Source organism: Heteronotia binoei, chromosome 6, assembly GCF_032191835.1.
Source record: "Heteronotia binoei isolate CCM8104 ecotype False Entrance Well chromosome 6, APGP_CSIRO_Hbin_v1, whole genome shotgun sequence".
In the NCBI taxonomy this organism is placed as follows: domain Eukaryota; kingdom Metazoa; phylum Chordata; class Lepidosauria; order Squamata; family Gekkonidae; genus Heteronotia; species Heteronotia binoei.
In genome coordinates, this window is record NC_083228.1 from 141,384,931 (window position 1) to 141,445,877 (window position 60,947).

A 60,947-nucleotide genomic window follows, 5' to 3' on the forward strand; every position below is an offset into this window, starting at 1 on the left:
AGAAATATCTGCGGGCTTTGGGGGTGGAGCCAGGAGACTGGGGGTGGGGGCAGGAGACATTGGGGATGGAGTCATGAGCAAGCTCGGAACAAGTACAATTGAACTCCAAAAGGGAGTTCTGGCCATCACATTGAAAGGGACGGCACACCTTTTCAATGCCTTCCCTCCATTAGAAATAATGAAGGACAGGGGCACCTTCTTTGGGGGCTCATAGAATTGGTCCCTCTGGTCCAATCCTTTTGAAACTTGGAGGGTGTTTTGAGGAGAGGCATCATATGATATGCTGCAAATTTGGTACCTCTACCTCAAAAAACATCCCCCCCAGAGCCCCAGATACCCGCGGGTCAATTCCCCACTATTCCCTATTGGAATCATTCTCCATAGGGAATAATAGAGTGTCCAGTAGACATTTCCCTCCCCCCCCCCTGCATTCTAAAGTGGGGGGAGGGCCTCCAAACCAGGGAATCCCCTGCCCCCTCCCTCTCTCTCTCACACACACACAAATACTTACTGGGTCTGGTTCCTCCACAACTTTACTTGCTCTGAAAACGAAAGCGAAACAAACGGAGAGTCTGGGCTGCTGACCCTTCCCCATGAAGCTCTTCCTGTTTCCTGCTTCCTGCTCAACTTTAAAGGCACACATTTTAAAATGGGACCTGTTTGCAGGTTTCTAAACCTGCCGGAGCTTTAGAGATACATGGTGATGTGGGGGCAGGGGAAAGCCTGTAAAACCGGGGAATCCCTGGGGATTGGGAAACCTAGTATAAGAACATAAGAGAAGCCATGTTGGATCAGGCCAACGGCCCATCCAGTCCAACACTGTGTCACACAGTGGTAAAAAAATTTATATATACACACACACTGTGGCTAATAGCCACTAGGTGTTACCACGTTATTGAATCCATACACACGAATAATCGACAGAGAAACAGTCTCGATTCATTCTTCCAAGCCTATGCTTAATTCAAGGACAGTTGTCTTTGTTGGTTGAGTATACTGCAAACTTTGCATGTTGCACACAGAAGTAATTGCTGTTTAAATCTGGCAAACGTTGCATGTTTTCTTCAGAAGTATTGTTAAAAACTCGACTGTGGTACTTTCCCTTTAAATGCTGTTTAATATAAATACTAAATATAGGGTGTGATTAAGCACCGATATAATATGGTGTAGAGAGTGTCTAATTCTTATATTAAGCTGTGTTACTCTAGTTGTAAAAGACAGAAGGCAAAAGAAGAAGGGGGATGGCAAAAGAGGAGATGGCTGGACAGCATTACTGATGTAACGAACACGGATTTGAGCAGACTTCGGAGGATGGTGGAAGACAGGAGGGCCTAGCGTGACTTGATCCATTGGGTCGCAAAGAAGAAGAAGAATAATTGCAGATTTATACGCCACCCTTCTCTCTGAATCAGAGACTCAGAGCGGCTCACAATCTCCTCTATCTTCTCCCCCCACAACAGACACCCTGTGAGGTGGGGGCAGATTTATACCCCCCCTTCTCCCTGAATCAGAGTCTCAGAGCGGCTCACAATCTCCTCTGTCTTCTCCCCCCACAACAGACACCCTGTGAGGTGGGGGCAGATTTATACCCCGCCCTTCTCCCTGAATCAGAGACTCAGAGCGGCTCACAATCTCGTCTATCTTCTCCCCCCACAACAGACACCCCGTGAGGTGGGGGTAGATTTATACCCCGCCCTCCTCCCTGAATCAGAGACTCAGAGCGGCTCACAATCTCCTCTATGTTCTCCCCGCACAACAGACACCCTGTGAGGTGGGGGCAGATTTATACTCCGCCCTCCTCCCTGAATCAGAGACTCAGAGCGGTTTACAATCTCCTGTATCTTCTCCCCCCTCAACAGACACCCTGTGAGATGGGAGAAGAAGAAGAAGAAGAAGATATTGGATTTATATCCCGCCCTCCACTCCGAAGAGTCTCAGAGCGGCTCACAATCTCCTTTACCTTCCTCCCCCACAACAAACACCCTGTGAGGTGGGTGGGGCTGGAGAGGGCTCTCACAGCAGCTGCCCTTTCAAGGACAACCTCTGCCAGAGCTATGGCTGACCCAAGGCCATTCCAGCAGGTGCAAGTGGAGGAGTGGGGAATCAAACCCGGTTCTCCCAGATAAGAGTCCACACACTTAACCACTACACCAAACTGGCTCTCAGGAGGCAGACACCCTGTGAGGTGGTTGGGCTGAGAGGGCTCTCACAGCAGCTGCCCTTTCAAGGACAACCTCTGCCAGAGCTATGGCTAAACATGCCCAGCTCCTTCAACTTTTCTCTTGCCAAATCCAGGTTTGGAAATACCTGGAGTTTTGAAGGTGGATTCTGGCGAGGGTGGGGTTTAGGGAGGGGCAGGACCTTGGTAGTCCACCATCCAAAGCAGCCATTTTTAAACTAAACCATTTATACAGCCTGAAGAACAGTTGGAATTCTGGGGAATCTCCCGTCCGCACCTGGAAGTTGAAGAAGCCACATACTGAGCCGTAGCCGATGTGGAATTGCTGCTGGAGACGCTCTGCGTCCTTCTTTTTTGAAAATTGTGTAAAGAATCTGTATAATTGAATCGATATTGGTTTCAGGTCTAATGAAGCCTGGAAAGAAACAAGTACTTAATCGATTGGCTTGTCACCACACTACTTTGGGACTTGAATGTCCATGTTTTGGACACTTGGGCTAATTTCTATATACTTCTTAGTCAATTGGTCACCCGCTTGCATTTTTTGTTGTGTGACCCGCCTGGAAGTTGGCAACGCTTGGGGTTGGTGCAGACTTCTGGCGAAGTGGGGACCTTGCCGAAATTCCAGTTCGTATGTGCAAAAGGGCACCTTTGGAGACAGTTCCGGATTCCTGGTGTCACGAGCGCTGCGGATGTCGGCGTGAATCAGTGTTCTTGGCACGTACGTCATTAACCTTTCTGTTAATATTGTTTTATGACCTTATGAGGCATAAGGCATCCAGGACAAATCGTGACAGCGTAATATGTTTTCTCTGGGCTGTATGTGGTTTTCTTCCTCCACAATCTTCAAGACTGGATGGCCCAGGCTAGCCCGATCTTGTTGGATCTCGGAAGCTAAGCAAAGTTGGCCCCGTTTGGTGTCAAGAGTGACCATCATTTTAGTCTCACGAGTATTTTATGACTCCTAGAAACCTCTCTGGGTCCAGCCTGATGTATGGTCATTGTATTCTTGCATGCTTGGCCTGTAGGGTTACCAAGTCCCTCAGCTGCTGCGGCGGGGGACTTGTTCCTTGCATGCACTTTGCACGCGGGATGCAATGACATCACCCAGAAGTTACATCATTGTGCCAGGGACATCATAAGAACATAAGAGAAGCCATGTTGGATCAGGCCAACGGCCCATCAAGTCCAACACTCTGTGTCACACAGTGGCAAAAAATTTTATATACACACATACACTGTGGCTAATAGCCACTGATGGACCTGTGCTCCATATTTTTATCTAAACCCTTCTTGAAGGTGGCTATACTTGTGGCCGCCACCACCTCCTGTGGCAGTGAATTCCACATGTTAATCACCCTTTGGGTGAAGAAGTACTTCCTTTTATCCGTTTTAACCTGTCTGCTCAGCAATTTCATTGAATGCCCACGAGTTCTTGTATTGTGAGAAAGGGAGAAAAGTACTTCTTTCTCTACTTTCTCCATCCCATGCATTATCTTGTAAACCTCTATCATGTCACCCCGCAGTCGACGTTTCTCCAAGCTAAAGAGTCCCAAGCGTTTCAACCTTTCTTCATAGGGAAAGTGCTCCAGCCCTTTAATCATTCTAGTTGCCCTTCTCTGGACTTTCTCACTAAGGATGCCCTGGGACTTGCGATAATACCCTATGGTACCATAGAATTTTACTGCGAGTCCTAGAGCGTCACACCAGAAACACTCTAGGATTCACTGTAAAACTCTATGGTACCATAGAATTTTACTGCGAGTCCTAGAGCGTCACACCAGAAACACTCTAGGATTCACTGTAAAACTCTATGGTACCATAGAATTTTTAGTGCATCCCCGGCATGATGACATAACTTCCAGGTTACGTCATTGCGCTGGGGATGGCGTACGCCTCCAGGACTCTTTGGAGGCTCGGGGGTCTCAGCTAACTATTAACCATTCCTGAAACTGACTGGGATGACCTAAACTACCCTGATCTCAGCAAATCTAGGAAGCTAAACAGAATCAGCCCTGGTTAAGACTTGGATAGGAGACCACAAGGAAGGAAGAATCAAGTGTGCGGCTGTGTTGGTCTGAAGCAATGTAACAAAGTTCAGAGTCCAATCGCACCTTTAAGACCAACAAAGTTTTATTCAGGGTGTGAGCTTTCATGGGCACGCACACTTCGTCAAACACTATATGGACCACTGGTCTGATCCAACAGGCTCTTCTGATGTTCTTACGAAGGCCTCAACCTCTCTGCCCTGTTGTCTGCCCTCCAGAGGAACTAGTTGGCCCCTGTGTGAGGCAGGATTCTGGAATAGATGGACCTTCACTGGTCTGATCCAGCAGGGCTCTTCTGATGTTCTTATGAAGGCCTCAGCCTCTCTGCCCTGTTGTTGGACCTCCAGAGGAACTGGTTGGCCACTGTGTAAGACAGCATGCTGGACTAGATGGACCCTCACTGGTCGGATCCTGCAGGGCTCTTCTGATGTTCTTATGAAGGCCTCAGCCTCCCTGCCCTGTGGTTGGCCCTCCAGAGGAACTGGCTGGCCACTGTGTGAGACAGGATGCTGGACTAGATGGATCCTCACTGGTCTGATCCAGCAGGGCTCTTCTGATGATCTTATGAAGGCCTCAGCCTCTCTGCCCTGTGGTTGGACCTCCAGAGGAACTGGCTGGCCACTGTGTGAGACAGGATGCTAGACTAGATGGACCCTCACTGGTCTGACCCAGCAGGGCTCTTCTGATGTTCTTATGAAGGCCTCAGCCTCTCTGCCCTGTGGTTGGCCCTCCAGAGGAACTGGTTGGCCACTGAGTGAGACAGGATGTTGGGCCAGGTGAACCTTCACTGGTCTGATCCAGCAGGGCTCCTCTTATGTTTTAAATCTGGCCCCTTGAAATCCCAAATCAAAGGGATGTGCCTACCTGGTCATCTGCAAAGTGGTGGCCAAGTAGCCACTTGCTCCCATTCCTGGTTCCACCAGGGACATTTTACCCCTACTTATTCACTCCAGTCATCTTTGGTTGCCCCTGACACCTGAGATGGGTAACGCCCTGATAAAGGGCCTTTTCGGTTGCGGCACCAAAACTCTGGAACTCTCTCCCCAGGGATATTTGTCTGTCTCCCTCTATTAACATTTTCTGCCAGTGAGTGAGAGCCTTTTTCTGTTGTGTCTGGCCTACTCCCCATGACGACAGTTTTGGGTTCTAACACTGTGTATTTCTCTTCTTTGTATTAAATTATTTTATCATTTTAAATGTTTTGAGGGGTGACATGATAGAGGTTTACAAGACAGGGATAGAGAAGGTAGAGAAGGAACTACTTTTCTCCCTTTCTCACAATACAAGAACTCGTGGGCATTCAATGAAATTGCTGAGCAGTCAGGTTAGAACGGATAAAAGGAAGTCCTTCTTCACCCAAAGGGCGATTAACATTGGAATTCACTGCCACAGGAGGTGGTGGCGGCTGCATGCATAGCCAGCTCCAAGAGGGGATTGGATAAGCATATGGAGCGGAGGTCCATCATTCGCTATTATCCACAGCATATTCATGGAACTCTATCTGTAGTGACGCTCTATATTCTTGGTGCTTGGGAGGGGCAACAGTGGGAGGGCTTCTAGGGTCCTGGCCCCACTGGTGGACCTCCTGATGGCACCTTTTTTTGGGGAGGGGCACTGTGTGACGCAGAGCGTTGGACTGGAGGGGCCATTGGCCTGATTCAACATGGCTTATTTTATGTCTGGGGCAGTGATGCTCTGTACTCTTGGTGCTTCATGGGGGGCAGAGTAGGAGGGTTTCTAGTGTCCTGGTCCCACTGGTGGAACTCATAATGGCACTTGGGGGGGGGGGTTGGCCAGTGTGTAACACAGAGTGTTGGACTGGATGGGCCATTGGCCTGATCCAACATGGCTTCTCTTATGTTCTTATTTCTGGGGCAGTGATGCTCTGTATTCTTGGTGCTTCACGGAGGGCAGAGTGGGAGGGCGTCTAGTGTCCTGGTCCCACTGGTGGACCTCATGATGGCACCTGGGTTTTTCTTGTCCAATGTGTGACAGAGAGTGTTGGACTGGATGGGCCATTGGCCTGATCCAACATGGCTTCTCTTATGTTCTTCTGTGACACAGAGTGTTGGACTGGATGGGCCACTGGCCTGATCCAGTATGGCTTCTCTTATGTTCTTATGTGACACAGAGTGTTGGACTGGAGGGGCCACTGGCCTGATCCAACATGGCTTCTCTTCTGTTCTTATGTGACACAGAGTGTTGGACTGGAGGGGCCACTGGCCTGATCCAACATGGCTTCTCTTCTGTTCTTATGTTCAAATGTTTTTATGGGCACCATCTTGGGGACCCCAAGTGGGTGGAAAGGTGGCATCAAATGCTTTTAAATAAAATATTCCTTTTAGATTTGGCTTTGTCATGTGAGAGCACTGGGCTTCTGAGTTGCCAGTGTAACCTGGGGTCGTTCTGGGGATTGTGGAGTGGCTGAAAGCCAAATTCAACACAGGTGTGTGCTTCAATTATCTATCAGGCCCTTTTCCAAGTGGCAGGCTGCAGTTTTCCCCGAAACTGGCATGGCTGCATTCCCGTGCCACCCTTCTGGCCATAATCTGCTCATCTGTGTAGACTTTGGATCTTATCTGATTTGTTTCAACTCAAAGCGCTATGCAAAGGTTGCTTGTTAGGACTGGCCGGGCAAAGTGTACTTTTTGCCCATTGTTTCTTTAGTGTTGCACCCACCCAGAGTGGCCATCTGGCAAGCCAGAGATCCTGCCTCTCCCACTAGGATAGCTATTTAGCTAACCCATCGGTTAAGAGCGGCTTCCTCTTATGGCCAACTGTCATGATCCTGGGCCCAGCGAGGCCTGCAGGTCCCAGGGAAGCCTGCTTAGGAGTTACTGGGAAAAGCCTACTTCTCCCAGAATCCCCTCTGTCCCTCTGATTGGGTAGCGAGGGTTTTGGAGGGAAACAGGCCCAGAGAGGGGCGGGGCCTGGGAAGAGAATATAAAGGCCAAGCCCAGGAAGTGGGTGTTCTTTCCCTGGAAGGTTGAGCTGGTGGTATGCTGTACCTGAAGAGCTTGAGCAGGGAAAGCTCCCTCACCCAAGGGAAGGGGTGAGTGCTGGTTAGTAGTTTAGGGAATTAGGGTTGCCAATCCCCAGGTGGGGGCAGGGGATCCCCCAGTTTGGCAGCCCTTCCCCCGCTTCAGGGTCGTCAGAAAGCGGGGGGAGTGGAGGGAAATGTCTGCTGGGAACTCTGTTATTCCCTATAGAGATTTATTCCCATAGAAAATCATGGAGAATTGAACTGGGGGGGCTGTTTTTTGGGGTAGAGGCAGTATAGCATCTAGTGCCTCTCCCCAAAATACCCCCCAAGTTTCAAAAAGATTGGACCAGGGGGTCCAATTCTATGAGCCCCAAAAGAAGGGGCCCCTATCCATTATTTCCTATGGAAGGAAGGAATTGAAAAGGTGTGCCGTCCCTTTAAATGTGATGGCCAGAACTCCCTTTGGAGTTCAATTATGCTTGTCACAGCCTTGATCTTGGCTCCACCCCCAAAGTCTCCTGGCTCCACCCCCAAAGTCCCCAAATATCTCTTGAATTGGACTTGGCAACCCTATAGGGAATGTAAGTTCAAACACGTTAGGACTTTTATTTTCCCTTCACCCTTTTACTGTTTCATGCACCTTGTTATTTTATATTGCACTGCAATAAACCTTTTTGTTGTTCCCTCTGCCTGGTCCTCACGCCTATTTTTTGGCCTAAGCTACAAGAGGCCTGAAGGGCTTGGGAGGGAACTCTGGGCCTTCTCAAGGGGAACCCTTAACCCAGAGTGGTGGCAGCAATTGGTTAATACTCCCCTGAGTCGTGACACCAACCATGACAGATAAGAGAGGAGAAGATGTCATGGCTGTATGCCTAGCTATGGGTGAAACAGAGAGCAGATGTTAAGACGTTTGTTTTTGCCACTTTGAACATAAGAGAAGCCATGTTGGATCAAGCCAGTGGCCCATCCAGTGCAACACTTTGTGTCACACAGTAGCCAAAAGCCAGGTGCCACCAGGAGATCCACCAGCAGGGTCAGAATACCAGGAGCCCTTCCACTGAGGACCACCCCCCCAAACACCAAGAAGAGAGAGCATCACTGCCCCAGACAGTGTGTTCCATCTATACCTTGTGGCTAATAGCCACTGATGGACCTCTGCTCCAGACGGTTACTCAACTCCCTCTTGAACCTGTCTGCGCTTGTGGCCGGCACCAGTTCTTGTGGTAGTGAATGCCACGTGTTAACTCTTCGGGTGAAGAAGGACTTCCTTTTCTCTGTTCTAAGCTGACTGCTCATTAATTTTATTGAACGCTCACAAGTTTTTTTAATTGCGGGAAAGAGAGGAAAGGACTTCTTTATCTTTTCTTTCCCAGGCATGATTTTATAAGCCTGAGAACATAAGAAGGGCCCTTCAAGATCAGACCAATATTCCATCTAGCTCAGCATCCTGCCCGAGGGGCCACCCACTCCATCTGGAGGTCCAACCACAGGGCATCAAGGCCAAACCTTCCTCTGGTGTTGTCCCCTGGCTCTGGGATTCAGAGGATTAGGGCCCCTGAATGTGGACGTTCCCTCAGTCACCATGGACACTAGCCATTGACAGACTTGTCCTACATTAATCTATCTAATCCCCTTTTAAAGTCTGCTTTTTCCTGAGGCCTCTCTCATGTCACCCCTCAGTCATTTCTCCGAGCGAAAGAGCCCCGACCCCTTTAACCTTTTGTTCATAGCAAAGGTGTTCCACCCTCTTAGTCACCGTAGTCTTCCTTTTCTGCACCTTTTCCAGGTCTATGATATCTTTTCTTGAGGTGTGGTGACCAGAACCGTACACAGTATTCCAAATAAGGCCACGCCATAGATTCACACAGAAGTATTCTAATGAAAATTACTGTGAATCTATAACGGGGCTGCCAGATCTTCACCTTGTCGAGCCGGGCCATGTGTGTCTTAAAATGTAATTCCAGGTAGGGGAGATATAAAGAACACAGACAAACACACTCAGCCCAATGTACCTCACGGAGCCTCAGCCAACAGAAGGAAGAGAGGCTTGGCTCAGCAGCTCTGCTGTGCAATTGAGAGAGCCTGGCAAAGCAAGCTCTCCTTCCCCCCCCACTTCCTCCCCAAGAGAGGAGCTTTGCTCTGTAGCTCTTGTGCGATTGAGGAAGCCTGGCTAATCAAGTTGTGATGCAGAAGGAAGCAAGAGAGGGAGAAGGAAGCAGATGACAGCCAGTTGCTCGGGTCTGATAGGAGCTCTCCGGAGGCCTGATTCAGCCCCTGGGCTGCCAGTTTGACACCCCTGATCTATAGGGTTGACAGATTGTAAGTTTTGGGTTTGCGGCTGATTTGAGAGATTTCTACAGGAACTTAAAGTGCTGCAAAAGGGGACAAAGTTTCTATGAATGCTGTTGTATTTTTAAGTGAGCCCTGTGCTTTTATGTTCCGATTCCCGTCGATGCCTGACTTGGTTTATGCGGTTGGTGTCCCACCAAGAGGCAGTTTTACAGATCATTTGTGACGGCAGTTTCTCATCTGGTTTGTGAGCTCAGCAACCCCTTTATAAAGCCGCCCTGAGCCATTCGTGGGAAGGGCGGGATATAAATCCCAAATAAATAAATAAAACTCCTCTCGGGATGAAAGTCACTTTACAGGCCTAAAATGAACGTCCCCACCCCCCCTCACCCCGCTTCTGGTAGAGAAACTCTGAATGTGATATACCGTATTTTTCGCTCCATAAGACGCACCTAGTTTTTAGAGCCGTTTGTGTGAATTTAGAGGCATTTGTGTGAATTTTTTGCAGTATTCGCTCCTTAAGACGCACACACTTTTCCCTCCACTTTTTTTTGGGGGGGGGGGAAGTGAGTCTTATAGTGCAAAAAATACAGTAGCTACCTACCGAGGGCAGGTACTCGAAGAAAGCCAGTGTGTTGTAGTAATCACACAGCTTGGACTAAATTGCCTTTTGCCAGCTTCGACTGGTTCACCATTGCAGCCTTTTGTGGGCTGTTGTGGTGCGAGCCCTGGTGACATCTAGATTCAATTACTGCAACATACCCTTTGTGGTGTCATCCTTGGAAAGGGTGCGGCTGTCTCACCCTCACCTCTGATTTACACCGTGTTTTGCCCCAGTGGTTGCTAAACCTTTACACTGTGCTGTTTTCCTGTGTGTCGTTTACCCACCAGGAAGTTGGCAACCTGAGTTCTCCCTTGTGATCTTGCCTGCCTGCCCTGGGTTTTAATGTCTCGCTTTTGTATATGTGTGCTAACTTGGTTTTAATGATGTGTTTCTGTTTGGTTTAAATGGGGTTTTTTAAGAGATGTTTTCAGTACCTATGTTTTTAATCTGTCAGCCAGCTGGCTTGCTGGCCCCGGTGAGGGCAGAAGGCAAGCTGTAACTTTTTGCAAATAAAAGTAATAAAACAGGGAAGATCTGGGTTCAAATCCACACTTCTCCCCACGCACTTCACTGGATAACTTTAAGCTACTTGCGCCACCTCGGCTTAACCAGCTGTTTGGAAGAAGAAGAGGTGCGATTGGATCCTTTGCAGGTCAGGCTGGATAAAGATGCAACAGAGAAACTGAATCATAGACTTGGAAGGGACCTCCAGGGTCATCTAATCCAACCCCCTGCACAATGCAGGAAACTCACAAACCCCTCCCCGTAAATTCACAGGATCTTCATCGCTGTCAGATGACCATCTAGCCTCTGTTTAGAAACCTCCAAGGAAGGAGAGCCCACCACCTCCCAAGGAGGAAGCCTGTTCCACTGAGGAACTGCTCTAACGGTCAGGAAGTTCTTCCTAATGTTAAGCCGGAAACTCCTTTTGATTTCATTTCAATATGAGTTGTTGAGAATCAGCTTTTGGGATCTCAAAACCCTTGTCTGTACACCAACGACTAGAGCCCACTTGTGCGTTTTTTTTTTAACCCAAAACTTTATTTAGAAACCAAAATAGTCATAAATTCTATGGACAGCTTCTCCCCTCCCAACATCAAGCGATTTGCACCCATCCACTCACTCTACAGTAAACACTATAAATAGACATTCTGCCCGTACTGCAGACACGGATAAATTAGACGCAGGCCGCTGATCGCGGGCCTTCACATAAATAGAGGTTGCAGAAGAATTCCACCGCAAGCGATGGGCGTCGGGCACTGCCCCGGGCATGACAGCGTACCTGCCCTTCCGTCGGAAGCATCGAGCAGTGTAAGGAAGTTACTTTTTGGAGAGGGAGGGAGTGCTTTCCTTTCCCTGCTCCTCATCATAAATAAAGCCTTTCACAGTAACAACGTCCATCTCCGGAGGCTGAGTCTCGCTGGCCGAGTCTATCCGAAGTGTGAATCAACAGCATGAGGATTTGGAACCTTTCCCAGGTCCGCTTAACAGGGCAGCTCGAACAACTGTCCACGAAGGCAGGAAGAGCCGGGGCGCTGCTCCTTGGGAAGAGATGCCCGGAAGGAATGGGGGAGGGGGGGTGCCCTTCGCATGACCAGCCGGGATCTTGTCCCTTCGTGGACCACGAAAATCCTCGGCGGTGCCTTTGGAATGGTCAAAACAGCTAGTGCCCTCCCCCCATCTCCCCAATTCTGTTCCTTCATAAATATTCAGGGACGCGTTACATACAGACCCTATCCCTCTCTCACTGGTTACACTCACACTTGGGTTGCCAAACCTCCAGGCACGACCTGGAAATCACTTGGAATTACTGTTTAATTCCAGACGATAGCTCGTCGGTTGCCGTGGAGAAAATGGGTGCTTTGGAGGGTGGACTCTGTGCCATTGTATCTTGTAAAGACCCCTTCCCTTCCCATGCTCCATCCCCAAAAGGGATGCCAGTCTCCAGGTGGGACCTGGGGATCCCTTGGCATTACAGCTGCTCTGCGGGTGACGGAAATCGCCTGGAGAAAATGGCTGCCTTAGAGGGCGGACCCTGTGGCATTATATCCTGTGGACATCCATTCTCCCCCTTCCCCAAATTCTGCCCTCCTCTACCCACAAATCTCCAGGAATTTTCCAACCCAGAGTTGGCAACCCCACCACACACGTACCCCTACACCCTTTCCATATACAACCAGCAGGGCCAAAAAGAAAATTGCTCAGCCCAGTTCAGCAACATATCAGCACTCCAGAAATATACCTTTCAAAAACAAAAAATTCAATTCAGTGGGAGAATTGAAAAAAGAAAATCCTGAAGACCAAATGTGAGGGCTGGAACAGAGGTGTCAAACTCATTTGTTATGAGGGCCGGATCTTAAATAAATGAGACGTTGTTGGGCCGGGCTTAGGGTTGCCAAGTCCAATTCAAGAAATACCTGGGAACTTTGGGGGTGGAGCCAAGCGCAAGGGTGTGACAAGCATCATTGAACTCCAAAGGGAGTTCTGGCCATCCCATTGAAAGGGACGGCACATCTTTTCAATGCCTTTCTTCCATAGGAAATAATGAAGGATAGGGGCACCTTCTTTGGGGGCTCATAGAATTGGACCCCCTGGTTCAATCTTTTTGAAACATAGGGAGTATTTGGGGGAGAGCCACTGGATACTATACTGAAAATTTGGTGCCCCTACCTCACAAAACAGCGCCCCCAGAGCCCCGTGGATAAATTCTCCATGATTTTCTATGGGAATAAATCTCCATAGGGAATAACAGAGTTCCCAGCAGACATTTCCCTCCCCTCCCCCTGCTTTCTGATGACCCTGAAGCGGGGGGAGGGCCTCCAAACTGGGGGATCCCCTGCCCCCACCTGGGGATTGGCAACCCTAGCCGGGCCATGAGTGTCATAAAATTTCATGCCACGTAGCAGAGATATAAAGGCACTGACAAACACAATTAAAGATTTTGGGTTTTTTTAAATCTTAAAACATGAGTGCTCATAAAGGTGTTTTCTTTGCATCTATCTCGGGTGATCCACGGAACTGGGCAAAGGAAGCTCTGGCTCTTTCCTTCCTTCCCCAGGGGACCGGGAGGGGGGGAGGGGGCTCAGCCAATAGAAGGAAGAGAGGCTTGGCTCAGTAGCTGCGACTGAGAAAGCCTGGCAAAGCAAGCTCTGCCTCCCCCCTTCCTTTCCAAGGGAGGAGCCTCAGGCAATGGAGAAAATAAGAGGCTTTGCTCTGTAGCTCCTGTGCGATTGAGCAAGCCTTGGAAAGCAATTCGTGATGCAGAAGGAAGCAAGAGAGAAGGGAGAAGGAAGCAGATGACAGCCAATTGCTCGGGGGCCTGATTCAGCCCCCGGGCCTCATGTTTGACACCCAGGGCTAGAAGGTTCCCTGTAATGTTCTAGCTACTTTTCAATAAATGCCAACTTTTTAGCGGCCCCAGCCTTTGCATCGTTTTTAAAAATGTCTAGAAGTCGCCTTGGACTTCGACAATGGAGAGCGGCAGGGGGTTTTTTTTGAGCAGGAACACAGTTCCAGCTGGTTTGGTGCCAGGGGGTTTGGCCTATAATGCAAATGAGTTCCTGCTGGGCCTTTTCTACAAAAAAAGGGGGGGGATTACGTTGATCCTAAATGAACAACCTCTCAACCGGCCAGTTGGGAAGGGAACGCAAAAGCCCGGCTTCAACAGGAGAAAGGGAAGGCTGTAGCTTGCCCACCTACAGGTGGAGCCTGGAGATTTCCTGAAATCACAACTCATTTCCAGAGAGCAGGGATCAGTTCCCCCGGAGAAAATGGCTACTTTGAAGGGCCGAATCAAGGGCATTATGCCCCATAGAGGTTCTTCTTCTACCCAGACTGCACTGCCAAATCTCCAGGATTTTTTTCAAACTGGCACAGGCAACCCTGGACATAGCTGAATTACAGGAGAAACTACGGCAAGGTATTGCTTAGTAGACGTCTCGTCCTCTGAATTGCCAGGCACCTGTCTACCTCCAGGACCACCTTTCCCCATATGAGCCCTAGAGAGCACTTCAAGTTCACCTAAAGGGTGATCAACATGTGGAATTCGCTGCCACAAGAGGCGGCGGCGGCTACAAGCATAGGCAGTCTCAAGAGGGGATTGGATAAAAATATGGAGCTGGAGTCCATCAGTGGCTATTAGCCGCAGCATATTATTGGAACTGTCTGGGACAGTGATGCTCTGTATTCTTGGTGCTTTGGGGGGGGGGGGCAAAGTGGAAGGGCTTCTAGCCCCACGTGTGAACCTCCTGATGGCACTTGGAGGGTTTTTTGGCCACTGTGTGACACAGAGTGTTGGACTGGATGGGCCAGTGGCCTGATCCAACATGGCTTTTCTTATGTGACCCAGAGTGTTGGACTGGATGGGCCAGTGGCCTGATCCAACATGGCTTCTCTTATGTGACCCAGAGTGTTGGACTGGATGGGCCAGTGGCCTGATCCAACATGGCTTCTCTTATGTGACCCAGAGTGTTGGACTGGATGGGCCAGTGGCCTGATCCAACATGGCTTCTCTTATGTGTCCCAGAGTGTTGGACTGGATGGGCCATTGGCCTGATCCAACATGGCTTCTCTTATGTTCTTATGAGACACAGAGTGTTGGACTGGAGCGGCCATTGGCCTGATCCAACATGGTTTCTCTTATGTTCTTATGTGACACAGAGTGTTGGACTGGAGGGGCCATTGGCCTGATCCAACATGGCTTCTCTTATGTGACCCAGAGTGTTGGACTGGATGGGCCATTGGCCTGATCCAACATGGCTTCTCTTATGTTCTTATGTGACACAGAGTGCTGCACTGGATGGGCCATTGGCCTGATCCAACAGGGCTTCTCTTATGTTCTTATGTGACCCAGAGTGTTGGACTGGAGGGGCCATTGGCCTGATCCAACAGGGCTTCTCTTATGTGACCCAGAGTGTTGGACTAGATGGGCCATTGGCCTGATCCAACAGGGCTTCTCTTATGTTCTTATGTGACACAGAGTGTTGCTGGATGGGCCATTGGCCTGATCCAACATGGCTTCTCTTATGTTCTTATGTGACACAGAGTGTTGAACTGGATGGGCCATTGGCATGATCCAACAGGGCTTTTCTCATGTGACACAGAGTGTTGGGCTGGAGTGGCCATTGGCCTGATCCAACCTGGCTTCTTTTATGTTCTTATGTGACACAGAGTGTTGGACTGGAGGGGCCATTGGCCTGATCCAGCATGGCTTCTCTTCTGTTCTTATGTGACACAGAGTGTTGGACTAGAGAGGCCATTGGCCTGATCCAACAGGGCTTCTCTTATGTTCTTATGTGACACAGAGTGTTGGACTGGATGGGCCATTGGCCTGATCCAACATGACTTCTCTTATGTTCTTATGTGACATGGAGTGTTGGACTGGAGAGGCCATTGGCCTGATCCAACAGGGCTTCTCTTATGTTCTTATGTGACACGGAATGTTGGACTGGAGAGGCCATTGGCCTGATCCAACCTGGCTTCTCTTATATTCTTATGTGACACAGAGTGTTGGACTGGATGGGCCATTAGCCTGATCCAACAGGGCTTCTCTTATGTTCTTATGTGACACGGAATGTTGGACTGGAGAGGCCATTGGCCTGATCCAACAGGGCTTCTCTTATGTTCTTATGGGACACAGAGTGTTGGACTGGATGGGCCATTGGCCTGATCCAACATGGCTTCTCTTATGTTTTTATGTTCTAAAATCTTCTTGGGATCCCTGGGCCAAAAGAAGCTCAGCTGACGGCCACCAGAGCTAGAGGCTTTTCGGTGGCAGCCCCTGCCTTGTGAAGCGCCCTCCCCCAAAACATCAGGGCCCTGCGGGTCTAGCCACAATTCCGCAGGGCCTGCAAGACAGAATTGTTTAGGCTGCCATTTAACATCTAATGGGGAAATGACCACCCTTCCGCCATCCTACAGCATTGGGAATTGGATTCCTCCCAATAATCACGCCAGCTGGATTGTGGGGAATGAAACTAAAGCTGAACAAAATTGTCCCTGAAATGTATGACATCGTAGGAATCGTTTTGATGATTTTTATTGTGATTTTATTTTGTGCGACGTTGTTTTAACTGTTGCTAGCCGCCCTGAGCCCGTCAGGGGAGGGCGGGATACAAATGTAACAAAATAAATTAAAATGAAATAAAATGGATTTACAGCGTGTGGCCAGCCTCGGGTCTCAGTGGAGAAGGTGGACTATCAATAAAGGAGAGACGGCGTCTAGTCTCAGCAGGAACGGGTTTGTTAGCAAGTCCTGCAAAAAGGATACGGGGGACAAAATTGCCAAACTCAGGGTGGCGATCCATCCCTAGCTGCCCAACAGTTGATCCTCACCACCACCAGGGGGCAGGCTGGCCCTTGCGCCCACTAGGACCTCTCTGGTCTGACTCTGAAGCCACTTCAGGAAAAGGGGTAGGCTTCTTGTAAGGTTGCCAGGTTCAATTCAGGAAATAGCTGGGACTTTGGGGGTGGAGCCAGGAGACTTTGGGGGTGGAGCCAGGAGCAAGGTTGTGACAAGCACAACTGCACTCCAAGGGGAGTTCTGGCCTTCACATTGAAAGGAACCACACACCTTTTACATGCCTCCCCTCCACTGGAAATAATGGACAGGGGCACCTTCTTTTGGGGCTCAAAGAATCGGACCCCTTGTGGGGGTGGTGTTTTGAGGAGAGGCATCAAATGCTATGCTGAAGATTTGGTGCCTCCACCTCAAAAAACATCCGTGGATCAATTCTCCATTTTACCCGATGGGAATCAATCTCCATAGGGAATAATGGAGTGCCCAGCAGATCTTTCCCTCCCCCACCCCCGCTTTCTGATGACCCTGAAGCGGAGGGAGGGCGGGCCTCCAAACCAGGGGATCCCCCACCCCCAACTGGGGATTGGCCAGCAGCTTGTCCAGAGCTGGGGGACGGGCGCATGAAATTCAAGTCTGCCCAGGATGGAGTTACTTTCAAATACAAGCCTTGTGGATCTGTTCCACGAACCACCACGCTCATGCCGCTGGATGGCTCGTGGCACTGAAGCAAAGTGCCACAGGGAGCAGAACGGTTTCCCACAATCTGGTCCGGAAGCACTCACTGCCGTCTGTCAGATTTACAAAAATATTTGGGCGGGAACGGGAGCCACTCCGGGAAGTGAGAAACCTCTGTTAACTCTCCAAACCTTCATATTTACACACCCTGAATAATGAAACCGGGGGGGGGGGGGAGAGAGAGACAGAGAGAGAGGAGGAGACAGAGACAGAAAGAGACAGAGGACTGTCCCGTTATCTCCAAAAGAAATTTTGAGACTGACTTTGGTTTCATCACCAGGAGAGAAAAATAAGTACCAAGAATCTGACTTTCTGATAACATCAGTCAACGAGAATTGCATGAGCTGGCTCACCGATTTGCATGTTGCTGAGGTGCCACACACAGGGCACTGCCCCACTGAGAGAGAGCCACAGCCTTCCTGAGGCCGAACTCTGCACAAAACGGGCAGTACAGCCCCGCGAAGAGGGCCTCGACGCGTGTCAACTGCCCATCTCCCTCGAGCAAAATCGCTTTGGAATTCTTCCTCCGGAATCTCCCCCTACCCCTTCCAACGAACAGGAGGCGGGGAAAGACCGGAAGAAAACGGTGCCCGAGCGTTTGTTCTTCAAGCACCGAGCCCAAAACCGTCCCGTTCAAGACTGCTTTTAGTTACACACCACACATACGTACACACACAAAAAGGGGGTTAGCTTTGGGGCCAGCCCGCAGCGGGAAAAGGACGCCACAAGAGAGAGAAGAGGATTGGACTCCGTCACACTTCCTGCCTGCTCACCGCCGTGAAAATTCTTGCACCCCAAAACCTGGAGGGCAAACGTCTTCAGGGTTTCCTCTCTGGTTCCATCTCTGTCCTCGTCTCTCCCATTGGTGGCTTCCACTTATCCTTGTCCGAGCTTTTTCTGCATCCTTCGTCACCTCTCCATTCCAGGGGAAGCCAAAAGCAATCCGAGAGATACCCTTTTCAAACCCTTCTCCCCCTAGACCCCCCCCAAACACGGTAACCCCACCTCTTCGCATTGCTGGAAAAGAGGAGTCCGGGAGGTCGAACCCACAATTGTTTCCCTCCAGCTTCTTCCCCCCCGGAGACCCAGGGTTCCTTCGCAGACGGGAAGAGCTAAAGAACGTAGAGTTTTCTGGAACACGTTAAATTGCTATGCACCAAATCCCACATTCGGAGCAGCTCCGGGGGCAGGAGTTTATGAACGACCAGCATGTTCTGGAAGAAACACGGCTCCTTGTTCATCTTGCTGTTCTTGTTTTTCACGATGCCGAAGGTTTTGAAGCCGGCGTGCGCCACGGGCGTCACCTTCAGGACCTCTAGGCACATGCCGAGGAAGACATCGTCGATGGGGTACAGCTCGAGAGTCTCGGAGACCTTGTGGAGCTTCTGGGCCAGCGGGCTGTCCATGACAAAGCCGCCCCCGCCGGCATAGGGCGGATAATGCGTCTTGCTGTACAAAGCATTGGGGATGTAGTACTTGTTCTCTTTCTTGCGGATTGGCCTGGCCTTGTAGAGGACATCGCCCGCAAAGAGATCGCCTGCCTTTTGGTCCCCCAGGTACTCCAATACGTTGCTCGGGCTGACGAAGACGTCGTCGTCGCCCTTGAAGATATACCGGACGTTGTCGCAGTAGATGGTGAGCCACTTCAGGAAATTCACTTCCTTGAGGGTGAGGTTGAAGAAGCTGTCCAAGAAGTCCCACTGCAAAATGTCGCCGTAGATGTGGTTCTCGTATTCCAGTAGCTTTTGGTAATTGGCCCGCTCCTCTTCCTTGGAGGCGACGCCCAAGAGGAAGAGGGTGCGGACCTTCTTGCCGTCCACCTCCCTCTCTTGGCCCCACGTTTTGCGGATGGCCTCCCGGCGGTCGTGTTGGGTGATGATGGACTTCACCACGACCAGCAGGTAGATGTCCCCGCTGCACTTCTCCGGGTGGTTGATGATCATGGGGAAGTAGCGGCAGTGGCGGTAGAGTAGGAACTGCTGGAAGTTGGGCTCCAGCCCCTTGAACCAGTCGTCTTTGCTGGAGTTGAGGTTGGCGGTGCAGTTGGTGGTGGTGACGTCCCAGCTCCGCACCTGCTTCTCCGTCACCTCGGCAGCTTTGGTCACGAGGTCTTGGCCCTTCTTCCAGAAGTTGTTGGCCACCGAGAGGACGTTATCCCTCTTCTCTTTCACAGGCTCCGAGGAAAGCTCTTTCTGCTGCTGGCTCTGAAGGAACTGGTTCGGGGTCATCCCTCTTTGCAGCACCGTCACCGTGACGACCAGCACGAAGGACAAGAGGACGCTCTTGTAGATGGTTTTCTTCCTGCCAAGGAAAAGGACAACGAATGAGTCAAGGTTTGTCTCCAAAGCAAAACTCCACGCAGTCAACCTTGTGCAAGTGAATACCACGGGTTCCCAAGTTTCGACCTAGGTTCAGTAGAAGACATCTCTGAAGAAGAAGATGATATTGGATTTCTATCCCGCCCTCCACTCCGAAGAGTCTCAGAGCGGCTCACAATCTCCGTTACCTTCCTCCCCCACAACAAACACCCTGTGAGGTGGGTGGGGCTGGAGAGGGCTCTCACAGCAGCTGCCCTTTCAAGGACAACCTCTGCCAGAGCTATGGCTGACCCAAGACCATTCCAGCAGCTGCAAGTGGAGGAGTGGGGAATCAAACCCGGTTCTCCCAGATAAGAGTCCGCACACTTAACCACTACACCAAACTGGCTCTACGCACACTTAACCACTACACCAAATCTCCATGTTGGGGAATTTTCTTTTTATATATTTCATAAACACTTTCTCTTACCACAGTTCCCCAAAACAACCTGAATCTCTCAGAAACTTAATACATGAAACCCAGTAGCTTTTCAAAACAACAGATAAGCTTTATTGTAATCCAGTTTTCTCTCAGGACAAAAGCGCATAAGCTTTATATAGGAAAAGCAAAACAGATAACACTAGTGCATTATGCTCACAGTTAAAACTCAGATACATTCTTATACAGTTAGAATCCAGCCAAACACTTTTCAGTTCAGTAGTCAGACTTACTCTATTTCTCAATTAATAAACCTCATACAATCTTATACCTGCTGAAGCTAAGTTTTTGGCTAAGAGTCTAAGTTCCCAATTTTCTCTTCTCTCTCAAATTCTATCAGCCCAATCTTAAGCTAAAGATCTTTAACTCAGCTTTTTTGGTTTGATTTGCCCAGAGATGGCCTTTTGGCTCTCTGATGCAAGCAGTGAGATTGTGAGAAATTTCTAAGAGTTATATAGTTTTTTTGCCGGAGAACTTCGTCACTTATCTCTTTCTTTCCCATCTCCTAAACCAAAATATCTTTCTTGCCAGAATAATTTTTTCTCATCCAAGATTGTTGTTAGATAAACTCTCTCGCGCTGATCTACTTTCTTCTAGCAGCTAACTCTACAGATTTTGGCTTCCAGCAATTTCTAAGTGCTTCAAACAGTGTAAATAGCTTAAATCTCTCATGGGCTGTCTTCATAAGGGGACCGATCAAAAATTTTCCGCAACACTATGTAGGGGTTTTTTTTGTAGCAGGAACTCCTTTGCATATTAAGCCGCACACCCCTGATGTAGCCAATCCTCCAAGAGCTGACGGGGCTCTTAATACAGGGCCTACTGTAAGCTCCAGGAGAATTGGCTACATCAGGTGTGTGTGGCCAAATATGCAAAGGAGTTCCTGCTACAAAAAAAGCCCTCCATCTATGCACAGGGAGGGGGGAATGGCTCAGTGGCAGAGCCTCTGCTTGGCATGCAAAAGGTCCCAGGTTCAATCCCTGGCATCTCCAGTTAAGGAGGTGACCAGTGTCCCCTCTAAGAAGAGTTAGTGTGAGCTTGGGCCAGTCATACGCTAGCTCACAGGTTTTTAGCCTCCAGCTCATATCTTTTTTGTCCCAGCTGAGGGAGGATGGCCCCAGCGCAAACTAATTGATGCAGTAGCCAAATCACTCACTCACAACTTTAATGCCAGTAGCTCACAAGACTCCACAGCTTAGAGGGAGGCTTTTAAGTGATGTGAAAAACCTCTACCTGAGATGCTGAAGGACTTGCTGCCCAGGCTGAGTGGACAATACTGACCCTGATGGACCGAGGGTCTGATTCAGTACCAGGCCAATTCACGTTTGGCTTGCAGAAGGTCCCAGGTTCAATCCTCGGCATCTCCAGTTAAAAGGACCAGGCAGGAGATGATGGGAAAGACCTCAGCCTGAGACCCTGGAGAGCTATGAAGTGTGCCTGTAGCTCAGTGGCAGAGAGTCTGCTTGGAACGCAGAAGGTCCCAGGTTCAATCCCCAGCATCTCCAGTGAAAAGGACCGGGCAGGATGTGATGGGAAAGACCTCAGCCTGAGACCCTGGAGAGTCATGAAGTGGGGCTGTAGCTCAGTGGCAGGGTGTCTGCTTGGCACGCAGAAGGTCCCAGGTTCAATCCCCGGCATCTCCAGTTGAAAGGACCAGGCAGGAGATGATGGGAAAGACCTCAGTCTGGGACCTTGGAGAGCCATGAAGTGGGGCTGTAGCTCAGTGGCAGGGTGTCTGCTTGGCACGCAGAAGGTCCCAGGTTCAATCCCCGGCATCTCCAGTTAAAAAGGACTAGGCAGGAGGTGATGGGAAAGACCTCAGCCTGAGACCCTGGAGAGCTGCTGCTGGTCTGAGATGACACAGTACTGATCTTGAGGAACCAAAGGTCTGATACAGTATAAAGCAGCTTCAGGTGTTTATACAACTGTGCAGGTCAGGGGGGGGGGGTTGTAGCAGGAACTCCTTTGCATATTAGGCCACACCTCCCTGAAGTAGCCAATCCTCCTGGAGCTTCCAGGACTCTTCTTACAGGGCCAACTGTAAACTCCTGGAGGATTGGCTACATCCAGGGTGTGTGGCCTAATATGCAAAGGAGTTCCTGCCACACACAAAAAAGCCTTGATTATTCTCCTTACTTCCTCAAAGATGGAGATGGGTAAGCTATTCTGGAGGCTGCACCCCACGCAGACAAGGATGTCACCAATGTCAAGGCATTAGACCCTCTGTATAATAACTGGCAAGTGAAGAACCCTGAAATCTAGCCAGCAATTTATTGACCGGATTCATAGCCAATTGCAAATTGTGTTCCCTACTTAGAAGAAGAAGACCGTAGATTTATACCCCGCCCTTCTCTCTGAACTCAGAGCGGCTTACAATCTCCTATATCTTCTCCCCCCACAACAGACACACTATGAGGTGGGTGGGGCTGAGAGAGCTCTTACATCAGCTGCCCTTACAAGGACAACTGCTAGAGCTATGGCTGACCCAAGGCCATTCCAGCAGGTGCAAGTGGAGGAGCGGGGAATCACACCCGGTTCTCCCAGATAAGAGTCCGCGCACTTCACCACTACACCAAACTGGCTTTATTTATGCCAATAAAGGTATTTGAAGATTTCAGGTTTTCACGGCTGGTAACGTCATTAGGGTTTGTAGAATCTTTCGGGCTCAAGTGCCGTGTTCTACTGGAGAAAGTTTTCCTTCCAGACGTTTCGTTCTCAACTGCGGAGAACATCCTCAGTGGCGTTGAAGCCGGAGCAGGCGCTCTGACCTTCTTGGCTGGTGTGCATTAAGTGGGGCCAGGGCTGCTGGAGAGCTGCTATTTCTAGGCTGGAGGGGGTGTGATGAAAGGGCAATTGGTTTGTGGATGTGCCCATTGTTTGGTGGGTTTGGTAGCAGCTCTCCAGCAGCCCTGGCCCCACTTAATGCACAGCAGCCAAGAAGGTCTGAGCGCCTGCTCCGGCTGCAACGCCACTGAGGATGTTCTCCGCAGCTGAGAACGAAACATCTGGAAGGAAAACTTTCGCCAGTAGAACACGGCACTTGAGCCCGAAAGATTCTACAAACCCTAAAGGTATTTGGATTTAACTTGCTTTATTTCTATTCCACCTTTCTCCCCTAGGGGGAGCCAAAGCAGCTCACATCATTCTCCTCTTCTCTGTTCTACCTTCATGCTAACCCTGTAAAATAGGTTAGGCTGAAAGTGTGTGACAGGCCCCAAAAATCACCCAGCAGGCTTCCGTGGCAGAGTAGAGCGATTTGAACCTGGGTCTTCCAGATCCTAGCCCCACACACCTTAACCACTCCACCATACTGGCCAGAGAGACAGCCAGAGCCTAGCTACACGGTGTCCTCTCTACCCTGCTCCCAGAATAACAGAAGCTGCGTTTCAAGACCAGCCGTTATGTCTTAACCTAACCCAGTCTCTCAGCCCCACCTTATCTGGGAGATTGCTATTCCAGGGAGCAGGGTGGGGATTGTTAGAAGTGAAGCAAGGTTGAGGGAGCTGGGTATGTTTAGCTTGGAGAGGAGACGGCTGAGAGGTGATAGGATTACAATCTTCAAGTCCTTGAAGGGCTGCCTTCTAGAGCAGGGGTAGGGATCCTTGGCTCTCCAGATGTTTTTTTGCCTACAACTCCCATCAGCCCCAGCCAGCCAATGGCTGGGTCCGATGGAAGTTGTAGGCAAAAAAACTTCTGGAGAGCCAACATTCCCCACCCCTGATCTAGAGGATGGGGTGCAATTTGTTTTCTGTGGCCCCAGAAGGTAGGACCAGAACCAACGGGCTGAAATTAAATCAAAAGAGTTTCCGGCTCGACATTAGGAAGAACTTCCTGACCGTTAGAGCGGTTCCTCAGTGGAACAGGCTTCCTCCTCGGGAGGTGGTGGGCTCTCCTTCCTTGGAGGCTTCTAAACAGAGGCTACATGGCCATCTGAAAGCAATGCATATCCTGCGAACTTAGAGGGAGATAAAGCTGCAGTACTGCAGTCCGAGCCCTCTGCTCACGACCTGAGTTTGATCCCGGCGGAAGCTGGTTCAGGTAGCCGGCTCCAGGTTGACTCAGCCTCCCATCCTTCCGAGGCCAGTAAAATGAGTACCCAGCTTGCTGGGGGGAAAGCGTAGCTGACTGGGGAAGGCAATGGCAAGTCACCCGGTAAAAAGTCTGCCGTGGAAACGCTGTGATGCGACATCACCCCAGAGTCGGAAACAACTGACTCTGTACGGAGAACTACCTTGAGCTTTTTATTTGTGAATTTCCTGCACTGGGGGTTGGACTAGATGACCCTGGGGGGGGTTCCCTTCCAACTCCATGATTCTATGACTTTGGGCTATCTTTCAGCCTCAGACTTCAGAGGGAGACTACAGAGAGATAGAGAGGCCGGGACCCTGACCATCCTTCCCCTTCTTCTGCTCTGATGCTATCCCTTTGATATGTAAACCGGTACTCCCAGGGAATCTTTCGTTCCTTCTGGCCTGACACCTTCTCTCCCTATTATGCTTCTCTTCTCCATCTTGGCACGTTGGCCATCTTCAAGAGGGTATTGGATCAACATCTGGAGCAGAGGTCCATCATGGCTCTTAGCCACAGGATATAGATGGAACTCTCTGTATGGGGCAAGTGATGCTCTGTATTCTTGGTGCTTGGGGGGTGGGCAACAGTGGGAGGGCTTCTAATGTCCTGGCCCCACTGATGGACCTCCTGATGGCACCTGGCTTTTTTGGCCACTGTGTGACACAGAGTGTTGGACTGGATGGGGCAAAGGCCTGATCCAATATGGCTTCTCTTACGTTTTTATGTCTGGGGCAGTGATGCTCTGTATTCTTGGTGCTTGGGGGGTGGGCAACAGTGGGAGGGTTTCTAATGTCCTGGCTCCACTGATGGACCTCCTGATGGCACCTGTTTTTTTCGGCCACTGTGTGACACAGAGTGTTGGACTGGATGGACATTTGGCCTGATCCAGCATGGTTCTCTTCTGTTCTTATGTGACACAGAGTGTTGGACTGGATGGGGCAAAGGCCTGATCCAGCATGGCTTCTCTTATGTGACTCAGAGTGCTGGATTGGATGGGCCACTGGCCCAATCCAACAGGGCTTCTCTTACTTCTTATGTGACACAGAGTGTTGGACTGGAGGGGCCACTGGCCTGATCCAACATGGCTTCTCTTATGTTCTTACGTGACACAGAGTGTTGGACTGGAGGGGCCACTGGCCTGATCCAACAGGGCTTCTCTTATGTTCTTATATGACACAGAGTGTTGGACTGGAGGGACTATTGGCCTGATCCAACAGGGCTTCTCTTATGTTCTTTTGTGACACAGAGTGTTGGACTGGAGGGGCCATTGGCCTGATCCAACATGGCTTCTCTTATGTTCTTTTGTGACACAGAGTGTTGGACTGGATGGGCCATTAGCCTCATCCAACATGGCTTCTCTTATGTTCTTATGTGACAGAGTGTTGGACTGGATGGGCCATTGGCCTGATCCAACATGGCTTCTCTTATGTTAAAGCAATGCATTAAAATTAAACAAGTAGAAACAATAAAACAACAAATCAAGTGCACCGCAGGCTGGAAAGGCACATTGTACAAGGTAAGCAACTATAGGCCCAGATTAAATGATGGTAGTAATAGCAGGATAGCACTGCAGTAAGACACAGTGTCACCACAACGGAGGCCTGCTGATGGAATAATAGCTGGAATAGGACCCCCACTGCCTCAGCCATAAGCCCGTCAAACAGTGCCGGGACCGCGGAGATTAACAATTAGGAAATGACAGAAAAGATACTCTCCATGTTACAAAACAATATCACAATATAATTACAATACTTTCCATTCACAACATAGTATTACAACGTAAATTTCAGTCGCAAATTCAGTGACAAATACCATCCAAAGCACACAACTTCACTACTGTCCATAAGATGATATCAGGTTCTTTCCAAACAATACAGTCCGACGATGCAAAACCGGTCCGTTCTCGTTTCGGATCCTTATGGTCCTTTCTCTGGGACTGTCTTATTAATTTTGAATGCAGTAGTCTGATGGTGCCTTATTTCTTTACTATACACTGTTTTCCAGGCTTTCTCTAATTTATTTCATTACTAGAACGCCACTGTTCTTTCTCAATCTTTCAGCATTTCATTGCGTTCCATAAGCTTGGCAGAAAAGCTCCATCTTACAGGCCCTACGGAATGGCAGTAGCTCAGGTAGGGCCTGGATCTCCACAGGGAACTGATTCCACCAGGAAGAGGCCAGTTGCCGCTCACGTGTGCCTTCCATTGTTAACATGATGTACCTGTGACTGCTTGTCATTCTCTCCTCCAGTCTAAAGGAAATCCTAAATTTTCTTCAAAACCTTTCTCCCTAAACCCTGTTTTGTTTAGCCTGTGGAGAAGGAAAGGTGCATGGTGTGAACTTCAGGAACACCCTGTTGTGATTAGAATCATAGAATCCTAGAGTTGGAAGGGACCTCCCGGGTCATCTAGTCTAACCCCCTGCACAATGCAGGAAACCCACAAATACCTCCCCCTAAATTCACAGGGTCAGCACTGCTGTCAGATGGCCATCTAGCCTCTCTTTAAAAACCTCCAAGGATGGAGAGCCCGCCGCCTCCTGAGGAAGCCTGTTCCACTGAGGAAGCACTCTTAACAGTCTAATGTTTCGCCATAAATTCTTTTGATTTAATTTCAACCCATTGGTTCTGGGGCAACAGAAAACCATTCTGCATCATTCTCTATATGACAGCCCTTCAAGGACTTGAAGATGGTGATCATGTCACCTTTCAACCACCTCCTTCAACTTTTCCTCACAGGACTTGGTCTCCAGACCCCTCACCATCTTTGTCGCCCTCCTCTGAACCCATTCCAACTTGTCTGTATCCTTTTTAAACTGTGGTGCCCAAAACTGAACACAAGACTCCAGGTGAGGTCTTACCAGAGCAAGAGAAGCTCATGTGGCTACAAAACTGGGCTTGGAAAACAGGTTCAGGGGCTTGTCTGTGGCGAGCCAGGCTTCCAAGTTAAGTCTTAGATCAGGAGTCCCCACCCTTTTTGAGCTTGTGGGCACCTTTGGAATTCTGACACAGGGTGGTGGGGGCAGCCGCAAAATGGCTTCCCTCAGGAGGCGCAGCCTCACACGTGGAGGAAACCAAAGTACAGGGGTCAAGAGGAGTAATTTTTAAAAATAAACGGGGGGAAAGTGTGTGAGAGAATAAAATCAATACTGCGGCTGTGGATACCTGTGGGCATTGGCTTGGTTTACATAGGACGCTGGCCACACCTGTTGGGTCATGCCAGTTCTGCCAATGGGCAGAGAATGTCCTCAAGGACACGCGCTCTCCCTTTGCCGGGGAAGCTTGGCTGTGAAGGAAGCTCATTTGCCGTTATGGATCTGCTCCATGTAACGCTCCTCAGTGTTGGCAGAAAGGGCTGTCAAGTCGTACCTTTCAGGCAACCCCGTGAGGTTTTCAGGGCCTCACGTTCCTTGGTGGTCTCCCATCCAAATACTAATCAGGGTTGACCTGCTTAGTTTCCAAGATATGTTGAGATTGGGCCTAATAATGGTGTTCCATCAAGTTTATGCATTTAGGCAGGAAAAATCCAATGCATGGTTATAGGATGAGGGAGGCTTGTCTTAGCCGTAGTCTGTGCGAAAAAGATCTAGGGGTCTTAGTGGACCATACGCTGAACATGAGTCAACAGTGTGATGTGGTGGCTAAAAAGGCAAATGCGATTTTGGGCTGTACCAACAGAAGTCTAGTATCCAGATCACATGAAGTGATGGTTTCGCTTTACTCTGCTCTGGGAAGACCTCACCTGGAGTATTGTGTTCAGTTTGGGGCACCACATTTTAAGAAGGATATAGACAAGCTGGAACAGGTCCAGAGGAGTGCGACGGAAATGGTGAGGAGTCTGGAGATTGAGTCCTATGAAGAAAGGTTGAAGGAGCTGGGGATGTTTAGCCTGGAGAGGAGGCGGCTGAGAGGTGATAGGATCACCATCTTCAAGTACTTGAAGGCCTGTCATATAGAGGAGGGTGTGGAATTGTTTTCTGTGGTCCCGGAAGTTAGCACCAGAACCAATGGGTTAAAATTAAATCAAAAGAGTTTCCGGCTCAACATTAGGAAGAACTTCCTGACCGTTAGAGCGGTTCCTCAGTGGAACAGGCTTCCTCAGGAGGTGGTGTGCTCTCCTTCTTTGGAGGTTTTTAAACAGAAGCTAGATGGTCATCTGACAGGAATGAGGATCCTGTGAATTTAGGGGGAGGTGTTTGTGAGTTTCCTGCATTGTGCAGGGGGTTGATGACCCTGGAGGTCCCTTCCAACTCTATGAATGACTATGTAAATGAAACAATTACCTATGCTGGGCGTGTTAGTGAATATTTATGAAGCCCATCCCATCACACTTTCATTCCTCGCTGCCAAGATGGCCTTGAGATGTATATCTCAACATAAGAGAACACACACACACATATATACACACTATGGCTAATGGCCACTGATGGACCTCTGCTCCATATTTTTATCTAACCCCCTCTTGAAGCTGTCTATGCTTGTAGCCGCCACCACCTCCTGTGGCAGTGAATTCCACATGTTAATCACCCTTTGGGTGAAGAAATACTTCCTTTTATCCGTTCTAACCCGACTGCTCAGCAATTTCATCGCTAAACTGAACTAAAGGTTCACTAACACTGAACTAAAGGTTTTTATTGTTTCTGCATGATGTAATCCACCTTGAGCCCGTCTACAGGAAAGGGCAGAATAGGAGCCCACTAAATAAAAATAAATAAATAAATTCTGGGTGAAACCCCTACATGCTTTTTCCACCCCCAGAGGGCCATCTGTGGTAGCAACAGACATCAGCAGCTGAGAGGTTCCTTTCAGCTAAACGTAGGGTTGCCAGCTTTCGGTTGCAAAATTCCTGGAGATTTGGGGGGTGGGCATGAGGGAAGGGCAGGGTTTGAAGAAGGCGAGAGACCTCGTCAAGATATAATGGCCTGCTGTCCACGCTCCGAAGAAGCCATTTTCCACAGCGGGAAACTTGATTTCTGCAGTTTGGTCATGAGCAGTGTTCCCTCTAAGCTGAGTTAGTGTGAGCTAGCTCACAGATTTTTTTAGCCTCCGGCTCACTTATTTTTGTCTCAGCTCAGGAAAACTGACCCCAGAGCACACGCATTGATGCAGTAGCTCACAGCTTTAATACCACTAGCTCACAAAGTGGGATCTTTGCTCGCAAGACTCTGCAGCTTAGAGGGAACATTGGTAATGAGTTGTATTTCCTGGAGATCTCGGTGGCCCCTTGGATGTTCTCAACCCTAGCTGAAGTTTACCGGGTGATAGCCCTTTTTTCACTAACTGCTCTCCCCCTCGCCTTCTACACACACACACATTCCAGCCGCCTGGGTTTTCTCCCTGCGCAACCGGCAAGAGAGAGAGCCCACAGTCAAGTTTCTGTTTGCACAGGAGGGCCTGCTCAAAACAGAAGGTGGTCTGTTTTGCCAGCCAGACGTCCCAAGTTTGGAATCTCCAGCCCCCAAGCTGGAGTGGGGTGTCGTCAGGGGCTCTTTGATGCTTCCCCTAACAAGCGCGCAGTGTGCAGGCTGCATAAGAAATGCGCCGTTCAGGAAAAGCGGAGCCTCCCTCCTCCAGCCGAGAAAGGCAAAAAAGGGGGGGGGGTTAGCTTCCTAACGGCTAGGTACTTCTGTCAGCCGCCACAATCTCCATCCCGGGGCTTCATCGGAGGAGTACAAACACCGCTTTGCCAAGACGGACAAGCTTCCATTGAAGGCCCAGGCTGTTTTGCAACAGGGCTGGGCCATAGGGTTGTCAAGTCCAATTCAAGAAATATCTGCTCATGACCTGAGTTCGATCCCCGGTGGATGCTGGGTTTTCAGGTAGCTGGCTCGAGGTCGACTCAGCCTTCCATCCTTCCGAGGTCGGTCAAATGAGTACCCAGCTTGCTGGGAGGAAAGTGGAGATGACTGGGGAAGGCAATGGCAAACCACCCCGTAAAAAGTCTGCCGTGAAAACGTTGTGAAAGCAACGTCACCCCAGAGTCGGAAACGACTGGTGCTTACACAGGGGATTACCCTTTACCTTTTTTATACTCTGAAAAGAGCCCCGTGGCGCAGAGTGGTAACGCTGCAGTACTGCAGGCGTAAGCTCTGCTCACGACCTGAGTTCGATCCCCAGCAGAAGCTGGGTTTTCAGGTAGCTGGCTCGAGGTCGACTCAGCCTTCCATCCTTCCGAGGTCGGTCAAATGAGTACCCAGCCTGCTGGGGGGGAAGTGGAGATGACTGGGGAAGGCAATGGCAAACCACCCCGTAAGAGGTCTGCCATGAAAACTTTGTGAAAGCAACGTCACCCCAGAGTCAGAAATGACTGGTGATTGCACAGGGGACCTTTCCTTTCCTTAGGGGTGGAGCCAGGAGACATTGGGGGTGGAGCCAGGAGCAAGGGTGTGACAAGCATCATTGAACTCCAAAGGGGGTTCTGGCCATCACATTTAAAGGGACCGCATACCTTTTCAACGCCTTCCTTCCATAGGAAATAATGAAGGAGAGGGGCACCTTCTTTTGGGGCTCATAGAATTGGACCCCCTGGTCCAATCTTTTTGAAACTTGGGGGGGTATTTTAGGGGGAGGCACTGAATACTATACAGAAAATGTGTTGCCTCTACCCCAAAATACAGCCCCCCCCCCAAAGCCCCAGAAACCTGCAGATCAATTTTCCATTATTTCCTATGGGAATAAGTCTCCATAGGGAATAATAGAGATCCCAGCAGACATTTCCCTCCCCTCCCCCTGCTTTCTGATGACCCAGAAGCGGGGGGAGGGCCTCCAAACCGGGGGATCCCCTGCCACCACCTGGGGATTGGCAACCCTACTGTGCCAGAAGACCCTGAAGAAAAGGCAATAAGGGGGGCTCAGAGCCAGATACACTGCCTCTGCCCAGGGAGGTTCCATTAAACTCTCTCGGCTAGCAACCAACGAAAGAAGTCCCCCATTAAACTGATCTAATCCCTTCTTTTTAAAAACCATCTAAGCTGCTTGATTCGAAGCCTGAATTCTTAGAATCATCGAATCAGACGGCTGGGCAGCGTTACTGATAGGCTTCCCAATCCCCAGGTCCCAGCAGGGGATCCCCTGGTTTTACAGGCTTCCCTCCTCCCCAGCCAGCTGGCCGGCGGGGGGAGCCCCTCCCCCACAGCCATTATGCACCTCCATGAACAATTCCCTTAGGGAATGATGGGGAATTGATCTGCGGGTATCGGGGGCTCTGGGGGGGCTGTTCTTTGAGGTAGAGGTGCCAAATTTTCAGTATAGCATCTAGTGCCTCTCCCCAAAATATCCCCCAAGTTTCAAAAAGATTGGACCAGGGGGTCCAATTCTATAAGCCCCAAAAGAAGGTGCCCCTATCCTTCCTTATTTCCTATGGAAGGAAGGCATTGAAAAGGTGTGCCGTCCCTTTAAATGTGATGGCCCGAACTCCCTTTGGAGTTCAATTGTGCTTGTCACAGCCTTGATCTTGGCTCCACCCCTAATGTCTCCTGGCTCCACCCCCCCAAAGTCTCCTGGCTCCACCCCCAAAGTCCCCAGCTATTTCTTGAATTGGACTTGGCAACCCTAGTCCAATGTATTTATTTACTTCACTTATATCCCATCTTTGTCCCAGGACACAAGGCAGCCGACATCACTCTCCTCTCCTCCATATTATACTCACAACAACCCGGCGAGGTAGACTAGGCTGAAAGTGTGTGACTAACCCAAGGTCATAAGTACAGAGCTGCCGAATCAGACCAGTGGTCCATAGGGGAGCCAATCCCCAGATGCTGGGCAGGGGATTCCCCCCCCATCATTTGGAGGCCCTCCCCCGCTCCAGGGTCATCAGAAAGTGTGTGTGGGGGGGAAATATCTGCCAGGCACTCCATTATTCCCTATGGAGACCAATTTCCATAGGGTATAATGGAGAATAGATCTGTGGGTATCTGGGGCTCTGTGGGGACTGTGTTTTGAGGTAGAGGCATCATATTTGCAGCATAGCATCCAGTGCCTCTTCGCAAAACACCCCCCAAGTTTCAAAAAGATTGGGCCAGGGGATCCAATTCTATGAGCCCCCAAAGAAGAGGCCCCTGTCCATTATTATTTCCAAATGGAAGGAAAGCATTTAAAAGCTGAGCGGGCCCTTTACATGTGGTGGCCAGAACTCCCTTTGGATTCAGTCGTGCTTGTCACACCCTTGCTCCTGGCTCCACCTCCAAAATCTCCTGGTTCCACTCCCAAAGTCTCCTGGTATTTATTGAGTCAGACCTGGCAACCCTAGTGGTCCATCTAGTCCAGCCTCCTGCCTCACATAGTGGCCAACCAGTTCCTCTGGAGGACCAGCAACAGGGCAGAGAGGCTGAGGCCTTCCTAAGAACATGAGAAGAGGCCTGCTGGATCAGACCAGTGAGGGTCCATCTAGTCCAGCATCCTGCCTCACACAGAGGCCAACCAGTTCCTCTGGAGGGCCAGCAAGAGGGCAGAGAGGCTGAGGCCTTCATAAGAACATCAGAAGAGCCCTGCTGGATCAGACCAGTGAGGGTCCATCTAGTCCAGCATCCTGTCTCACTCAGTGGCCAGCCAGTTCCTCTGGAGGGTCAACAACAGGGCAGAGAGGCTGAGGCCTTCATTAGAACATCAGAAGAGCCCTGCTGGATCAGACCAGTGAAGGTCCATCTAGTCCAGCCTTCTGTCTCACACAGGGGCCAACCAGTTCCTCTGGAGGGCCAGCAAGAGGGCAGAGAGGCTGAGGCCTTCATAAGAACATCAGAAGAGCCCTGCTGGATCAGACCAGTGAAGGTCCATCTAGTCCAGCATCCTGCCTCACACAGAGGCCAACCAGTTCCTCTGGAGGGCCAGCAAGAGGGCAGAGAGGCTGAGGCCTTCATAAGAACATCAGAAGAGCCCTGCTGGATCAGACCAGTGAGGGTCCATCTAGTCCAGCATCCTGTCTCACTCAGTGGCCAGCCAGTTCCTCTGGAGGGCCAGCAAGAGGACAGAGAGGCTGAGGCCTTCATAAGAACATCAGAAGAGTCCTGCTGGATCAGACCAGTGAGGGTCCATCTAGTCCAGCATCCTGTCTCACTCAGTGGCCAGCCACTTCCTCTGGAGGGCCAGCAAGAGGACAGAGAGGCTGAGGCCTTCATAAGAACATCAGAAGAGCCCTGCTGGATCAGACCAGTGAGGTTCCATCTAGTCCAGCATCCTGTCTCACTCAGTGGCCAACCAGTTCCTCTGGAGGGCCAACAACAGGGCAGAGAGGCTGAGGCCTTCATAAGAACATCAGAAGAGCCCTGCTGGCTCAGACCAGTGAGGATCCATCTAGTCCAGCCTCCTGTCTCACTCAGTGGCCAACCAGTTCCTCTGGAGGGCCAGCAAGAGGACAGATAGGCCGAGGCCTTCCCCAGCGGTTGCGTCCTGGCTCTGGGATTCAGAGGCTTGGCGCCCTCGAATGTGGAGGTTCCCCTCAGTCACAAGGGCCGAGTAGCCGTTGATAGACTTAACCTCCATAAATGTCTCTAATCTCCTTTTAAAGTGGTTTGTTCCTGTGAGCATCACCACATCCTTTGGCAGAGAAGTCCACCCAGCAAGCTTCCACGGCAGAGTGGGAATTCGAACCCAGGCCTCCCAGATCCTAGGCCAACCCTCTAACCACGACAAATCTGGCAACCCGGAATGTCAGATTTGGTCCTCGGGTCAAACCGCATTGGACTTTCATCTTCTCGTTCTGCATTGGCATGGGGAAACGATCGCAATCTTTACCAGAAGTGCCCACGTTTATTTCCCCCAAGCAGATTAATGACCCCGCGAGGAGAGATTTAGATAAGAGATTCAGGGCCATTTGTTAAGTAAGAAGCTGTAACCATAAAGTGGATTCTAGTTATCACCGTGAGAGAGGTGGAAAGAAACACCACAAGTTGCCTTCTCGTAGCCGAGGGTGGCAAAAGTAAAAAGGAAGGATTTTCTGATGTTTAGAATTAAATTACCCGAAAGCAGAGGCTGGAGAGACATTGAAAAACATCTTGCACGGGGAGGGCTCAGTGACGGAGCCTCTGTTTGGCATGCAGAAGGTCCCAGGTTCAATCCCTGGCATCTCCAGTTAAAAGGACCAGGCAGGAGGGGATGGGAAAGACCTCAGCCTGAGACCCTGGCGAGCCATGAAGTGGGGCTGCAGCTCAGTGGTAGAGTGTCTGCTTGGCATGCAGAACGTCCCAGGTTCAATCCCCGGCATCTCAAGGTAAAAGGACCAGGTAACAGGTGATGGGAAAGACCTCCGCCTGAGACCCTGGAGAGCTGCTACCAGTCTGAGTAGACAATCCTGACCTTGATAGACCAAGGGTCTGATTCAGTGGAAGGCAGCTTCAAGTGTTCCTGTGTGACAAATTCATGGAGGAGAGGTCAATCACTGGCTACCTGCCATGCTGACACAAGGGAACTTCGATGTTCAGAGGCAATCAACTTCTAAATCCCAGAGTCAGGAGCGAACATCAGGGGAAGACGTTGGCCTTCCAGAGAACCTGGCTGGCCACTGTGTGAGGCAGGTTTCTGGACTAGATGGACCACTGGTCTGTTCCAGCAGGGCTCTTCTTAAGTTCTTGTGAAGGCCTCAGCCTCTCTGCCCTGTTGATGGCCCTCCAGAGGAACTGGCTGGCCCCAGTGTGAGACAGGAGGCTGGACTAGATGGACTCTCACTGGTCTGATTCAGGAGGGCTCTTCTGATGTTCTTACGAAGGCCTCGGCCTCTCTGCCCTGTTGTTGGACCTCCAGAGGAACTGGTTGGACACTGTGTGAGGCAGGATGCTGGACTAGATAGACCTCTAATCTGATCCAGCGGGACTCTTCTGATATCTCCACTGCACACACTGGGGCTCAAAACTGCTAGGAAGGATTTGCTTGTGGGAAATGGCATTGAGGGACAGAGTGGAATTCTCCCTTTCTGTATATCTGTGGCCCTGATCCAAATGGACCCCACGCCCCCCCCCCCATCTGAGGGCCAATCAAGACACCTAGACTTTCAGTCATGGGCAGGAGTGGAATTTGCATATTAGGCCACTCCCCCTGATGTAGCCAATCCTCCAAGAGCTTACAGTAGGCCCTGTACTAAGAGTCCTGTAAACTCTTGGAGGATTGGCGACATTAGGGAGGTGTGGCCTAATATGCAAAGGAGCTCCTGCTAGAATTCCACCCCTGGTCACGGGCATCCTGAGCCATGAAGCACAGTTTCAGGAATGGCCACGCTCCAGCCTGGGATAACTGTACCATCCAAAGCTGGCTGTAGGCTGCTCCACAACAACCCATTTCATCTACTAGAAAATTTCCCTGCTAAGTTAAAGGGCCTCCTGTTAGCTTCTGGAAGCATCCTTGTCTCTACAGTATTTATACAGCAGTACTTGAACACATGCTTTCTACTGAATCAGACCCTTGGTTCATCAAGGTCAGTATCGTCTACTCAGACTGGCAGTAGCTCTCCAGGGATTCAGGCAGAGAGAGGTCTTTCACGGTCATCTATGGCCAGATAACTGGAGATGCCAGGGATTGAACTTGGGACCTTCTACATACCAAGCAGAAGCTCTACCACTGAGCCATAGCTCCTCCCTTGATCTTCTAGCCATAACTAATGATAATTTTTAGAATGTTTTTACAGTCTTTCTCTCCAGTAGGAACCCAAAACAGCTTATGCTGTTCTCCTAAGAACATAAGAGAAGCCATGTTGGATCAGGCCAGTGGCCCACCCAGTCCAACACTCTGTGTCACACAGTGAGCAAAACCCAGGTGCCATCAGGAGGTCCACCAGTGGGGCCAGAACTCCAGAAGCCCTTGCACTCTTTCCTCCAACCACCAAGAAGACAGAGCATAGGTGAATTATGTGCTACCTAAAGATCTGTCTTTTGTCTATGCCTTTCCAAGAGGAAAACACCGCACTGGCGTTGATGCAAGACCCTATATGCGAAAACCACATCCTCGCTGTAGAAAACTGAACTGAAAGGGCAGCATGATTATTACCATTTATCTCAGGATTTGAAAACGGCAGGCCGATGCGCAGTTAAGCGACTGATACGCAACGGTGGTTCAATTCCGCATTGCGCTAGTCAAGGAAAGGCCTTATATAATCTGCGATGAGGTTAACCACATAATATAATCTGCGATGAGGTTAACCACATAAAAGCCCACGAGTAAGAATTTGCTTGAGAGAAAGAAGCCCGTAGTTGTATGTGTTTTTCAGACCAACCTGAAAGGAAAGAGGGAATCTCTGCAGAAATTAAAGAGGAGGCTTTACTAAAGCGGCAGTGAGAACGTTTTGAGAAAGTACCTTACTGCTGACGATAACAAGGGCATAAAAGCGATAGAACGTCTCCCCAATGCGGCGGTCAGAGGTTTGCTGTTCCACTTCATCATCAGCTCTCCCCATAAATTTTCCTGACCCCCTCCCTCCGCCCTTTAAAGAAAACTCTCCTAGGGCAAACAGTTCCACAATTAATCAGGGCGGACCCATGACCCTTGGAGAACTTTCCTCTCTGATCAGGGGTGTGCTCCGTACAGGGGTAGAATTCTAGCAGGACCTCCTTTGCATATTAGGCCACACACCCCTGATGTAGCCAATCCTTCAACAGCTTGCGAAAAAGAACCTTGTCAGCTCTTGGAGGATTGGCTACATCAGGGGGGGTGTGGCCTAATATGCAAACAATCTCCTGCTAGAATTCAACTCCTGGTTCTGTACCCCTAGTTTCAACACCACTCCTACATCGGGAGGCGGGGAAACGCCCATACCACCACTCCCCCTAGCTAAACCAACGGTGAAGATATTACAGATGCCCCAGCAGAGATTTTTCCTGAAAGCTGAATGCCGACTAGAAAACGCATACGAAGAGTACGCGAGAGAGGGTGAGAACAGAGAGGGCCTTGTCCGGTTCAAGGCCCGAGTCACAGGATGTAAAGAAGACTTTAAGTTCAGCTGAGTTGCAGCCAACGTTTCAAATTTTTAAAGAAGCCAATGCTGAAGAAGCAGCTCCCTTCATCCACAGAAGAAGAAAAAATTAGGCAATGGGCAGAACACAACCAAAGGCTGAGCACTAACAGCACAACTCTAAGAAATCCTTACTAGGATAGAATTCTGAGTAGACTTGCCCAGGATAGTTCTGTTGTCCCTTTCAAATCCAGGGAACCTTTATTTCTTTCTTTAATTCAAAGTCTGAGTCCAGTGGCACTTTAAGAACGTAAGAGAAGCCATGTTGGATCAGGCCAGTGGCCCCTCCAGTCCAACACTCCGTGTCACATAAGAACATAAGAGAAGCCATGTTGGATCAGGCCAGTGGCCCCTCCAGTCCAACACTCTGTGTCACATAAGAACATAAGAGAAGCCATGTTAGATCAGGCCAATGGCCCATCCAGTCCAACACTCTGTCACATAAGAACATAAGAGAAGCCATGTTAGATCAGGCCAGTGGCCCCTCCAGTCCAACACTCTGTGTCACATAAGAACATAAGAGAAGCCATGTTGGATCAGGCCAATAGCCCATCCAGTCCAACACTCTGTGTCATATAAGAACATAAGAGAAGCCATGTTGGATCAGGCCAGTGGCCCTTCCAGTCCAACACTCCGTGTCACATAAGAACATAAGAGAAGCCATGTTGGATCAGGCCAGTGGCCCCTCCAGTCCAACACTCTGCGTCATATAAGAACATAAGAGAAGCCATGTTGGATCAGGCCAGTGGCCCCTCCAGTCCAACACTCTGTGTCATATAAGAACATAAGAGAAGCCATGTTGGATCAGGCCAGTGGCCCATCCAGTCCAACACTCCATGTCACATAAGAACATGAGAAGCCATGTTGGATCCGGCCAGTGGCCCCTCCAGTCCAACACTCTGTGTCACTTAAGAACATAAGAGAAGCCATGTTGGATCAGGCCAATGGCCCCTCCAGTCCAACACTCTGTGTCACATAAGAACATAAGAGAAGCCATGTTGGATCAGGCCAGTGGCCCATCCAGTCCAACACTCTGTGCCACATAAGAACATAAGAGAAGCCATGTTGGATCAGGCCAATAGCCCATCCAGTCCAACACTCTGTGTCATATAAGAACATAAGAGAAGCCATGTTGGATCAGGCCAGTGGCCCTTCCAGTCCAACACTCCGTGTCACATAAGAACATAAGAGAAGCCATGTTGGATCAGGCCAGTGGCCGCTCCAGTCCAACACTCTGCGTCATATAAGAACATAAGAGAAGCCATGTTGGATCAGGCCAGTGGCCCCTCCAGTCCAACACTCTGAGTCATATAAGAACATAAGAGAAGCCATGTTGGATCAGGCCAGTGGCCCATCCAGTCCAACACTCCGTGTCACATAAGAACATAAGAGAAGCCATGTTGGATCAGGCCAGTGGCCCCTCCAGTCCAACACTCTGCGTCACATAAGAACATAAGAGAAGCCATGTTGGATCAGGCCAGTGGCCCTCCAGTCCAACACTGTGTCACACAGTGGCCAAAAAAACACAAAACAAAACAGGTGCCATCAGAAGGTCCATCAGTGGTGCCAAGTCACCAAAAGCCCTCCCACTGTGTTCCCCCAAGCACCAAGGATACAGAGCATCACTTGCCCCAGACAGAGAGTTCCATCAATGCCTTATGGCTACAGACACCGATGGACCTTGGCTCCATAAGAGAAGCCATATTGGATCAGGCCAATGGTCCATTCAGTCCAACACTCTGCCACACAATGGCCAAAAAACCCAGATGCCATCAGGAGGTCCATCAGTGGGGCTAGGACACTAGAAGCCCTCCCATTGTGCCCCCCCCCGAGCACCAAGAATACAGAGCATCACTGCCCAGACAAAAGAACATAAGAGAAGCCCTGTTGGATCAGGCCAATGGCCCATCCAGTCCAACACTCTGTGTCACAAAGTGGCCAAAAAACTCAGGTGCCATCAGGAGGTCCATCAGTAGGGCCAGGACACCAGAAGTCCTCCCACTGTGCCCCCACCCAAGCACCAGGAATACAGAGCATCACTTGCCCCAGGCAGAGAGTTCCATCTACACCCTGTGGCTAACAGCCACTGATGGACCTCTGCTCCATATGTTTATCCAATCCCCTCTTGAAGCCTTCTATGCTTGCAGCCGCCACCACCTCCTGTGGCAGTTAATTCCATGTGTCAATCACCCTTTGGGTGAAGAAAGACTTCCTTTTATTCGTTCTAATCGAACTGCTCAGCAATTTCATGGAGTGCCCACGAGTTCTTGCCTTGTGAGAAAGGGAGAAAAGGACTTCTTTCTCTGCGTTTTAGACCGACAAAGTTCTATTCAAAGTTATGAGCCTCCACGCTTCTTTAGAAGCGTTTTGAAGTTCTGAAGAAGTGTCTGCACACATGAAAGCTCGTGCCTTGAAAAAAACGGTGTTGGTCTGAAAGGCGCCACTGGGCTCCAATTTTGTTCTACCGCTTCAGACCCCTCTAGGGTTGCCAAGTCCAATTCAAGAAATATCTGGGGACTTTGGGGGTGGAGCCAGGAGACTTTGGGGCGGAGCCAGGAGCAAGGGTGTGACAAGCAATATTGAACTCCAAGGGAGTTCTGGCCATCACATTTAAAGGGACAGCACACAGCACGCCTTCCTTCCATAGAAAATAATGAAGGATAGGGGCACCTTCTTTTGGGGCTCATAGAATTGGACCCCCTGGTCCAATCCTTTTGAAACTTGGGAGGTATTTTGAGGAGAGGCACTAGATGCTATACAGAAAATTTGGCACCTCTACCTCAAAAAACAGCCCCCCCAGAGCCCCTGACACCCGCGGATCAATTCCCCATCATTCCCTATGGGAATCGTTCCTGGAGGTGCATAATGGCTGTGGGGGTGGAGCTTCCCCCGCCAGCCAGCTGGCTGGGGGAGGGGGGAAGCCTGTAAAACCAGGGGATCCCCCGCTGGGACCTGGGGATTGGGAAGCCTAGACCCCTCCTGAATCTTTCTTTAATTCATTTACCCCCTGGTTTTCTCCCCAGGGGCAGCCCAAAGTGGCTTACGGTGTTCTCTCTGTTTCCACCCCCCCTCACAACAGCTTTGTGAGGTAGGTTAGGCTGAGAGAGTGTGTGAAAAAGCTTCCAAGGCTCAGCTTGAGTGAGATTGTGCCCTTTGACTTGTGTTAGGTAAAGAGCAAAGGCGACAAAGAAACGGGACAGGATATTCATCCTAAGGCCATATAGTCCTTTATAGCAGGGGTGGCCAACTGTCAGACATTGTAACTCAACCTTATTGCTATAGTAGATAGATATGCCTGCTTGACCTGACTAACTCCATTTTGTAGACTGTTATATTCCATGCCCTCTACTAACCCTGGGGACAGAGATATGCATTTCAAACCAAAGCAATCGCTAACCGCAAGGGGAGGAATTTCTCACTTGGTACAAAGAACATCTGGGGCCTTTGAAGCTAACAGGGTTCCTTCCCTGAGAAAGAGATAAGGGAGTATGGGAAGCGTCACCTGTCTCCAAGAGTGTGAGAATGGTTTTATTGTTATGCCTCTCTGTAATGTACAAAAACCCAAGGCTTAGCCTTGGAGAGTATCAAACTCAATCTGCTTCTATACCAGACCGCTTGTTCTCAAATAAACGGATTAATTTGGAAACAAAATGATTCGTTCTTGTTTGAAGTTCCAACGTCTGACACCAACGGTAGCTCTTCAGATGTTTTTTTTTTGCCTACAACTCCCATCAGCCCCAGCCAGCATGGCCAATGGCTGGGGCTGATGGGAGTTGTAGGCAAAAAAAACATCTGGAGAGCTACCGTTGGCCACCCCTGCTCTATAGGAGTTCAAGGTATTCTATACAACGTCACCCTCTCTGTCCATATGGCACCCCTACAAGGTAGGCCAGCGTGATTCACCCCATGTTGCGAATATCAAGATCGGGGTGGAATTCTAGCAGGAGCTTCTTTGCGTATTAGGCCACACACCCCTGATGCAGCCAATCCTCCTGGAGCTTTCAGTAGGCCCTGTATGAAGAGCCCTGTAAGGAATTCTAGCAGGACCTCCTTTGCATATTAGGCCACACACCCCTGATGTAGCCAATCCTCCTGGAGCTTCCAGTAGGCCCTGGACGAAGAGCCCTGTAAGGAATTCTAGCAGGACCTCCTTTGCATGTCAGGCCACACCCCCCTGATGTAGCTAATCCTGGAGCTTCCAGTAGGCCCTGGACGAAGAGCCCTGTAAGGAATTCTAGCAGGACCTCCTTTGCATGTCAGGCCACACCCCCCTGATGTAGCTAATCCTGGAGCTTCCAGTAGGCCCTGTACGAAGAGCCCTGTAAGGAATTCTAGCAAGAGCTCCTTTGCCTATTAGGCCACACACCCCTGATGTAGCCAATCCTCCTGGAGCTTACAAGGCTCTTTTTTTGTAAGCTGTTGGAGGATTGGCTACATCAGGGGGGTGTGGTCTAATGTGCAAAAGAGCCCCTGCTAGAATTCCACTCCTGATCCAGATGAGAGAACGGGAGTCAGTTTGAGGCCTCCTATTCACCTCGGGGCCAAAGCTGAGATTCGCATCAGAGATTTCACGGCACAACTATCTCTCCATTTGTGGCGCGTAAGACCCAGTGGTAGAATTCCTAATAACGGAGATAGTTGCCCAGATTTGGAGCTGCTCACAAGCTACGCCCACCACCTAGCTGCGCAGAAGAAGAAAAGAAGAAGAAGAGAACGAAGAAGAAAAGAAAGAAAGAAAAATAAGAGAAAAAGAAAGAGAAAGAAGGAGGAGGATGACGACGACGACGATGATGATATTGGATTAATATCCCACCCTCCACTCCGAATCTAAGAGTCTCAGTGTAGCTCAGAATCTCCTTCATCTTCCTCCCCCACAACAGACGCCCTGTGAGGTGGGTGGGGCTGGAGAGGGCTCTCACAGCAGCTGCCCTTTCAAGGACAACCTCTGCCAGAGCTCTGGCTGACCCAGGGCCATTCCAGCAGCTGTAAGTGGAGGAGTGGGGAATCAAACCCAGCTCTCCCAGATAAAGAGTCCACACACTTAACCACTACACCAAACTGGCTCTCTAAGGGTGTCACTGAGGGATGTCACATGAAAGGAACACCACAGGCAGGACAGAGATCATCCAAAAATCTGTAGAACGGATCTCACCGCCAAGTTCGGGGTAACTCTAAACCAAAGGCGCTGTCTCCCACCACCTCCACTGCCTCTCCTGTTGATGACAGTTTGTCCCCTCTGGCCTTGTTAATAAAATACAACTGTACTTTCTGACATGGTTTAAAGCAGGGGTGTCAAACATGCAGCCTGGGGATCGAATCAGGTCACCCGGAGGGCTCCTATCAGGCCCCCCGAGCAACTGGCTGTCATCTGCTTCCTTCTCCCTCTCTTGCTTCCTTCTGCATCACAGCTTGCTTTGCCAGGTTTGCTCAATCGCACAGCAGCTACAGAACAAAACCTCTATTTTCTCAATTTCCTCCCTTCGGGAGAAATAGCTTGCTTTATCAGGCTCTCTCCATCACACAGCGGAGCGACTGAGCCAAGCCTCTCTTCCTTCTATTGGCTGAGGCTCCTCCCCCTCCTGCTCCCCTGGGGAAGAAAGAAAAGAGCCAGAGCTTCCTTTGCCCAGTTCCCTGGATCCCATCGGAGAAATACAAAGAAAGCGCTTTTAAGACCAACAAGTGCTAATGTTTGAAGAAGAAGACGACCGTAGATTCATACCCCACCCTTCTCTCTGAATCAGAGTCTCAGAGCGGCTTACAATCTCCTTTATCTCCTTCCCCCACAACAGGAACCCTGTGAAGTGGGTGGGGCTGAGAGAGCTCTCCCAGAAGCTGCCCTTTCAAGGACAGAGTCTCAGAGCGGCCTACAGTCTCCTTTCCCTTCCTCCCTCACACCCTGTGAGGTGGGTGGGGATGAGAGGGCTCTCCCAGAAGCTGCCCTTTCAAGGACAGGGTCTCAGAGCGGCTTACAATCTCCTTTCCCTTCCTCCCTCACACCCTGTGAGGTGGGTGGGGATGAGAGGGCTCTCTCAGAAGCTGCCCTTTCAAGGACAGAGTCTCAGAGTGGCCTACAATCTCCTTTCCCTTCCTCCCTCACACCCTGTGGGGTGGGTGGGGATGAGAGGGCTCTCCCAGAAGCTGCCCTTTCAAGGACAGAGTCTCAGAGCGGCCTACAATCTCCTTTCCCTTCCTCCCTCACACCCTGTGAGGTGGGTGGGGATGAGAGGGCTCTCCCAGAAGCTGCCCTTTCAAGGACAGAGTCTCAGAGCAGCCTACAATCTCCTTTCCCTTCCTCCCCCACAACAGACACCCTGTTTCGATAAACAATTTTTATTAGTAACATATGGTAGCAAAACTATATCTACAACTTATAGAAACTTAAAGAAAAAGAAAAAAAATTTCTACCCCGTATCTTACTTTTCCTCCCCCCCTCCCCCCGTTACTTGACCCCCGCCAGTGTTATTTACTTATCTCCTTCCCCCACAACAGGCACCCTGTGAGGTGGGTGGGGCTGAGAGAGCTCTCCCAGAAGCTGCCCTTTCAAGGACAGAGTCTCAGAGCGGCCTACAATCTCCTTCCCCTTCCTCCCTCACACCCTGTGAGGTGGGTGGGACTGAGAGAGCTCTCCCAGCAGCTGCCCTTTCAAGGACAACCTCTGCCAGAACTGTGGCTGACCCAAGGCCATTCCAGCAGGTGCAAGTGGAGGAGTGGGGGAATCAAACCCGGTTCTCCCAGAGAAGAGTTCATGCACTTAACCACTACACCAAACTGGCTCTCTCTGGCAAAACTGGCATGTTTTTTTATTTTTTTAAAAAAAAATCTTTAATTGTCCTCTATAAAATCTTCAAGTGTCCTCTATAAAGTGTATATCTCTGCTACCTAATCTTAAATAATAGGTCTACCACAAGGCCCAGTTCTGATCCTCATAACCAATGAATTTGACACCTCTGGTTTGGAGCTGGGAGACCCCCGTTCGAATGTCCATTTGTGACATGGAAGTTCGCTGGATGACCTCAGGCCAAAAACACACTCTAAGCCTCGCCTACCTCACAAGGTTATGAGGATAAAATGGGAAAAGAAAAGAGGAATATAAGCTGCTTTGAGTCACCATTGGCAAGGAATGTACTGGCAACTTATTCAAAAGAGGTATGTTTGGTGTAGTGGTGAAGTGTGCAGACTCATCTGGGAGAACCGGGTTTGATTCCCCCTCCTCCCCTTGCAGCTGCCGGAATGGCCTTGGGTCAGCCAGAGCTCTCGCAGGACTCGTCCTTGAAAGGGCAGCTTCTGGGAGAGGTCTCTCAGCTCCACCCACCTCACAGGTGTCTGTTGTGGGGGAAGAAGGGAAAAAAGATTGTAGGCCGCTCTGAGCCTCTGTCCTTGAAAGGTCAGCTTCTGGGAAAGCTCTCTCAGCCCCATGTGCCTCACAGGGTGTCTGTTGTGGGGGAGGAAGAGAAAGGAGATTGTAGGCCGCTCTGAGCCTCTGTCCTTGAAAGGGCAGCTGCTGGGAGAGCTCTCTCAGCCCCACCCGCCTCACAGGGTGTCTGTAGTGGGGGAGGAAGAGAAAGAAGATTGTAGGCCGCTCTGAGCCTCTGTCCTTGAAAGGGCAGCTTCTGGAGAGCTCTCTCAGCCCCACCCGCCTCACAGGGTGTCTGTTGTGGGGGAGGAAGAGAAAGAAGATTGTAGGCCGCTCTGAGCCTCTGTCCTTGAAAGGGCAGCTTCTGGGAGAGCTCTCTCAGCCCCACCCGCCTCACAGGGTGTCTGTTTGTGGGGGGAGAAGATATAGAAGATTGTAAGCCGCTCTGAGTCTCTAATTCAGACAGACGGGCAGGGTATAAATCTGCAGTCTTCTTCTTCTTCTATGGGGTGATTACTTTGAGAAAGTCAGATTAATGGGTTAAACAGGTTCTGGTATGATTGACAGGCAGGATTGCAAAGAATTTTGAATGAAAAGAAATCTTCTCAGAGTAGAAAAGGGGGGGGGAGACCACATTTACACAAAGACCACTTCCTTATCACCACCCCCATCAGGAGAAGAAAATGCTAATTAATATCTGGCATCTCCAAAGTAAAGTGGGCATATGAAATTAACCGGGCCATTTGCAAGCCGGGATACGTTTCTTTTTTTCCAAGGACAATATGGGAGTCTTTAGAGTGAAATCAATGCCAGCGCCGCGCCACCATCAAGACAAAAGTGTTTCTAGGAGATTAAATTTAAACAAAACCTCGGCCAGGATCGACCAAACGAAACCTAAACCTGTGCATTGAAAAGATAAGGAATTCCTGCGTCACGTGGGTCCCACCGAAGGGACCGGCCGTCTCCAAAGCGAGTTTCTGTTTCAATTCACAAAACATGCAAAAAAATGGGCCTTTCTAGAGCATCGGGACACCCTGGCCCACCTACCCGACTATTGTCCATTCCAACTGGACGTGACCCCATAAGATCTCGGGCGGGGAACGACTGTTTTCCAGCTGTCCCAGATCCTCTTCATTAGACATGCTAGGCGTTCCACACGAAAAACATGTGCTCGACCACTGAGCAACGGAGCCTGGGGCAGGATTTCCATTTCCTGTTGTGTTGTGGGGCAGGGGGAACCGAGAAGACGTCCAATACGAAATCTGCTACAGACTTTTCGTCTCCCGTCCAACTATCCAAAAGAAGCAGAAGGGTTTGAACGAAGCGCAAATTCCTGGGCTTCGGGGGTCTTAAAAAGGCCTTCTCTATCTCGCTGACCCAGCCTTTCAGCTCAAAATCCTGCCCCGGTTAAGGTCTCCTGTCCTTTTTCCTATCTCCCCATCTGTAGGTGTCACCCTCGACCCCTGGAAACCCTATGAATTAATACACTCAGGTGGATTGCCATGTTGGGCTGAAACAATAGGAAAATGTTTTGAGTCCAGGGACCCCTTTAAGACCAACCGAGTTTAATTCAGGCAGGCCTCGATTCAGCAGGAGCTCATCAGGAGTGCAGCTCCTGAACCTTTCTGAGGGTTCCACCTCCTCCTCCCCACCTTGTCCACTGAATAGTAGGTGCAGCTGCATAACGATCCCTGGATGAGCTCCACCACCTATTTTTCTACAAAGTGACCCCTGTTAATTTCCTGGTATAAACTTCGGCGTGCATGCACACTTCTTCAGATAAGAACATAAGAGAAACCATGTTGGATCAGTGCAGTGGCCCATCCAGTCCAACACCCTGTGTCACCGAAGAACATAAGAGAAGCCATGTTGGATCACGGCCAGTGGCCCATCCAGTCCAACACTCTGTGTCACATAAGAACATAAGAGAAGCCCATGTTGGATCAGGCCAGTGGCCCATCCAGTCCAACACTCTGTGTCACATAAGAACATAAGAGAAGCCATGTTAGATCAGGCCAATGGCCCATCCAGTCCAACACTCTGTGTCACATAAGAACATAAGAGAAGCCATGTTAGATCAGGCCAATGGCCCATCCAGTCCAACACCCTGTGTCACAGAAGAACATAAGAGAAGCCATGTTGATCAGGCCAAGGGCCCATCCAGTCCAACACTCTGTGTCACATAAGAACATAAGAGAAGCCATGTTGGATCAGGCCAATGGCCTCTCCAGTCCAACACTCTGTGTCACATAAGAACATAGAGAAGCTCTGTTGGATCAGGCCAGTGGCCCGTCCAGTCCAACACTCTGTGTCACATAAGAACGTAAGAGAAGCCATGTTGGATCAGGCCAATGGCCCATCCAGTCCAACACTCTGTGTCACATAAGAACGTAAGAGAAGCCATGTTGGATCAGACCAATGGCCCATCCAGTCCAACACTCTGTGTCACATAAGAACATAAGAGAAGAAGAAGAAGAAGAAGAAGAAGATGAAGATATTGGATTTATATCCCGCCTCCACTCCGAAGAGTCTCAGAGCGGCTCACAATCTCCTTTACCTTCCTCCCCCACAACAGACACCCTGTGAGGTGGGTGGGGCTGGAGAGGGCTCTCCCAGCAGCTGCCCTTTCAAGGACAACCTCTGCCAGAGCTATGGCTGACCCAAGGCCATTCCAGCAGGTGCAGGTGGAGGAGTGGGGAATCAAACCCGGTTCTCCCAGATAAGAGTCCGCACACTTAACCACTACACCAAACTGGCTCTCCTGTTGGATCAGGCCAATGGGCCCCTCCAGTCCAACACTCTGTCACACAGCGGCCAAAGAGAAAAGTGCCATCAGGAGGTCCATCAGTGGTGCTAGAAGAAATCCCACTGTGCCCCCCCCAAGCACCAAGAATACAGAGCGTCACTGCCCCAGACAGAGAGTTTTAAACAATACACTGTGGCTAGTAGCCACTGATGGACCTCTGCTCCAGATGTTTATCCAGTTTCCTCTTGAAGCTGTCTATGCATGTAGCCGCCGCCGCCACATGTTAATCACCCTTTGGGTGAAGAAGGACTTCCTTTTATCAGATCCACTGAAACAGAGACTTCCTGAACCATTTACACGTGTGGTGGGGAGGGGTTAAGTTGCTAGTTAGAAGGGCCAGTTAGAGTCAAGATTTATAAGTAATTGGGTGATAAGGATAGCTGAGGTTGCATTAAAACAGTGGACTCCAATTTAGTTCTCGCATAAACAAAGTTTGAGCCAAGCGGCCCCCTTTAAGACCAACCAAAGCTTTTTTCAAAGTGTAAGCTTTCGTGTCTATCTGCTCGCACGTGAAAGCTTCTACTTTGAATTTTTTTTGGGGGGGGGTTGGTCTTAAAGGGGCCACTGGACTCCAACCTTTGTTCTGCTGCTTCAGACCAACCCGTCTAAATCTTCGTTCTCGCACCTGTTCGTTAGCTGTTGTATTTGTATGCGACTTCCCTGTTCTTCACTGGTCTAGAACGCCAAAACAGGACAGGTCACGAACTGATCCTGCAAAATATGCTCTGGGCACGCCCAGGTCCTCATAGCTCAGATTCTCGGGATCCCTCAAAACAATAGTTTTCTTTGGTATGTTTGAATTGTCATCAGAGAACCACGGAGATCTGCTCCCATATTAAAAGCCACAAAGACACTCAAAATGATAGCCAAGAAGGCACTCAAAAATGATAACGACGCCCAAACTGATTCAGCCCCACTTTAAAAACAAAACAGTTATCAATTATTTGGTACGCCTTTCTCCAAGCGACACAAGATGAGGTACACAAGGGGGGGCGTTATCTTCACAACGCTCCTGCAAGGTAGGCCAGGCTATAAGATTGTCACAGGTCCAACGTGACCCAATCGATTTTAGGGCTGAGCAAGTGTTTTAGCCCGGGGTCTCTGGTAAGCTACAGCTACTCTTGTACTGGCTTACTCAGGAGTCAGCGCCCCTGACTTCAGTAGGGTTTCCTTCTGAGGTAAAACACCCCTGAGGCCCACCCAAAGTCTCTTTCTCCTCACAGAATTCCACATCAGCTCTGGGAGCCCACCGTTTCATCAGCGCCATCCTAAAAGTCGACAACGAAGACGGATCATTCCGGATCGAAACTGGAATCTGCGGAAGCCGCTTCGAAAGCTACCAAAATACAGAACTGGGAAAGGGTTTGGGGTTTTTTTTTTGTTAACACATTGCCACCACTGCAAAACGTCCAAAGCGATCTTTCGCTTCCTCTCGTCTAGATGACATCAGCAGACAGTGGGGGGGGGGGGAGGGAGGGAAATGGGGGGGCAGTTTAGCCCCATAAGACTCAGCTAGAGGCAAAAAGCTTCTCTCAAGTTAATGAAGTCTAAAAAAAGCCAGAGGACCACGGGTGTGGGGGGGGGGGGAGCAGAAGGGGGCAACTATAAATGCAAGGATTCAGGTGGATCACTGTTAGCCTGAAGCGAGAGAACAAGCTTTTGCGTCCAGTGGCACTTCTCCAACCAACAGGCTTAACCCTGGGCCTACATTTTATTTATTTCATTTCCTTCAGTGGATTCATAGTCTGCCCCTTCCCGTAATGGGCTCAGGGCGGATTACAACCACAGTTACGGAAACAGTTAAAAATCCAAACAATAAAACTCTTAAGCTTTTGTGTCAACGCACAGTGCTTCAGAGCCCCTGTACGCATCCCGCGGCACCTTTTCAAACCAACCAAGCTCAACCCCGGGGTCTAAACTTTCGTGGGCACGCGCCCTTCTCCAGAGGTGTGCGTGGCGCCTTTCCGACCCACACCAAAGTGGAACTCTGGGTGGAAGCTTTGGTGCGCACCCTCCTGCAGAGATTTTTTTTTCCAGGGGGGCTTTCCCGCAGGGCCATGGAGAGAAGAGAAGCAGAAGCTGGGGGTGGGGGGTGAAGGCAAGAAGAGCCTAAGAAGGACCCAGTGTTCCCTCTAAGCTGAAGTTAGCGTGAGCTCGCGCACAGATTTTCAGCCTCCGGCTCACACATTTTTGTCTTCGCTCAGAAAAAAAAATGGCTCTAGGGGCAAACTAATGTATGGGGTAGCTCACCACTAGAATGTCAGTCGCTCACAAAGTAGAATTTCTGCTCCCAAGATCCTGCCGCTTGGAGGGAACAGTGCCCCGAAGCACACGAAGCCATGCAGCAGCTCACAAAGTAGATGTTTGGCTCCCCAGACCCTGCCGCTTAGAGGAAGACTGCCCCAAAGCACACGAAGCCATGCAGCAGCTCAAAGTAGAATTTTTGCTCCCAAGACCTCTGCCGCTTAGAGGGAACACTGCCCCAAAGCACACGAAGCCATGCAGCAGCTCAAAGTAGAATTTTTGCTCCCAAGACTCTGCCGCTTAGAGGGAACACTGCCCAAAGCACACGAAGCCATGCAGCAGCTCAAAGTAGAATTTTTGCTCCCAAGAACGTGCCGCTTGGAACGCTGAACACCCCTTTTTCCCAGCCCAGCCGGACTCACCACTGGAACATGCTTGGCTGCCCTCTCGGCGCGTGGATAGGAAAGCTGCAGGACCAAAAGCGGTGTGACTCCGGAGCGGAGGCGCTGCTGCTGCTGCTTGCTGCTGGTGCCCAAGCGCGAGTGTAAGGCGGGACTGGCGGCCGCGCGTCGGATCCTCCCTTCCCACCCTCCCCTCGGGGCTGCGCGAAGCCAAGGTGGAGCCAAGCGCGGCAGGCTATAAAGCCCGGCAGGTAGGCGGTCGCTTAACCCTTCCGCCGCCGGGCAAAGGGGCAGAGGCGCTCTCTCTCGCCCGGGCGCACGACGGCCCCGCAAGGTAGGCCACTCTCCAATATTATTGGGTTTGTTTTTTTAAAACAAATGTCGCCCTTCCTTTGGAACAGGCGGGCGGGGTTCTCCCCCTCCTCCGTTTGGAACTGCGCAACAACCCCGGAGGAGGAGGAGGAGGAGGAGGAGGAGGAGGAGAGGAGGAGGAGGAGGAGGAAGAAGAAGAAGAAGAAGAAGAAGAAGAAGGAAGAAGAAGAAGAAGAAGAAGAAGAAGAAGAAGAAGAAGGAAGAAGAAGAAGAAGAAGAAGAAGAAGAAGAAGAAGAAGAAGAAGAAGAAGAAGAAGAAGAAGAAGAAGAAGAAGAAGAAGAAGATATTGGATTTTATCCCGCCCTCCACACCGAATCTCAGAGCGGCTCACGATCTCCTTTATCTTCCTTCCTGGGATGACATTTCTGTGTTGCACGGATATTGTGAAGTATGGGTTTTCGCGTTGTGCTTCAAGGCAAGTGGCGAATCACTGGACGGTTGGAACACACACTTAGAGGAGGTGGGGAATATTGTTAGTAGTGATCTAGGAATTCTCTGCTAGCGATTTATGACTTTTTTGTAATTTTTCATGGCTACGTTTGGTATAATACGATATTCAAGAAACGGAACAAAAGAAGAAGACTGCAGATTTATACCCCGCCCTTCTCCCTGAATCAGAGACTCAGAGCGGCTCACAATCTCCTCTATCTTCTCCCCCACAACAGACACCCTGTGAGGTGGGGGCAGATTTATACCCCGCCCTTCTCCTGAATCAGAGACTCAGAGCGGCTCACAATCTCCTCTATCTTCTCCCCCCACAACAGACACCCTGTGAGGAGGGGGGCAGATTTATACCCCGCCCTTCTCCCTGAATCAGAGACTCAGAGCGGCTCACAATCTCCTCTATCTTCCTCCCCCCACAACAGACACCCTGTGAGGTGGGGGCAGATTTATACCCCGCCCTTCTCCCTGAATCAGAGACTCAGAGCGGCTCACAATCTCCTCTGTCTTCTCCCCCCACAACAGACACCCTGTGAGGTGGGGGCAGATTTATACCCTGCCCTTCTCCCTGAATCAGAGACTCAAAGTGGCTCACAATCTCCTCTGTCTTCTCCCCCCACAACAGACACCCTGTGAGGTGGGGGCAGATTTATACCCCGCCCTTCTCCCTGAATCAGAGACTCAGAGCGGCTCACAATCTCCTCTGTCTTCTCCCCCCACAACAGACACCCTGTGAGGTGGGGGCAGATTTATACCCCGCCCTTCTCCCTGAATCAGAGACTCAGAGCGGCTCACAATCTCCTCTATCTTCTCCCCCCACAACAGACACCCTGTGAGGTGGGGGCAGATTTATACCCCGCCCTTCTCCCTGAATCAGAGACTCAGAGCGGCTCACAATCTCCTCTATCTTCTCCCCCCACAACAGACACCCTGTGAGGTGGGGGCAGATTTATACCCCGCCTTCTCCCTGAATCAGAGACTCAGAGCGGCTCACAATCTCCTCTATCTTCTCCCCCCACAACAGACACCCTGTGAGGTGGGGGCAGATTTATACCCCCCGCCCCTTCTCCCTGAATCAGAGACTCAGAGCGGCTCACAATCTCCTCTATCTTCTCCCCCCACAACAGACACCCTGTGAGGTGGGGGGCAGATTTATACCCCGCCCTTCTCCCCTGAATCAGAGACTCAGAGCGGCTCACAATCTCCTCTATCTTCTCCCCCCACAACAGACACCCTGTGAGGTGGGGGCAGATTTATACCCCGCCCTTCTCCCTGAATCAGAGACTCAGAGCGGCTCACAATCTCCTCTATCTTCTCCCCCCCACAACAGGACACCCTGTGAGGAGGGGGCAGATTTATACCCCGCCCTTCTCCCTGAATCAGAGACTCAGAGCGGCTCACAATCTCCTCTATCTTCTCCCCCCACAACAGACACCCTGTGAGGTGGGGGCAGATTTATACCCCGCCCTTCTCCCTGAATCAGAGACTCAGAGCGGCTCACAATCTCCTCTGTCTTCTCCCCCCACAACAGACACCCTGTGAGGTGGGGGCAGATTTATACCCTGCCCTTCTCCCTGAATCAGAGACTCAAAGTGGCTCACAATCTCCTCTGTCTTCTCCCCCCACAACAAGACACCCTGTGAGGTGGGGGCAGATTTATACCCCGCCCTTCTCCCTGAATCAGAGACTCAGAGCGGCTCACAATCTCCTATGTCTTCTCCCCCACAACAGACACCCTGTGAGGTGGGGGGCAGATTTATACCCTGCCCTTCTCCCTGAATCAGAGACTCAAAGTGGCTCACAATCTCCTCTGTCTTCTCCCCCACAACAGACACCCCTGTGAGGTGGGGGGCAGATTTATACCCCGCCCTTCTCCCTGAATCAGAGACTCAGAGCGGCTCACAATCTCCTATGTCTTCTCCCCCCACAACAGACACCCTGTGAGGTGGGGGCAGATTTATACCCCGCCTTCTCCCTGAATCAGAGACTCAGAGCGGCTCACAATCTCCTCTATCTTCTCCCCCCCACAACAGACACCCTGTGAGGTGGGGGCAGATTTATACCCCGCCCTTCTCCCTGAATCAGAGACTCAGAGCGGCTCACAATCTCCTATGTCTTCTCCCCCCACAACAGACACCCTGTGAGGTGGGGCAGATTTATACCCCGCCTTCTCCCTGAATCAGAGACTCAGAGCGGCTCACAATCTCCTCTATCTTCTCCCCCCACAACAGACACCCTGTGAGGTGGGGGCAGATTTATACCCCGCCCTTCTCCCTGAATCAGAGACTCAGAGCGGCTCACAATCTCCTCTATCTTCTCCCCCCACAACAGACACCCTGTGAGGTGGGGGCAGATTTATACCCCGCCCTTCTCCCTGAATCAGAGACTCAGAGCGGCTCACAATCTCCTCTATCTTCTCCCCCAACAACAGACACCCTGTGAGGTGGGGGCAGATTTATACCCCGCCCTTCTCCCTGAATCAGAGACTCAGAGCGGATCTCAGGCCTGTGGGGTTTTTTTTAAATTTTTTTTTTTTTATGTGCCATGGAAGTCATGGCTAGGTTGGAGCCTCTTTTGTCTCTTTAAATCACTTCTCTAAGCCAAGGCAGCTGGCAGCTTGGAGAATTAATTTAAAGTTAAAGTTGCTTTCTTCCCAGCTCTCCCTCCCCATCTATTTTTACTTCCTTCCAAATTCATAAATCACTAATAACAATATTCTCCATCGCTCTAAGTAGGAGGAATATAAAATTGGGATGACATTTCTGCGTTGCACTGATATTGTGAAGTATGGATTTTAGCGTTGTATGTCAAGGCAAGTAGGGAATCACTGGACGGTTGGACATACTTAGAGGAGGTGGAGAATATTGTTAGTAGTGATCTATGAATTCTCTGCTAGTGATTTATGAATTTTTGTAATTTTGCATGGTGACATTCGTTATAAAACAATATACAAGAAAAGGAACAAAAGAAGAAGAAGACTGCAGATTTATACCCCACCCTTCTCTCTGAATCAGAGAGAGGCTTACAATCTCCTATATCTTCTCCCCCCACAACAGATACCCTGTGAGGTGGGTGGGGCTGAGAGAGCTCTCACAAACGCTGCCCTTTCAAGGACAACTGTGCCAGAGCTATGGGCTGACCCAAGGCCATGCCAGCAGGTGCAAGCGGAGGAGCGGGGAATCAAACCCGGTTCTCCCAGATAAGAGTTCGCACACTTAACCACTGCACCAAACTGAGATATATGGACAGAGTACTTATTTTTTTAATTCAGCTGCCAATTATGTATGTGTGAGTGAATGTATGTATGTTTTGTTTTGTTTGTATTTTGTATATATTTTTATATTTTGTTTTCTGTTGGTATGCTATACTTATACACAAAGAATGATTGCAGATACAGTCATTGATTGCTTTATTTGTATGTTTATTAAATTCAATAAAAAAGTTTTTGGACAGAAATTTGATATTAAAATATTTATTGCATAAGGAGTTGACAACAGTATATCGAGAATGTGAGGTCTTCTGGTTACATTGCATTTTCTGCAGGGAGCTGATCTTGGTAAACTGGAGATCCATTGCAATAGCAGGTCTCCAGGTTACACCTGGAGGTTGGCCACCCTATCTGGAAAAAAGTCTTACTTTCAGGAAAACATGGCATTGTGTTACGAGAACGCACGACAATGGGCACTTTTTGGTGCTTATCACTCAAACATTTATTGACCCCCCCCCCCCCCCCCCCCCAAACACTGAGAAGATCCAAAACATGTTTGGAAAACTCAGCTCCGGTCTAGTTCCGGCTAGATTTGGAACCCGCTGAGCTCCTGAATCCTGCGGAGTATTGCAGTGAAACTGGTCGAAACGGAAGGTGAGTTGTCTTTGGCTGACTCGGACACGTCGTCATCTGCAGAACAGCTGTCAAAAACAACGACGGCCAGCGGAGTAAAAAGTCCGGGCGGCGTTGCTCATTCAAAGGGGCAGGGAAGAGGGGGACCACGTTTCAATTTGTTTCGTGCCCTTTTCCTTGGGCTCAAGGCCGTTTGAAGTGAGCAAAAAGGCAGCAATGAAACAAAGCAAAGGAATCAGGTTTCAGCTTTGAAAGAATGGGTCACCCAGCCAATACTCCCTCTAAGGCATGGAGCCTTGCGAGCAAAACATTCTACTGATCACCGCACCTCAAAAAGGACATTACAGCACTGGAGAAAGTCCAGACAAGGGCAGCTAGAATGATTCAAGGTTTGGAACACTTTCCCTGTGAAGAAAGGTTAAACGCTTGGGCTCTTTAGCTTGGAGAAACGTTGACTGCAGGGGACATGAGAGAGGTTGACAAGATTATACATGGGATGGAGAAAGTAGAGAAAGTACTTTTCTCCCTTTCTCACAATACAAGAACTCGTGGGCATTCAATGAAATTGCTGAGCAAGCATCCCGGTTAGAACGGATAAAAGGAAGTCCTTCTTCACTCAAAGGGTGATTAACACGTGGAATTCACTGCCACAGGAGGTGGTGGCAGCTTCAAGCATAGCCAGCTTCAAGAGGGGATTGGATAAGCATATGGCTTAGTGGCTATCAGTGGCTATTAGCCACAGCATATTGTTGGAACTCTCTGTCTGAGACAATGATGCTCTGTATTATTGGTGCTGGGAGGGGGGGACAAAGTGGAAGGGCTTCTAGCCCCACTTGAGAACCTCCTGATGGCACTTGGTGTTTTTTTTTTAATTTGGTTTTGGTTTTGGCCACTGTGTGACACAGAGTGTTGGACTGGATGGGCCATTGGCCTGATCCAACATGGCTTCTCTTATGTTCTTATGTGACACAGAGTGTTGGACTGGAGAGGCTTTTGGCCTGATCCAACATGGCTTCCCTTATGTTCTTATGTGACACAGAGTGTGGGACTGGGTGGGTCATTGGCCTGATCCAACATGGCTTTCCTTATGTTCTTATGTGACACAGAGTGTTGGACTGGATGGGCCACTGGCCTGATCCAACATGGCTTCTCTTATGTTCTTATGTGACCCAGAGTTTTGGACTGGAGGGGCTATTGGCCTGATCCAACATGGCTTCTCTTACGTTCTTATGTACTTTGTGAGCTACTGGCACGAAAATTGTGAGCAGCTGCTGCATCAATGAGCTTGCTGTGGGCCATTTTTCCTGAGCTAAGACAAAAACGTGAGAGCCGGAGGCTAAAAAACTGTGAGCTAGCTCACACTAACTCAGCTTAGAGGGAACACTGGTCACAGATAAAGTCCACCTCTGATGTAGCTGTTTTCTTTTCAGGGGAAATCTTTGTTGTCTGGAGATTAAGGACAATTCCAGGAGATCTCCAGGCCTCATCTGGAGGTTGGGAACCCTAGTCCACCTACTCCCAGACGATTCTCCCAGAGACAGGAGGTGGTGGGAAAGGGCTTTCTGGGAACTGCACTGTCCTCAAGATTCTTTGGATTCTAATGCTGCTGATTATTTATTGTATTTCTATATCCTAATTTATTTCTCCCAATGATAACTTTATGACTTGTAACTTTGTGACTTGAAATGAATCCTTTAATTAATTTCTCTGCTTAACTCTGAAGAAGTGTAAAGGTAAAGATAGTCCGCTGTGCAAGCACCAGTCGTTTTCGACTCTGGGGTGATGTTTCTTTCACAACAGTTTCACGGCAGACTTTTTTACGGGATGGTTTTACCATTGCCTTCCCCAGTCATCTACGCTTTCCCCCCAGCAAGCTGGACACTCATTTGACCACCCTAGGAAGGATGGAAGGCTGAGTCAACCTGGAACCATCTACCTGAACCAGTTTCTGCTGGGATCGAACTCAGGTCGTGAGCAGAGCCTGGGACTGCAGTACTGCAGCTTTACCACTCTGTGCCTTCTGAAGAACTGTGCATGCACACAAAAGCTTATACCGGGGTGGCCAAACAGTGGTCCGGGAGCCACATGTGGCTCTTTCACACATATTGTGTGGCAGCTTGGAAAATTCATTTAAAGTTAAAGTTGCTTTCTTTCCATCTCTTCCTCCATGCCCGTCTATATCCCTCCCTCCCTCCTTCCTTCCTTCCTTCCTTCCTTCCTTCCTTCCTTCCTTCCTTCCTTCCTTCCTTCCTTCCTTCCTTCCTTCCTTCCTTCCTTCCTTCCTCCCTCCCTCCTCCCACCTTTCCTCCCTCCCTCCTTCCTTCCTTCCTTCCTTCCTTCCTTCCTTCCTTCCTTCCTTCCTTCCTTCCCTCCTTCCTTCCTTCCTTCCCTCCTTCCTTCCTTCCTTCCTTCCTTCCTTCCTTCCTTCCTTCCTTCCTTCCTTCCTTCCCTCCCTCCCTCCCTCCTTCCTTCCTTCCTTCCTTCCTTCCTTCCTTCCTTCCTTCCTTCCTTCCTTCCTTCCTTCCTTCCTTCCTTCCTTCCTGTCTTGTGGCTCTCAGACATCTGATGTTCATGTCTTTTCAACCAATGTTCCCTCTAAACTGAGTTATTGTGAGCTAGCTCACAATTTTTTTAGCCTCCAGCGCAGACATTTTTTGTCTCAGCTCAAGAAAAATGGCCCTAGAGCAAACTAATTTATGCAGTCGCTCACAACTTGAATGCCAGTAGCTCACAAAGTAGAATTTTTGCTCACAGACTCCACAGCTTAGAGGGAACATTGCTTTCAACTCTCAAACATCTGATGTTTATTCTATGTGGCTCTTACATTAAGCAAGTTTGGCCATCCCGGGCTTATATCCTTCATAAAACTTTGTCTTAAAAGTGCTACTCGACTTTGTTCTACAGGTAAATTCGCTGTTCTTGCAGTCTCAATCTGTCCATGTTTAGCTATGTAAGGAGCACCCCCCTAGGAAACCGAAATCATGGCTGGGTGCTACTGGCAACATTTTCTGGAATTCTCGCCTGCATTCTGCAAAAATGTCAGAACTTTGAAAAGAGGGCCGCATTGCAAAAACACTGCCTGACACACATATCAGAGGTGATTGATGTGCTTTCAAATCACCAGATATTTTCACATTTGTACACATCATTTGAATCGTCAAGGTCTGAAATCTAATGTTCCCAACCAGTCCCGAAATAGACTAAGTACTGAGGGAGGAAATGGGGCAAATTCTGGAGCTGGGATAGGGTTGCCAACCTCCAGGTGGTAGCTGGGGACATCTGGGAATGACAGGTGGTCTCCAGACAATGTATGAATCAAACTTGAGTAAGTGGTACCCAGGTTTGGGGTGGGGGAGGATTAAACAATGTAGATTCCCCATATTCTTTTAGCAATTATTGTTATTTCAAATTTAAGAACATAAGAGAGGCCATGTTGGATCCGGCCAATGGCCCATCCAGTCCAACACTCTGTGTCACACAGTGGCCAAAAAACCCAGGTGCTACCAGGAGGTCCATCAGTGGGGCCACGACACTAGAAGCCCTCTCACTGCGGCCCCCCAAGCACCAAGAATATAGAGCATCACTTGCCCCAGACAAAAGAAAAGCCATGTGGCTCTTTCACACTTCACACTTCTTTCATCAGCCAGCTTGGAGAAGGCATTTATCTCTAAATTACTTCTCCAAGCCAAGCCAGCCTATGGCTTGGAGAATGCATTTAAAGTCAAAGTTGCCTTCTTCCACTTCTCCCTCCCTCCCCATCTTCCTTCCTTCCTTCCTTCCTTCCTTCCTTCCTTCCTTCCTTCCTTCCTTCCTTCCTTCCTTCCTTCCTTCCTTCCTTCCTTCCTTCCTTCCTTCCCTCCCTCCCTCCCTCCCTGTCTCAAACATCTGACATTCATTCTATGTGACTCTTATGTTAAGCAAATTTGGCCACCCCTGTTTTAGAGTGCTGTTAAGCATTCAGGTCTTTTGCTACCCTGCGGCTTTTCTTGTATTTTATAGCCCCAGAATTAACGCAAATCTCCTTTGCTTGTTGATCCCCTGAAGAAAATGGCTACTTTGGATCGTGGCCTGCATGGCATTATCCCCTGCATGAGAACCCGAACCCTCCCAATTCCCACACTCAAACCCTCCAGGTATTTCCCAGCCCTGATTCCTGCCAGCCCGAAATTATGTGCATTCATTTGGAAACGAAGCAAACTGAGCCCTGAACTAGATTCTATGAGCTAGGATTGCCAATCCCCAGGTGGGGGCAGGGAATCCTCCGGTTTGGAGGCCCGCCCCCCGCTTCAGGGTAATCAGAAAGCGTCTGCTGGGCCGATTCCCATAGGGTATAATGGAGAATTGATCCGTGGATATCTGGGGCTCTGTGGGGGCTGTTTTTTGAGGTAGATGCACCACAACTGCAGCATAATATCCAGAGCCTCTCCCCAAAATATCCACCAAATTTCAAAAAAGATTGGACCAGGGGGTCCAATCTATGAGCCCCCAAAGAAGGTGCCCCTACCCATTATTTCCAATGGAGGGAAGGCATTTAAAAGGTGTGCGGTCCCTTTAAATGTGATGACCACAATTCCCTTTGGAGTTCAGTTACGCTTGTCACAACCTTGCTTCTGGCTCCACCTCCAAAGTCTCCTGGCTCCATCCCTAAAGTCCCCAGCTATTTCTTGAATTGGACTTGGCAACCCTACTTTGAGCTATGGGCAAACCCACTCTGCGTAGCATGAGTTCCTGAAGAGAGGGAGAAACAGAAAGTTTCAGAACCTCGTGAATCCTGGGCGAAGTTTCACAATGCTGCCTAGGCCAGGTAGCGTCCGTCGCCAAGGGTTACGAGGGTATTCAAATCATCTGTGTAAATGATTTGGTGGGAAGGTGCTCATATTTCAGTGAGCTCTTCGAGGTAGATGCACCACATCTAACAGTTTGGTGTCGTGGTTAAGTGTGCGGACTCTTACCTGGGAGAACTGGGTTTGATTCCCCACTCCTCCACTTGCACCTGCTGGCATGGCCTTGGGTCAGCCATAGCTCTGGCAGAAGTTGTCCTTGAAAGGGCAGCTGCTGGGAGAGCCCTTTCAGCCCCACCCACCTCACAGGGTGTCTGTTGTGGGGGTGGAAGGGAAAGGAGATTGTGAACCGCTCTGAGACTCTTTGGAGTGGAGGGCGGGATATAAATCCAATATCTTCATCTACCTCACATGGTGTCTGTTGTGGGGGAGGAAGGGAAAGGAGATTGTGAGCCGCTCTGAGACTCTTCGGAGTGGAGGGCGGGATATAAATCCATTTACCTCACAGGGTGTCTGTTGTGGGGGAGGAAGGTAAAGGAGATTGTGAGCCGCTCTGAGACTCTTTGGAGTGGAGGGCGGGATATAAATCCAGTATCTTCTTCTACCTCACAGGGTGTCTGTTGTGGGGGAGGAAGGGAAAGGAGATTGTGAACCGCTCTGAGACTCTTCGGAGTGGAGGGCGGGATATAAATCCAATATCTTCATCTACCTCACAGGGTGTCTGTTGTGGGGGAGGAAGGGAAAGGAGATTGTGAAACCGCTCTGAGACTCTTCGGAGTGGAGGGCGGGATATAAATCCAATATCTTCATCTACCTCACAGGATGTTTGTTGTGGGGGAGGAAGGTAAAGGAGATTGTGAGCTGCTCTGAGACTTTTTGGAGTGGAGGGCGGATATAAATCCAATATCTTTTTCTTCTTCTCACAGGGTGTCTGTTGTGGGGGAGGAAGGGAAAGGAGATTGTGAGCCACTCTGAGACTCTTTGGAGTGGAGGGCGGGATATAAATCCAATATCTTCATCTACCTCACAGGGTGTTTGTTGGGGGGGAGGAAGGGAAAGGAGATTGTGAGCCGCTCTGAGACTCTTCGGAGTGAAGGGCAGGATATAAATCCAATATCATCATCTTCTTCTTCTTCTCTTCGTATGGCAGAAGTGAAAATATTCATGTCGGAGGGAGAGAGATAGTGCGAGAAAGTCCATCCGTACCCCCAAGATCTTATTCACATAGGGTTGCCTATCCCCAGCGGGGGGGGGGGGGGGGGCGGGGAGATTCCCCAGTTTGAAGGCCTTCTCCTCGCTTCAGGGTCCCAGAAAGCAGGGGGGGGGAGGGAAATGTCTGCTGGGCACTCCATTATTCCCTGTGGAGACCGATTCCCATAGGGTATAATGGAGAATCGATTCACAAGTATCTGGGCCTCTGCGGGGGCTGTTTTTTTGAGATAGAGGCACTATATTTTCACCTTAGCATCCAGCACCTCTCCTCAAAATGCCCTCCAAGTTTCAAAAGGATTGGACCAGGGGGTCCAATTCTATGAGCCCCAAGAGAAGGTGCCCCAATCCATTATTTCCAATGGAGGGAAGGGCATTTAAAAGGCGTGCGGTCCCTTTAAGTGTGAGGGCCAGAACTCCCATTGGAGTTCAGTGATGCTTGTCACAATCTTGCCCTGGCTCCACCCCCAAAGTCTCCTGGCTCCACCCCCAAAGTCCCCAGATAGTTCTTGAATCGGACTTGGCAACCCTACCTGGAGCTCCCTTTCACTCTGTTGCTTCATGT

The 60,947-nt window shown here is 49.9% G+C and overlaps 1 protein-coding gene across 1 annotated transcript; it reads right to left on the minus strand.

The window, feature by feature from the left end:
* Positions 1–17,763: 17,763 nt before the first annotated feature.
* On the minus strand, positions 17,764–49,943 carry B3GNT7 (UDP-GlcNAc:betaGal beta-1,3-N-acetylglucosaminyltransferase 7). Its single transcript, XM_060242828.1, has 2 exons — positions 49,759–49,943; positions 17,764–19,437 (listed from the first exon to the last, which is right to left on the minus strand). The coding sequence occupies exons 1-2, from the start codon at positions 49,767–49,769 to the stop codon at positions 18,249–18,251; spliced, it is 1,200 nt and encodes a 399-aa protein (XP_060098811.1). The 5' UTR covers positions 49,770–49,943; the 3' UTR covers positions 17,764–18,248.
* Positions 49,944–60,947: the final 11,004 nt, after the last annotated feature.